The sequence below is a fragment of the Macaca thibetana genome, chromosome 10 (genome assembly GCF_024542745.1).
Source record: "Macaca thibetana thibetana isolate TM-01 chromosome 10, ASM2454274v1, whole genome shotgun sequence".
NCBI classification, from domain to species: domain Eukaryota; kingdom Metazoa; phylum Chordata; class Mammalia; order Primates; family Cercopithecidae; genus Macaca; species Macaca thibetana.
The window spans coordinates 47,005,480-47,077,568 of record NC_065587.1 but is presented as its reverse complement, the minus strand read 5'-3'; the positions used below and the strand labels follow the sequence as shown (position 1 = coordinate 47,077,568).

Below are 72,089 nucleotides of genomic sequence, written 5' to 3'. Positions count from 1 at the left end.
AGCCACATAACCTTGGCTAAGTCACTTAGTCTCATGCGGGCTTCAGCTGACTTATTTGTAAAGTACAGGGTGTAACAAGTGAATGATTTTTTGGTGTTTGTTTTTGTTTTTGAGACAGGGTCTTGCTCTGTCACCGAGGCTGAAGTGCAGTGGTGCAATCACTGCTCACTGCAGCCTCAACATCCCTGGCTCAATCAATCCTCCCACCTCAGCCTCTTGAGTAGCTGAGACTGTCGTGTCACCATGCCTCGCTAATTTTTGTAGAAACAGGATTTCACTACGTTGCCCTGGCTGGTCTCAAATTCCTGGGCTCAAGTGATCTGCCAGCATCAGCCTCCCAGAGTACTGGGATTACAGGTGTGAGCCACCAGGCCCAGCCTGAATGATCTTTAAGATCCCTTCACACTCCATCTTTTACCAATCTTGTGATTTCTTCTCCTCACTGGTCCTTGAGTGCACTACTTCTTTTCTCTAAGCCTCACTTTATTTGTCTACAAAATTGGGAGAATAACAGAATATTTTATAGGATTCTGTGGGAAGAAAATGGAATGAGGAATACGGAGACTTGTTAGTACAGGGTTATCAATATGTCCCTTAACAAAAATTAATAATAAGCCCTATTTACCACTTATAAGAAAAATATTCCAGAGTTGCCTAGGGTTGTCTTCCTTGAGAATGATATATCCTATGTGCTCTCTAGCTTTGAAAGCCTTTCACAGAAACAACCCTTAAAATGTTCTTAACAGTGTAATTCAAAGAATGTTAATGTGCTCCAAGGCCAAATAAAGGGAAGCTCAATTGCTATAAACTTAATTTTCAAGCATCCTAAATAAATATGCATTTTCCCTGAGGGCAAAGAGTCAACTGTCATCAGACTCTTGAAGGGCAGAATGTGTCAGGACAAACATTACGGTCTTCCAGGAAATTGGATAGAGAAACTCAAAGCCCTATTAAGTGACGTGACTTTGAAAATAACGTCTGTACACAAGAGACTTTAACTTTACAAGGTAGTTTTCCTGCATGAGTTTAGTTGATGCTCAGAGTCAGGTGAGGAGATAGAACAGCTGTGACCATTACCTTTGGGTGAAGTTCAACTCAGCATGTCCAAAGCCAAACCTGCTGTCTTCCAGTTACAAACTGGACTCTCTTCCTATCTCAGTTGGACTCCACTATTTAACCAGCTTAACCAGCTGCCCAGGCCACATACCTGAAGTCGTTCTCGCTGCTCCTGCTTCTTTACTTTTTACTGTCAACCAGTCTTCAAGGCCCCTCAAATCCAGTTCTAAACCCCCTAACATCCAGACTCCTAATCTTCTTCACTGAACTTCCTTTTAAACTCTGCTCTACCTTGGTTAATTAACAATTTCACTCTTTACACTGCTCAGGCCCCAAACCTCAAAGTCAATTGATTCCATTCTTTGCCCCCCGCTCCATGTCCAATCCATCAGCAAACCATGAAACTCTCCATCTTCAATTCTGTGCGGAATCTGACTACTGATCCTCCCCTCCACCACTCTCAGCTGAGTCCAAAACACCTTCTCAAGTCTACATTTTGTTTGTTTGTTTTTGGCAACGTCTTAACTGGTGTCCTGCTTGCTGCTTATTTTCCTATAGAGCAGGGTTTCTTACCTGGCATTACTGACATTTGGGTACGCATAATTCTTTGTTGTGAGAGACTGCCCTGGGCATTGTAGGATGTTGAACAGCATCCTCGGCCTCTACCTGCTAGATGCCAGTAGCACTCACCTCCTCACCAACTGTGGTGCTGAAACCCCCATAGGAGCTCCTCTTATCTCTCAGAGGAAGGTTCTCAAGTTATGTAAGTGGCCACAATCACTGCACTGTCAGGCCTCCTGTTGCTGTTCTGATCTCACTCTCCTCACCTTTCTGCCTTGCTTATCCTGCGTGAGCCACAGCAGCACACTGGGTTTGCTCCCAGCACCAAGCCTTTGCGCTTGCTCTTCCCCCATCTGGAAAAATGTCTCTGCAGGTATCCACTTGGTTTATTCTTTCATCTCCTTAACGTGGCACCTCCACGTATTCGTATAAAGCTCTATGTTGCACCCAGCCAAATTATGCTTTAAACTAACATTGTATGACTTAGGTGTATGTTCCCAAAATATTGTTAGATGAAAAAACAAAGATGTGAAAAAAAAGCATCTACTATGACCCTCAGTTTGCTAAAAGAAGCATCAAATGCCTATTTATGAACATACTGCTATAGGTAAATAGAGAGGAAAGAACACCAGAAGGTTAGACACAAAAATGTTAACTGTATTTATCTCTGTCATAGTAGCTATATAATTAATATTTTCTGACTACTCTGCTGTATTGTCCAAATTTCTATACTGAAGATGTTTTCATATCTAAGAAAATCAATAAATACTATTTTAAAAAGGAATGGTGTCATAATCCTAATATCTCTGAGATCCAAAGACCAATTGGGAAAATATGGCAAAGTGGAGCATGGTAAATTTGTGTGTCTACCCTGGCCTTGCAGCACCGTTACTGAAAATCAAGCGCATCTTCTTAGATGCTTTAAGTGAGAGAGAGAAAGGGAGGGGGGAACTGAGTTAAGTGACCTAGAATGTTTGCATTTATGAGGACCTTGGCAATCATGGAATATGACACCTTCTTTTTTAATAAGGTAGGCGCTCCAGAGAAATCAACTAACCCAAAGTCACACGGTTAAATAGTGGCAGAGATGGGATTGTTCAATTATTTTTTCATCAAACATTTATTAAGCTTCCACTATATGCTGGGTGCTAGGGATATAGTGGTGAAAGATAAATATAATCCCTGCTCTTGAGTACAATGGGAAAGAAACCCATAGGCACAACCAAATAGTGTAGAAATGTGCCATTGCTATGGCCACATGTGGCTATTCAGCACTAGAAATGTGGCTGGTTTGAACCGAGAGTTATGAGGCCTGGCGAGGTGGCTCACGCCTGTAATCCCAGCACTTTGGGAGTCCAGAGCGTGTGGATCACCTGAGGTCAGGAGTTCGAGATCAGCCTGGCCAACATGGTGAAATCCCATCTCTACCAAAAATACAAAAAATTGGCCAGGTGTTGGTGGCAGGCACCTGTAATTCCAGCTACTGGGGAGGCTGAGGCAGGAGAATCACTTGAACCCCAGAGGCAGAGGTTTTGGTGAGCAGATATTGTGCTACTGCACTCCAGCCTGGGCAACAAGAATGAAACTTCATTAAAAAGAAGGAAAAAGGAAAGAAGAAAGAAAGAAAGAAAGAGAGAGAGAGAGAGAGAAAAAGAAAGAAAGAAAGAAAGAAAGAAAGAAAGAAAGAAAGAAAGAAAGAAAGAAAGAAAGAAAGAAGAATTGAGGGATATGTAAATATAAAACATTCACTGGAATTACTTAAAGGATACCATTAAATATACCATTAGTATTTTTCATATTGATTAGATATCAAAATGATATTACTTTGGACATATTCCATTAAAGAAAATCTGTTAAAATTAGTTTTACTTGTTTGTTTTTACTTTTTTCAAATGGCTACAAGAGACTCTTAAATTCCATATACGGCTTGCATCCATTTCCATTGGATGGTGCTGCATATGCACCATGATGCAGACTTGCTAGGATGTTAGAAATGAGAGTAGATGGTAAGGAGGTTCAGGCAAAGTTCCTTACTCAGTCTTGGGGACAGAGAAAGTCTATGAAAGAAAGTGGCAGATAAATTGTAATCTGTATAGTAAGTGCGACTTAGGCCAAGAACAGGGTAAGGTTGGAGTGGGGGAATGAAATTAAAGGCAAAACCAAATAGTTAGAGAAGGGCACTAGTTGCTAAGTCAAACTCTTTCCTGATTCTCTATTTCATTTTTAAGGATTTTGAAATCCTTAAAAAAAAAAAAAAAAAAGTCTGGGTGCGGTGGTTCATGTCTGTAATCCCAGCATTTTGGGAGGCTTAGGTGGGCAGCCTAACCAACATGGTGAAACTCTGAATCTACTAAACATACAAAACTTAGCAGGGCATGATGGCACGTGCCTATAATCCCAGCTACTCGGGAGGTGGAGGTTGCAGTGAGCCGAGGTCATGCCCCTGCACTCCAGCCTGGGCAACTCCATCTCAAAAAAAAAAAAAAAAAAAAAAAAAAGATTTTCTCTTCTAATGGAAGACTTTGACAGCTCCTTAATTCCAGGCTTGAGAGTGGAAGTGTGGACTTCAGGGACTCTCACTTCACCAATATTGTTCTCCTTCCGCTAATATCTTATTATGGGATAAGCTCATTTCAGGGGAGGGTAAATTCTGCCTAGACCAGAGAAAAATAATGACATTGAACGAGCTAGATAGATGGCAATGAGTAATCCGCATGAAATTCTTAAATTTGAACTGGGAAGGGAGATTCAGTATTGGTTAGAGTGTCTCTGATTATGCAATTCATTCTCAGCCAAGAAAATAAATGTGCTCTATAAAATATTTCTGGAATAACCTTTTAGTGAAAAACAATAGAAATTTTAAGACAGATTAAGGTTTAGTGTCGCAGAAGATTATAGTGTGAACAGACTGTCCTCACGGGGACCTGTTTAACTGTTGACAAGCTGGAGGAGGGGAGAACTGTAAGGATATTTGACATGAAAAATGTGAATTCGCTCTCTGAGTGTTTACTAGCATTCACAAGTAGCAGGAAATGAGCCGTGAAATGTATTGTCAAACATTCAGTGTTCAAAACATAATGCATTACTTTAAGTTGGGCTTTTTGCTTTCTGGGATCCTCATTCTCAATTTGCCCACCTCTAGGACAGATGAGCTGGCCTTTAATCCTGCCCTTCCCAAACCATAATGATAAGCTGCAGCGGAAACTGGGAACCGGCTTTCCAAAAGCCAATTACAACTCCCTTTTCCTTGCCTTTCTGGATTGCAGAGGCTTGGAAAACACAGATGCATGCCCCTTTGCAGTGAGTAGTTGTCACGTGACCTACTTTGGCCCAGTGAGATTTGGGTATCAGTTTCTAGGGAGAATGTTCTTAGGAAATTAATGCAATGCCCTGCTAAAAGAGAACCCCGCGCCCTTCTTCTTCCCTCCTCCTTCCACCTGAATTCTAGAAACGGGACTGATATTCAGCTGCTACCACAGACACGGCGGTACAGTTGTGGAAACGCTGAAAGACTTTCACGTCAGTTTGCAAATAGCAACTTTCCTGAATTCCCCAAGTGTCCCTCTTGGTTTAGTGCCTTGCCCAAGCCCCCCTGGATCTCCCTATGATTCTGAAGGGAAAAACTTCTGGAAGAGCAGGGGCCTCCAGATCTGTACCATTTGTGAAATATTTTAGATATCATGTCCTCCTAGAAGCAAGGGGGCCACCTTGCAACCATGAGGTCTCCTCTATGCACAGGATGGGGACGTGGCAAAGCCACAGTACCAGCCCAAGACGTACTCCTGCCTGGCAGCAGCCACCGTGGTATGGTTTTCTCTTAATCCATCTCTCACATCTGAAAAATATGTGGTTAGGTTTGATAGTTAAGCAAGAATATTTCTCAACCTGGCTTCTCTCAGACACACTGATGTGTGAGGTGGATTTTGTTTGTTTGTTTGTTTGTTTGTTTTTACTGTTTCTATACAGATCTTTTCTTTTTGATCTCACTGTCCTTTCTTTGTGGTCTTCACCTTTAAGATCCAGCCTTCTCTGGTCACCCCAGAATGTAATGTTCAGACAATATTTACTAGAGGAATAAACAAATGAATAAAACAAACTAAGATTAACTTTAAATGTAAAACACAGAGATTTTTCTATTTTACATATTTGACTTTTATAATCCATTTTTGCTCCCTTAATTAGAGTCTAACATATTTTATTTCCCCTTTCCCATCTTTTCCTTTCTTCTTTACCCTTCCTTCCGTCCTTCCTTCCTTCCTTCCTTCCTTCCTTCCTTCCTTCCTTCCTTCCTTCCTCCCTCCCTCCCTCTTCCCTTCCTTTCCCTTCCCCTCTATTCCCTCCCCTGCCCTCCCCTCCCCTTCTTCCTTTTTTCCTTTCTTCCTTCATCCATTCATATAATTAATATTTATGGAGTAACTAATATTTCCTGGGTGCTATTCTAGGCTCTGAGGATGCAGTAATTTATGAACTAAACAGCTCTCATGTTTGTGGAGCTTACATTCTAGTGTGGGTACAGGAATACAGAAGAGCTAACAAAGCAATCAATCATAATATCAGGTTGTGATAAGTAGTATAAAGAAAAATACAAACCACTGTTACGGGATAAAAAGTGATAGAACTGGCATTTGGGACGGAATAGCCAGGTCACTCTTGAAAATGGTGACATTTCAACAGAGGCTTGAATGAAGGAGTCTAGCAAGGGCTGAAGGGAAGAGCGATTCAGGCAAAGGGAACAGCATATACCAGGGACCCAGGGTGTGAACTTGTTGGGCAACAGGGAGCAGACCAGTGAGGTCAAAGCAGAGTGAAGGAGGAAGCAGAGGGAGGGGATGGGTTTGATGAGATAGTCAAGGGCTTCTCTTGCACCTTTCTTCTCTTCCCACCTGTTATCATTCTCGTTGCACAACAGAAATGTCTGGAAGAGTAAGCCATCAGGTAAGCTCAGAAGTAGGCTACTCTGGTTATATTTCAAGTTCTCTAGCTCCCGCCCCTGGATTTGCCTCTTTGGATTGCCAGAAATACTGTGCAGGCTCAAACTCTTGCTCTCAATTTAAACAGTCTGCAAGACATGTCTGGGGGTCTTCTTACGGTAGTGGTGCCCATTGCTCTAGAGTCTATACCTATGTTGTGATCATTCCCCACATCCTCTCATTATTTGACTCTAACTCATTTTGGGGCTCATTTAAAATTTCATTTGTTAGCGTGCCAGTTGCAAGCAGCAAAAGTTACTCAAGCTCTACTGTAGATGGGTTTATAGTAAGCACCTAGCATAGTCTGTTTGGAGTCCAGTTCCTAGCCTTAAACCTATGCGTGACCTTCCACATCTGGCCATAGGCAATTATTAATACCAGGCTTTACCTGCCAGACCTCGTGGGGAGAAACTGCCCTCCTCACTGCAGATTTGGGGCACAGCTGACACATTGAGTCTCTGAGGGGAGTTGCAGTCAAGCACTGAGTCCCCCCGGCCAGCCTTGCTCTTATGCACATTCACATTCCTGGTCCAGGTTCCTCTATTTGGAGGCCTCTTTATCACAGGCTTTCTGCAGAGGCCTATCTTAAACACCTCTGCAGGGGTCACTTTATCAAGGAGAAGAAGCGGGGAGCCTTGGAGACGTTCTTCTCCACTCTGACTCAGTGCTCAGTACTTTCACACTCATAGCCCTTCCTTCTCCCCGCCCCCCAGCTCCAGGTCCATTTGATGGCGAGAGTCTTTTGTTCAGGGGTCCCTCAGCTATGAGACAATCCCTTGGCTTCAGTGCTGATTCAGACCCTCAACGAGGGCTGGTGCCCTGGGGAAAATGGAATGGTGGGGAGTCAGCACTTTCTCCGGTTTAGTCTCTTGTGGATACTGTTGCAGTAAATCATTAAAGCCTTCACTGTTCATCTTGGCTTGTGTCTTAATCAGCTACCCCGACACCTGGCAGCTCAGCTCTCTCGAACTCAGCTTAGCTCCTGACACTCTGGTGGAGTGATATGAGGACAAGCAGTCACCTGAGCCTCAGAAGAAAGAAGAATCCAGCAGGCCGCCATTTTCTCCTCAGTGCCCTTGGCACAACATGGCTGCCTCAGACCCCCCAGCTATGTATGTTACAGTATTGGCCCCATGAAGACACCCCTTGCATAAACATAGACCCTTTGTTCCTAAATGCAAATTCCATAGTGACAAAAAACACACCGGGTAAGATGGCCACTTCTGTTTTGATCAACCGCGGCCAGGGACGGACTAGGGGAGGGCACCTTCATTTGCTGCGTAACAACCACAACGTTAGTTTTCAAATGCGAAACAGACTATGTTAACCTCATGATTAAAATTCTCCAGGGTCTTCTCATTGCATTTATTTAAAAAATTCAAATTCTTTTCCATGTCCTGAAGAATCCTGTCTGACCCAGTCCTTCAGATCTTTCCTGCTGAACCTCACACCCCTCTCCTCTTCCTTAACATTTTTTAGCCCTGTCGGCCTTTTTGTCTGTCCTTTGACCTGAGCCAGTCCTGCTCCCAGCTCGCAGCCTTCATGCTGGCTGTTTCTTTTGCATGAAACACGTTGCCATGTGATCTTGGCATCGTCGGCTTCTTCTCATAATTCACATGTCAACTCCCGTGAATGTCCCAGTCCTGGAGAGGCTATCCCTGACCTGCCAGCCACTCCCTATCACATGATCTTAAAATTTCTTTTATTTTGCTTTTGTGTTTAACATCTCTTATTCTTCCCCAACCCTCACCCCCCATGAGAAAATGTCAGCTCCACAAGAGCAGAGATTTGGGGTTGTCTTGTTCACTATTGTATCCTGCTGCCTAGAACTGTGTCTGGCTTATATCGTGTGATTAATCAATAGAGGTTGAAAGAATAACTGCTGAAACCCCACTCTTGCTTGTGAGGGTCAGCGGAGAGCTGAATCACAGAGGAAGAAGTCATTGGTTCTTGGGTGGGAAGACACGATATTGGTGGAAGGCTGTCGTCCACGACATTAGACAATATTAACTGTGTCAGTATTTCTTTTTTTTGTTTTTGAGACGGAGTCTTGCTCTGTTGCCCAGGCCAGAGTGCAGTGGCAGGATCTCAGCTCACTGCAAACTCCGTCTCCCAGGTTCACGCATTTCTCCTGCCTCAGCCTCCCGAGTAGCTGGTACCACAGGTGCCCGCCACCAGGCCTGGCTAATTTTTTGTATTTTTAGTAGAGACGGGGTTTCACCGTGTTAGCCAGGATGGTCTCGATCTCCTGACCTCGTGATCCACCCGCCTCGGCCTCCCAAAGTGCTGGGATTACAGGCGTGAACGACCGCATCCGGCCAACTGTGTCAGTATTTCTAAAAGAACTGGCAATGAGTGGATTCCAGGAAGATGAATAAATGTTCTTTGATAAATTTGAGATATAAGGTTCATCTTCACATTGCCCCTACCAGCCTGGGGACATTGACTTGCTGAACAGGAAACACAGGAAGTGTACACATAAAGCTCAAAGCTGTTAAGTATCCCACAATTAGTTCTTCTGGTTAAGTTTATTTCAGTGGAAGCTTCTTTGAAATGTGACTCTTCTCTCCCTCTTATCCTCATAAAAACATCAGTTACACACATAGAAATGCCAATATTTCCATAGGCATCACTTTTTTAGTACCAATTAAGATGATTTGTTAAGTGAGTTTTACAAAATCCATGGCTACGTTGGTTAGTTAGATGGGAGTCAGACCAGATAAACTGAAATACCAGGTTTTAATATTCAACTGTAATTTCCTCATGAAAATATAAAAATCATTCCACTGAATCTCCCTCAACAGAAGCTGGATGCACTGCTGATTTCTGCCTGCTTTTCATTTAGTATCTGGCAAACGTAAAAACAAAACAAAACACGTAATATGTTGGAGATATATATATATATATATATATATATATATATATATATATATACCATCTGCAAATATGCAATATACAGATCCCTAGGTATCTGTAGAGGATTGGTTCCAGGACTTCCCTCAGATATCAGAATCTGAGGATGTTCAAGCCCTTAATATAAAATGGTGTAGCATTTGCATATAACCTATGCACATCTTCCTGTGTACCTTAAATCATCCCCACATTACTTATAATACAAATACAATGTAAATGCTGTGCAAACAGTTGTTATAATGTATCGTGTAGGGAATAATGGCAGTTTTTAAAAAGTCTGTTCATGCTCAGCACAGACACAATTCTTTTTAGATATTTTCGATTTGGGGTTGGTTGGATTCACAGATGCAGATCCCAGGCATGTAGAGGGCTGACTGTATAGGTGTATATCCATACACACACTAACTCTTCATAATTCTGCATCTTACATTCCTATCCTCACAGAGAATTTCTCTTCTGGGTAAGGAAATTAGTAAGGGTCTCACCTATATTTTATTAGCAATCTCTGGTCGTTATTTATGGCCCCATATCACAAATGTCTCATGTACCTAAGTGATTTGTGCTTGATGTTCAGGAAGCCTCCAACTGCCAGCCACTTCAGGGGTGATGGCATCCCCATTTGCTAAGCAGCTTTCACACTCATTGGCCTCTAAAACTGAGCTGTTACCTAAATCATTTTCCTGCTGCTGAGGTGGGTGGTTTCAGGATGAAGATGATTGAACAGAAGCCTTAGTGGATGAATGTTCCCCATCTTTCCTTTGCAAGGGAAATACATGCTCTTAGGCCATTGTTCTTCTTTTGGAGGAATTACAGATTTCACAGTGAAAAACAAATGAAGTATAGCCTGGTGACAATATCTTGTGTTAGTATAATGCTTTTTGACGCACATGAGTTTCCTATATTTAAACTTACTTGATCCTCGTAAGAACCCTGCAATGCAGGCAGAACAACAATCATAATTGCCCTTTTACAGGTGGATAAGAGAGATTCAGAAGAGCCAAGTGATTTGCTTAAGGTCACACAGCTGTTAAATTGCAAAGCCAGGAAGAGAAACTCAGCCTTTTATGAGCTCCTCATGCAATAAGTTTTTCACTAGACCCTTCATGATGCTTTTTGTTTGAGCAAAAGGCACGTTATTTTCCCATCATTACCCTAATTGCAAATTTGCTAGCCTAGGAACACATTCTTTCTGAAACCTGAAGTGCCTTTTCATAACAGTGTGCAGCGTTTTAGTTTCTAGGGGATACCTGGCCCTACCTGCTTCATTTAGGACTCAGAAGGCTGGGTTGGGAGAGGATATGCAGTCTGCTCGTTATCCTTCCCTTTGTAAGGATGTCAGCAGCAACATTAAGTTGCAAATGGAAAACACAGCTTTGGCTTGCATCTCGTCCTCACTCTCCACAGAGCTGTGTATAACCCAGCTGACTGCATTACTCAACCACGCCCCCTCCTGTACATTACCCATCAGCAAGTGCACTGCCTCTCTTCAGCTAGGCTTTGTCTCCTACAAAGGTTTTTTCTCCTAAAAGAATACATTGCCTTATTTTTCACATGAGGCCACTGGGTGTGAAGGAAGGTCAGGTGCAGCTACCTCCAGAACACTACAGGTGCTCTTGGCTTTCCCTCTTTGCAGATTTCTCATGCATTTCTTCCCTGCATAGAGACAAATATCCAACTTGGAAATGGAACTCAATGTGAAGTTAGGGCAACATGAGAAGGAGGAGCAAGAACCAGGGACCAACAGGAGCAGAATTCTTTGAGGGCCGAGGTAGTGACCCAGTACAATTTTAAACACTTAAAAAAATCCATGTCAACTGTATATCAGAAATGAATTTTTAAAACCTTACACTGCCCAGGGCTGCCAATAGCAAAGAGTCCCTCAGGGCCAAAGCAGTTTAGCCTACAGTGCTCCCTAAGCTAAGAAAATCAAGTGTCTAAATGCATATCTTCACCTCCCCTAAAAATGGAAGGATACGTAAGCCAATTTCTATTTTTGGTCATCCCACCGAAGTCAGCCAAATATGAGTTCCAGTTTTAATGTAGCATTTCTTCCAATAAAAAAGGTACTTCTACTGTTATCAGATGTATATGAATATAGAAATATTAATAATATCAAGAATTACTTGTTGGAGGCCTATCTCTTCCAAAATAAATTTTGGAATCTAAGGTCCTAGTATTTTGGGAGATAATTCATTAAAATTACTTTTAAAAGTGAAGTGAACCATGCTATGAAAATAGAAGATGCAAGATCATTGGTGTTGACTTCTTCCCTTGATAAGTGTTTTGTTAAGTGACTGCTTCTTGGCTACTTTTGTTATGATGGAGGGATTTCAACGTCCTCCAATTTCACTGAGGCTCTTCCATGTAGGAAAACTGGTGAAAATGAGTTGATTTATTGTGGTGATACTAATAGCTTGTGTCAGACAAGAGTTCAGATGTGAGTGGCTGAGATCCAGTAAGAGGTGTGAGGAAGGGTAGACTACCAATCTCTCTCTTCAAGAGGAAAGGGGGAAAATGTAAATTTTCTTCCAGCCTCAAACACAGTCCAGACTCCTGGCTCACGGTACTCTGTGATTTAACTATATCTTGACCTTAATGCCTTATATCCCCACTCACCCCATCAATTCCTTATCAATCTTTTGCCATATCCTTTACAGACCTTCCTTTCTGATGCAATTAATCTGATTAATTAATTGACATCAAACGTTTGTGAACATTACCTTAGTCGGCTGTCTTGTGTGCCCACCCGCATAGGAGGTACATGTCTAGTGATTGGAACCCTGTGTTTGCCCCATCATCATCCATTCAGGAAGGAGGACGTTCCTGGTTGAATCCATGCTGCCCCACCAGCAAGTTGAGGATGTAGCATGTGATCATAATCAACTATTTTGTAAATTTTGAAGCTGCTGCCACATCCATTCTATTGTGAATTGCTCAATTTCTCATCACCTACCTGTTGTTAGTCATAAAAATTTGTCAAAATCAGAAAAATTATCTTATCAGGAAAAGGGAGGAAATGACTGCTTTAATTCAGTGATAGACTAGTGGTGGATATTTTGAACAAAGTCCAGATTATTTTTACGTGGTACATGAATGTCTAATTATGTATAGTTGTAAAATCTGCATTTTTTCTTTCTTCCTCCCTCCCTTTCTTTCTTCCTCCCTCTTTTCCTTTCTTCCTCCTTCCCTCCTTTCCTTTCTTCCTCCTTCCCTCCTTTCCTTTCTTCCTTCCTCTCTCCCTTCCTTCTTCCTTCCTCCCTCCCTTCCTCCCTCCTTTCCTTTTTCCCTCCCCCTTTCTTCTTCCCTCTTTTCCTTTCTTCCTCCCTCCCTCCCTTCCTTTCTTCCTCCCTCACTCCTTTCCTTCTTTCCTTTCTTTCCTTCAGTACTTTTCCCTTCTTTTCTTCCTGTTTTTCTTCATTTTTTCCCCAAATTATTTGTAAATCTCCAGCAAGGTATTCTTATTGATTAGAAATAAGAGTACTGGACTTAACAAGTCAGAAGGCTTAGGGTTTGAAACTCAAGGCCCCATGCTCATGAATGACGTTGGACAAATCATTTAAATTCTCTGTGTATCCTTGAGGATCATCCCCGTCTTACAGTTATGGAACTAATGCTCAAAGAGGGTCCTGTGGCCGAATGTGGCATAACTGGCAAGTGTGGAGCTAGACACAGGCCTTCTGGCACCAAACTCCATCTCTTAATCGCCATTCTCTAATGAGAGTAAAGTTAGGGTAATGAACACTAATGACCTGGACTCTTAACAAATAGCACTTAATCCATGTTGAACCAGATACCTTCCCCACCTCTGCATTTCCAGGCGTGTTTCCACGTCACCCCTCTTATGGGTGTTGTCTGAGCATTTTTATTCCTCCATTTAAAGTCCTCTGGATCAAGTGTTTGTCTGCATCCCAAATGCACTGTCTTCAGGAATGGTGCGTAGAGCAAGGCAGATGGAGACTGTGGGACTGGAGCCACCCCTGTGTTTTAACTGTGACATTCCCACTTTCCTCTCTTTTACCTAATGGGTTTCTACACATAATTTAACTTGAAAAAAGCCAGCTTCTGCTTATACACATTCCCCCCAACAGAAACATATTTGAAACTCATAATCTTTGACCAACCTTTCTATGTTACTTAATAAAAATCTGAAGCCTGAGAGGTAACTAGAGAAAGAGAGTAAGATTTGGAAACTAGAAGGATCAAGCTGATAATGTAGCCAAGGAACCTGAACCAGGATCAGACACGGATGTCATTTAGGAGTGGGCAGTCTACATAACTTGTCCTTCATGTCTGGACTGAGATTCCAAATGGCAGGATCTTGGTGATCAACAACAGGTATCATGATGCCAGGCACAGGTTAAAACTATGCTATTTGAGAAGGGTCTTCCCTCTTTGTTTACTGGATATATCAGTGACTCTCACCTTTTTAAAAAAGTTTTTTAAATTCTTTCAGTTCCTGAAAAAGTGCTTGCATTCTTGAGAAGAATAAAAAACTCAAGACCATGCTAAAATAGACAGTTAATAATTACCTCTTGATTATCACTCCAGTACACCATGCCTCTCTCTGTTACTGTTATTCAATTTCCCTTGCCGCCTTGGCACTGTGTCACTCATGGGTAGAACTGTTTGCTTCGCTGACTGAGTTCTCTTATAAAGTCATGAGACAAAGTTCTCAGATTTTCAGTAGAACCTCTTCTTTTCACAAGCTTAACTCTAAGCCTCTAACGTATCACATTATTTTTAAACAAGTCAGATTTTCATCTCTCACATAACAAAAAGTCTGGAGGTAAGTGGCTAATGGACCATGGCTCATGGACTCAAGGATATCTGGCATTGAAATCGGAGTCTCTGAGATGGCCTTCCTCTTCCCGGGTTTGAGTATAAGATGGTAGCCACAGTTCCAGTCCGCACACCCTCAATCAAGGCAGGGAGAAGGGGGAAGGGGCCTCTCTTACTTATTATCACCGTAAGTTGTACTCTGCTGCACACTGCAGTGGACATCCTTTATCCTCCCTCGTTGCAGCTGACAGACTTTACCATAAGTATATGTGTCCCTTGGTGTAGCAATGGTAAATTTTACACATCAATCAACATTGAGCAATCTATTCATGCCCCAGAACATCACTGCTTATATTACAGTGGTATTTCTTACTGTCCTGAAAGTGGAGTGATATATGTGACTCACTCCAAAAACAAAACAAACAAACAAGAAACAAAGGAAGGCCAGGCAAGTTTGGGGATGCAGCTTAGGTTCGAAAGCCTTTGTATGAGCTGGTTCTTGTTGACTGCTCTGATTCAATTCTTATCTTTCCTGTAGTTGAATGCCATTTTGTCACACTGGATTGCTTCCTGCCCAAGCTTGTTCTTGACATACAGTCTTTATACCTGCCATCCCCATTGCTTGAAATGTGCTTCCATGATGGTAACATGACTGGCGCTCTGGCATTCATTCTCAGCTCAGGTCTCACTTCCGCTTGGACACTCTCTGTGTCTATACCACTCCTAACTTGCACTCAATCACAGCACCTTAGTTCATTTCTTCATTTCACCATGTGAAATTTTCTTGCTTTTTTGTTTTTTCTCTCCATCATTCCTACTAGAATCTAAGTTCTACGACTGCTGGAACAGTGTCTGACCTATTTATTACTCACCTCAAGCACTTACATGAGCACCTAAACATGGGTTGAATGCATGTGACAATGAACCAACAATTGTCATCCAGAAAATGCCCAGGGTTTTAGGTGACTTCAGGAAAGGTGGAGACTTCTTGAAGAGCAGCATTTATTTATGAAAACACATATAACACCCACAGGCCATAACAATGTGAAAAAGGTCTTAGGTTAACTCACTGCTGTGTGTGTGCTGGTCAGGACATGCTTAATATGATGTCCTTTGCAGAGGTGGGTGGAGCAAGCCTATTATTTCAGGGTCCTTGATGCAGCCATTTGAGCTGTTCTTGGCAGCTAGTTTATGCATTCATGATTTGAGACAGAATGACAAAGCCATTTATATATAAAGAAAAAAAAATCCTCAATGCTCTTCAGTGTATTGTTTTCCAAAAGAGCCCTTAGTTCTCACTACCTGCCAAACAAGAGCTAGCGCCAAAGAGATGTAGAAATCAAAGACTCAAAAGGAGTAATAGAAGAAAGGATTAGAACGGAGTAGCATTTCCTGATTGCAGCACTGCAGGCACAAGCTTTTGGCCACTTTGTTCTTTTCGGTGAAGACAACGCAAGGACCAAACAAAGATGCTGTGATTTATTGAAAACTCAAATAAAATGGCAAGTCATTTCATCCAGAGTAGATCATCTGACAGAGTGATACCTTTCTAACCATGAAACTTTTAAGCACTTCCCATAAGCCAAATGAGCTCTTCACAGTTTTGTTACCTGAGCAATTGTCCATTTATGAGTCCCTTTCCATGAAGAACATCTTCTCTGTATCCCTGCCAATGTGCCAGAAGCAAGAGGCAACACGCCCCCTGTGTGGCAGCCAAAGCCAAGAGTACTGGCCATCTTGGCAAACAAGGAGCCATTGTCTACATCTAGGAGCTTATTAGCATTTGGTGCCTTCATTGAGCCACAGGTGAGTGGCCATGCAAGTGTCCACATGTAATAAACAAAAAGAACAAAACAACACCATGTACCTTGATTTCTTCTTCCACACCCCTTTGCGTAATCAACTTTCACCCAAGAGCACTTTACAGCAAAACAATGTCCTCAACAAACAACAAGAGCATGTAATAAAAATTGAGCTAGGACTACAAGATGTTAGCTTACATTAAAGGGAAAAGTTGAAAAGGAAAATAAAACAAAACACAAACAACTCTAATGTCCTTTTGAGTTCCAGGGCAGAGAATTCCAAAAGCAAGTGTAATTCTTGGATAGGAGAATTACTATCCAAGTGACAGTAAAAGTGACAAGATCAGCCGGGTGTGTTGGCTCACGCCTGTAATCCCAGCATTTTGGGAGGCTGAGGCGAGTGGATCACCGGAGGTCAGGAGTTGCAGACCAGCCTGGTAAACATGGTGAAACCCCGTCTCTACTAAAAATACAAAAATTAGCTGGGTGTGGTGGCGGACACCTGAAATCCCAGCTACTTGGGAGGCTGAGGCAGGAGAATCGCTTGAATCCGGGAGGCGGAAGTTGCAGTGAGCTAAGATTGGGCCACTGCACTCCAGCCTGGGCAACAAGAGTGAGACTCTGTCTCAAAAAAAAAAAAAAAAAAGTGACAAGATCAAGACATATAGTGTTTCTCTTATTCCCATGAAGAGAGAAAACAAACAAAAACAACAGAAAAGAGTCACACAAATATGGTTACAAGACAGCTCTTAATGGAACTGGGCAATGAATTTGTTGCTAGGATTGGGGACCATAAGTGAAAGTGAGAACTGTCACGTGAGAGGAGATTTCGTCACAAATCCTCAAATGCTTGAAGTTACACATATTTGAACTTTAACAGCTTAAAAAATATATATGACTGAGAATGTAATTTTTAACTCGATTTCAAAGATCAGCGCATGAGATTTTATAGCCTAGGGTAGGGAAAGGAGAAATTGTAACTTTGCCAATTGTAAATGATTCTGGTAATTTTGTGATGTGATTTGTATGCTGGTCATTTGCATGCTTTTGTTTGCTTAAAAGAAAAAAAATAACAAAATTCAACCTCCCAATAAGTGCTAATGGAAAAAATTGGTGAAGGAGGAGGAAAAAAGGTGTATAGACCATTTTGTCTCCTTAGCCACCTGTTCTCAATTCCCATTTTTCTTCTCAATAAAAACTCCAGTCAGGTTGTATTTTGATGCCTGTCACTCCACATGCATGAGGTGACAAGACTGTTCTAAACTAATACATTTAGCTCTGGATGTGTGGCCTGAGGAAGACTCCAGAATCTTCTCGTTTATGCTGAAATTGGGGCTCAGAACCTCACCTAATATTGCCCTGTTTCTGTATGTACCAGTCTCCTTGCATTATTTCATCTGGCAAAGTCAATATAAGAATTAATAATAGCTTTCCAATCTACAAATAAAAGTATGCCACTTTAAATTTTTGGCAGTGAGCTGGCATTTTGTCATTTAATCATTTCACCTCATTACACTGCAATATGGAATGTAATGACATGACACTCGTAAATGACAAACACTTGGTCTCCCTTGTACAGGAAGAAATAATGTAATAGGAAGCAAATTATATCCTTAAAGGTTGCCAGAGTTTCACTCCCACAATTTGGGATTAAGATACTGAGCAGATGCAAGGTGAAGAAAAGGAGAATCTCTCCTACAGATGTCCTGGGTAAGATACAACATGATAAGGGAATGATCCCCATCCAGAAATGGACAGAACATTCCTAACCTTACAAACATCTTTTCCTACCAGGGACTCATGCAGAAAGCTGTGCACAAGATTCTTTTTTATATTAAAGGCCTACATGAGATGGGGTGAGGGGGAAAACTGTGGTTAACAATTGCCATTTTTTGTTTGTTTTATAATTCTGTTATTATTTGCTAAAAGTGGTCAGCCCCTGCTAATACCTGCTCAAATTTTACTCTACTAAAGGGAGTTCTGCACAATGGCCTCCCTAGCTAATTCTTCATGTCCTTGCCAAGCTCCTTCCTCACAGAACTGGAAGCCAGATCTCCTCCTTCTGTTATATCTTAAATTCACCATGTTCACTATAAAGCTCATAATTTTCTAGCACAAGCTTCTTTCTCCCTAGTATTTACTCTCTGGACACACACCACCCCAGCCATCCCATTGCAAAAGCAAAAAAACTAACAGGTATCCTGAATCATCTATTTCCCTGACCAACCTCATCCCCAATCTTTCCAGGAATATACAAAGCATAATAACACTAGTCCAGCAAGGACTTCAACCCATCAGAAGGGGCCCCACGTGTAAATAACTAGTCTTCCCCATTTGGAGACTTCTGGTCAAATCCCGCACCACCCACTGTTGGTTTATCTTCCAAATGACACTCATTCTTCCTCTCTCCTTTATTGGACTCTCTGAGTCTAAGCAATCCTCCTCTCTCACCTGAAGAACCAGTAAAACTTACTCTTTTCCATTTTATTTATCCAACACCCCTCCATCCCCATTATCATTCTCCATACTGCAATTAGAGAGCTCTGAAAGATTCAGATATGATCTTTACTGCAACCGCTTGAAGTCCTTCAATGCACGTCCATTGATGGGGCAAAGAACAGCTTGCTTCATGGGACCTGCATACAGCATGTCAGCTTTAGCAACGCGGCCTTCTGTGCACAACCTCACCCCACGTTTCCTGTGTTCCAGAGCCACTGCCTTTACTAATTTTTTCATTTCTCTTACTCGTTTCATCCCCTCTCTCCTATAGGCTTTTGTACCTGCTGACCCGTTTGTCTGAAATCCTCTCTCCACAGTTCACCTTTGACTTGAATTCACCTTTCAAGGCTTGTGTCATCCCAAGAAGGAAATGGGATGGGTTATGTTTCTTGATTGTCACTCTCTTAGGACCTTGGAAGCATATAATCTCAGTTTGTAGATTCAGGATCACTGATGTAAAATCTTCCCATTAAACTGTACCTTCTATGACAGGGACCAAATATTTTTGCTCATTATTACATTTCCAGCTTTAGCAGAGAACCCAGCACATAGCTGTCACTCATTCAGTCAGCCAACATATAGGAACTCTTTGTCAAAGGAATAAATCAGTAGAGGATCCAGGGTTTTACCCACGTCATTTGGGCCCCACTCTTGCTATGGTGCTTTCTAGTCTTATTTCTCTAAAGAGAAAATATGATTTGCAGAAAAATTCTGAACTGATAGTGGATTCCTCCATCACGCAGGGACACTGAGGTCATGATACTTCCTTCATCATTTTGTTCAAGAACATTTCTGGCCGTCTTAATCCCATGCTTTGTTATTAAAAACTTCACACCAGCGAAAAGTGGACTTTAAGAAAGCACAGGTACTGTTGCCCCTTAGTGTGTGATGGGGACGGATAAGTAATCAGTATTTCTGAACCCCCAAAATACAAGGCAATTCTTAAAGTTGCCTTGTGAAAATCCTTCACTGTGTACTTACTACGTGCATCAGGGTGAGAAGCCTGGGCAGGGGTCATTAACTGGGGTGATTTTGCTCCTTCGCCCCCAGGAAATATTCGGCAGTGTCTGAAGACATTTGTGGTTGTCATAACTGTGTGGAGGTTGCTGCTGGAATCCAGAGCCTGGAGGCCAGGCATGCTGTTAACTATCTTGCAACTGCTCAGGATGGCCCCATCACAAAGAATGATTTAGCTCAAAATGTCAGCATTGCTGAGGGTGAGAAATGCTGGTTTAGGGCATTCAGAAATCTCCCAACTCACTGGAAGAGACCAACAGAGCCTGTTTTGCAGGAATGTTCCTGAAGGAGTCCACAGTAGGCATTTTCTGCTAGTGTAGACTTGGCTTCTTCTAATCTTCAGTATTAACAGTCTCCAAAAAGGCAGGAACCATGGGACAGAGACACATTAGAAAAAGGCTGGGGGCAGAGTGCTTTGTAAATATTAACCCAGCTGTGGAGGCCACATGTATCTTTGAGTTATGACCTGATAAGGGTTTTGAGAGCTTGCCAACTTCATGTTCAAGAAAAACACAGAAAAAATTGAGCTGATGATATCCTTGATGCAATTTCCCTTTAAGCACAGCCTCATAAATACCAACTATAGAGTCCAACAGAACTTATTGGAAATTTCCCAAAAACCTTGGAAAATAGACAAGTGCAGGTGGTAAGATATTTACTGAAATGAACTGTCTGTGAATGAAAAATATGTGAGCAAAATAGATATTTTATCTGTCATTTTATTCACAGAAAGAGATCCATTAAGTTTCTCCATTTCATTCTGTTCCTGTTTGGTGAAAGCACTTTAAACTAGATCTTCATTTTCCTTTTAAAAAATCAGTATGGAAAATAGGGGACTTGACATCCCCCTCCCCCTCCACTCTGCTGCCGAGAAAACAAGAAAAGAAAAGTAAATTTTTTTACAGCCTCGGAAGAAACTTCTTCCGAGTAATACACAACGTGACTTGTTACTGAATCTCAATCTTGTAGGGAGAATGGCAAAAAACAGGGAAACTGATGCTTAAATAGAATCTTAAGGTCCTTTTGACCAGGCTAGTAGAATTGCTCACTGAAAATCCATATTCTTAATAAGCCAGAAAGGTCTGCAATGAATTAGTATTAAATAATAATCTATAAATATTTACTGAACAACTTTTATCTGCCATGTGCTCTGCCTAAGCTAAAAGAGATTTCTTAAAATTAGTACATCATGGTCTCTGACCTAAAAGAACTTCACTCTTTTTTTGAAGAAGGAGTATTTACACATAGATAGTTAAATTACAATATTATTAATTAAATTCTCTATCTCAGTGCAATTAAATTACCTTTTTCAGAAAAAGAAATGAATTGCTTAAAATACATACACACCACTTTCAGAGTGAAACGGTTAAAGCCTCTTCCCACTCAATGTTGGATTTTGAGATCTTGCACAGGCAATTTTGGGGTTAGGAGCATTGATGAGTGACCAAGAAAATACATAAAATTCCACTCATTGAGTAGTAGGTGTCAATTTCCCTGAGGCTGGCATCCGCTTTTCGACTGCCGCATGCTTCTGAACTGCTCCACATTCAGCCATTCATAAATATTTGCCGGGTTCTTCCTGTAAGGAAGGCACTGTCCTAGAAGCTGGCAGTATTCTAAAGCTGGCTTACACCATCTTGCAAGGGTGAATTTCCGCATCTCTTTCCAAGCCTGCATCTTGTGACCTCATATTGGTGGCTTGAAATTTGGCATAGTTGAAGTCTTTACACCATGGAAACCAATCATGGCTTTTTTCCTCTCTTTTCTAGAGAGTTGGTTCTTAAATGTACCAGCACACCACTGGGTACGCTGAAAACTAAACAAAGTCCCTGTTCCTATGAATTTTGGACTTTTACCTTTACGTTGTAAAGAGTCATACAGACAAACACATTAATATGTTATAAACTATCAGGAAATGCTAAGTGCTGTGAATAAAGAAGTGGTGTGAGGTAGAGGATTCTATTTTGTGGTTGGTGAAGGCCTCTCAGAGGAGGAGGCATTTGAGCCAAGAGCTGAAACGGGTGAGGACCTGAAATATGTTCTGTGGATGTGTATGTTTCCCAGGTCCTTCACTGACATCAAAGTGGAATCATAATTGAAGAATAATCCAGTGAGGCCCCCTGAATCAAGAAGTAACACACATATTTTGCAATTACTAACCAACTCAGTAAACTGGTCTTTGCTATCAGTCACCTGCTGCTGTTGGGTGAAAGTCTAGTCAGGAAAAATGATATCAGGCTTAGCAAGCTGAAACAACTTAACTGAGGCTGACCAAGACCCAGTCTGCGAGGGCCTTATGAAAACATAAATACAAATGAGTTCTCCATTCTTTCCCTTCTCCATCATCCTGGCAGCCTCCAATTCCCTTTTCTCTCTTGGGTGGAGCATACGTTGCCTCATTTTTGACTTTGGTCATGGCCACTCTGCCAAGCCTCCTGAGGCCCATCTTCCACTGCTGGTCCTTAAAATATATATATATTTTTTCCCATTAGAGATAGTTTTTTCTCTGAAAGTCAAGTTTTACAGATGAGGAAACTGAATGATGAAGCTGTCAGGCAAATGATCCAAGCTTCCACTTCGTAAGTGGAAGAACTGGGACATGAACTCAGATGTGCCTAATAACAAGTCAGCAAACTTAGTATCTGCGCTTTCACCTTATTGACTCAGTAGCCAGATTTCTGAAAAGCAGCAGGAAATTTGCAAATGTTTACATCAAAGTGCTTTTTAAAGAAATAATTTTAACCCAAATGTGAGAGAAATCCTTTCTTGCCCCATAAATTGTTTTAGAACCTCTGATTCCAATGGACATCCAAGGCCTTCCCCAAGATTTTGACTAATTTTCCAGATACTAATATTTTGGGAACTTTTATGTATTTTGAGATCCCGTTTCCTCAGCTGTTTCTTCTTCCCTGGATAAGATAAGTTTGTGGGAGTTGAGCTAAAGGTAGTCAAGAAAGGCTTATGAGGAAATGCATGATATGAACTGATTCATGGAAATACTATGAATCCCAATAAAAATGGCTACTATTTTAAAATGTTTCCTATGTAGCACGTGTACAGGGAAAGCTATAGACATTAGCTTAGTAAATACAACTCTGTGAGATAAGTGTTCTAAATCCATTTCACAGTTGAGGACACTGATGTTCAGAAAAGTAGTGTGTCATCCATCAGGTCAAATATCTAGTATACAGTAGAGGTGGGATTCAAATCCAGATCTCTGTTCCCAAAGTGTCTGTTGTTTCCAAGCTATGCACCAACACTTCTCACAAAAATAAAATTTTGAGCTTTGAATAGTCACTTGAGTTGACTTTGAATATTAACACTTTATTATTTTACCTTCCTCATTGTTTTTCTTCACAGTTTGAATGAAAGCTTTCAAGCTGGAATATACTGAGATATTTGACATTTGACCTTATTGTAACTTTCTATTTCAAACTGTGCGACTTCTGACTATCCACCTGCATTGGTTAGATTAAGCTACTTCCAAATTTGGCAAAACATGCCTTGAGTCCTTGTAGTTTGCTACAATGACCTATGTCTATCCAGAACAGAGCAAGAGGCAACGTTACTAAGACAGACATTGAGGCTGGTGGGAAGAAGAGTGCTAACTTTAGAAGAAGCTTGATAAATACACTTTACCTGTATTATAATAAAGTTCTTACTTCTCAATTTTGTTAATAAGAATCTTAAAATCTTGGGCAGGCATGATGGCTCACATCTGTAATCCCAGCGCTTTTTGAGGCTGAGGCGGGTGGATCACCTGAGGTCAAGAGTTCGAGACCAGCCTGGCCAACATGGTGAAACCTCATTTCTACTAAAATATATACATTAGCTGGGCATGGTGGCAGGTGCCTATAATTCCAGCTACTTGGGAGGCTGAGACAGGAGAATTGCTTGAACCCAGGAGGCTGAGGTTGCAGTGAGCCGAGATCATGCCATGGCACTCCAGCCTGGGTGACAGAGTGAGACGTCTTCTCAAAAAACAAAAAACAAAACAAAAATCTTTACAATGCTAAGAGGACATCAAATGTTTAGAAACGTAACAGCTCCTTACTCTGCCAGGCTGGTCACTCTTACCAAGAGAATGAGGTTAATTTGATACATTGTACTCTCCTTGATCCAACCTTGCCTTCCAATGGTCACTTTTTTTTGTATAGTTGGTCAACATTATTGCCTATGTTTTCTATAATATAATTGGGAATGTGATATGGTTTGGCTGTCCCCACCCAAATCTCATCTTGAATAGTAGCTCCCATAATTTCCACATGTTGTGAGAGGGACCTGGTGGGAGGTAATTGAATTATGGGAGCAGATCTTTCCCACGCTGTTCTTGTGATAGCAAATAAGTCTCATGAGAGTTGATGATTTTTATAAAGGTGAGTTCCCCTACACACGCTCTCTTGCCTGTCACCATGTAAGACGTCCCTTTGCTCTTCCTTCATCTTCTGCCATGATTGTGAGACCTCCCCAGCCATGTGGAACTGTGAGTATATTAAACCTTTACTTTATAAATTACCCAGTCTCGGATATGTCTTTATTAGCAGCGTGAGAATAGACTAATTCAGGATGAAAGTTAGAGTCACTACTATGTAGTCTCTAAAATGACACTGTCCAATATGGTAGCCACTAGCCACATGTGGCCATTTAAATTTAATGAAAATTAAATAAAATTTAAAAATTAGTACCTAATCATACTGGCCACATTTCAAGTACTCATTATCCACATGTGGCCAGTGGCTATCAGATTGGATCACACAGACACTGTAGCATCTCCACCTTTACAAAAAGTTCTATCGAACAGCACTATTTTAGAGTGCAACTTTACTTTCAGTTTAAAAAATAATAATAATGTTTAACCAACCCTAAGCTTCTGACATCTTCAGCTTTCCCTAAAATTTCTCAAATACATATAGTGGTGGATGGAGGGAGGGAGTACTGCACAGAAGTTAAGATTGTGGGCTTTGATGTCAGACCCGAGTTTAAGCTCTGGTTCTGCTCTCTCTCTGTTTTTTGTTTGACCTTAGTTATAGCTCTTAACCCATCTAAGTTCCACTGTGTGAAGCTTTAAGAGAGAGATAATAGTAGTACTTGCCTCACAGGGCTGTTGTGAAGATTAAATGAGATATTGCACACCAAGTGTTCAGTAAGAGTCGAGTGCTCAATAACATATTGCTATTTTTGCTGCTGTCAATCATTTTAAATTACAAGTGCGACAAAATGAGAAGCCCAGCCAATAGTCTGTAGCCTCCTCTCCTTTTCCAGTTTGTTTGCAGTAAGGCTGGTGATATGACTAGGGCTCTTTGAGGGATGTAACATATGTCACTTCTGGACTGAGGAATGCAGAGCCCCATGTAATCTTCCACGTTTTCTCTGACAGCCAAGGATAAGGGCCATGGACTTAGCTGCCAGTCACAGGGAAGGAGCAACTTGGATCACCCAGTCATGGCATGCTCTGCAGAGCTGTCCAACCTTCAGAGGACTTTGTGTGACCATAAACTTTATAAACAAAGTCACTGAGACTTGGAGATGGTCCATTATCTATATTGGAAGGATTGAATTCATTGGAGGCAATTAGGTCATCTCTGATCAAAAGTTCATCTATCTAGACCTCTACAGCTAAACCTACTGAGGCTGAATAATATTTGGTTATATTAATTGATGTCCATTGTATTCTTGGACGTGCCTTTTCATCTTCATTCAAACTAAGCCAGGGGTCCGTTGATCCTTAGAGAAGAGTCAAAATAGCAAAAATGTGGAGAATACGCATTTTTGTGTTTCAAAATTCTGGACACATGAATATTTGAAAACCTCAACAAGAGTGCATAAAGTTTATGTCATAACTGATTTACTGGGAATAACAGATGAAGAGCTGGATTTTCTCATTGCCCAGCTAGTTTTAGATTCTCCAGACTTGTGATGTGGACCAGAAGGGAGCAGCAAAAGTATTGTTTAGGATCCCCCAAAAGAGGTCTGAGCTCCAGTTCTGCTACCTAGAATCTGAATTACGATCAACAAGTTACGGAAGCTCTCTGGGTTTCAGTTTCCTTAGCTGTAAAACTGAGAATGGAAACATGTCAGAAAATTCTTAAGGTGCAAATGACGATAGTGTAGACCAGCTCTGAGAGATGTAACTTTTGTTGATGGTAGAAATATTCTATATGTTCACAGCCACTCACCATATGTGCCCAAGGGACACTTGAAGTGTGGCTAGTGCCACGAAGGAATTGGATTTTTAATTTGAGTGAATTTTGATTTATTTAAATGGCCACATGTAGCTAGTAGCTAACATCTTAGACTGCATAGGTCTAGACTACATTCCTCTCCATCCCCACGAGTTTGCTCTACAAACGCCCCAGAACTTAGACACCTAACTGCGAATTGACTGAAGAAGCATGACTTGATGAGAATTGTTCCTTCCAGCCAACAGCATAAAAACTTGCTATAAAAATTAATTTCTTCTTGGAAAATAACATTTCTTTCACACTTGGTTTGGGAATCCTCTCTAGCGCCTTAAAATAGAGACCTATTTTCTTCTGAGAACGATCGAGAGCCTGAATGAATTAAACTGCTGGCTTTATTCCTCTGCATCCGGCTTCTACTGGTAACTTTCACACTACCCAGGAAATATGTTTGTAAGGCTGAGCGACTGGTTGAGGGGACACACCTCATGATAACATGTGGCCCCACCAGCCCCTAAGCACTGTCATGTAGCCACTTGCTCACACCCACCACCAGATGCCCAAAGAAGCTCCAGCTCTTTGATTTAATTGTTATCCTCCTCTTTCTGCATTTTAATGTTTCTTACATTGGCTCACTCCCTTAGACAGATCTGAGGCAGAGAGTAATTGTCCACCATGAGTCACTCTTACAGGAAAAGGAGAAAGATAAAGTAGGAAAGAGAGAGAAGGAGATGCACATGTGTTTATGTTTCTGAGTTCTCCGTGGTTTGATTAAAATGGTTCATGGAACAGAAAGAAAACGTTGCTTTAGTAGCTGTCATCGCTAAGAGCGTCTCTCCGTAACAGGGTACATTAAAGCAGGAAAGCTAATGGCCTCCTCCCTCCCAGGCCTGGCATTCCCTATGACCTGGGACTTGGCAAGCCCTTCCCCTTAATCAGTCACAGTGTTCCTGAGGCCCCTCCTCTTCCAGGAGGACCTCCCCAGGCAAAGAAGAAAAGCAATAGCAGCCAATTGCCCTTTGCAATCCACCAGCCACCCTGGCCCTCCCTCCCATCCCGTCTGTGTTTGCGGTAGATAATAGCAATTAATTCTCTTATCTACCAAATAAATTAGATCTTTGTATTTGTCTCCATCTTGAAAGCTCCTAGAGAGAAGAAGTATATTCATAAAGTCTGTCTGTATAGCACTCCATTAGATAAGTGGATTGCATCCTCATCTTTCTTATCCCAACACTGCTGATGGATTGTGTACATTTGTGATGGTACACGCTGATGTTGATGCTCATTCCCCCAACACCCACAGAAAAAGATAATTTGCAGCTGAATAAAGAAGGTACTTTTTAACATGGTATTTATAAAAGTGCATTATAACAAGTAAGGGTATAGCTTAGGTAAGGAAGACTCGGGTTCTAGATCATTTCCCTGGGATAACGCTAACTCCTTGCCTATTTCCACCACTGAAGAAAGTATACCAGTTTAATTGTATTATGTGTAAATTTCCCTCAATAAAGCTGAAGAAAAGAAAAAGACAGAGCTAGAGATAAAAGAAGAGTGCAGTACCATAGGCATAACCTTTAAACCCCTCACATCTCTAAAACTTGAAAACCATGTACACATTTATTTAGCATTTTAGTTGCATGAACACATTATTTGCAACAAATCTCATAACTGATTGTGATGTGGTAGAATGTCTCAGAAGAACAAATAACTATGAATAAATAAATAAAATAAATAACTGCTTTCCATGTGGTAAGGTCTTGAGGCCTGAGGTGGATTTTTATTACTCTTCCATCCCCCTGAGCCTGGTAGAGTCCATAGTACAACATAACTACTTAATAAGTGTTTATTGAATTGGTATGAATTCAACTAAAGTGCTCAACACTATTCATGGACTATTATGTGAAACACGGTGTCGTTCATAGTCGCAAGAATGACGAGTACTGCTCTCATCCTAAAAATAAGGAAACAGAGGTGTAGAGAGATGAAGGCATTTGCCTTGTGTTTTAAAACTTGAATTTAGTGGACTTGGGATCGATTTCAGCACTGAAACGCCCTAATCCACATAGTCCCACTATGCCACGCTGGCTCAATGAGGGCTTTGCACAGAGTATTCATACAAGCATTTCTGAGGCTTTCTGGTCCCTGATGCCATACAGGTCTTTGGATGTTTAAAGAAAGGAAAGATTGCAAGAAGGGTAATGATACCCTGCACATCTCCATTTAGAAGAGGCTCTTTATTGACACCTGTTTTCATCAAAATGGATTATGTATTTACCCAAGGGCTGCTGCCTTCTTTGTAGACTGTTAGCCTGCAAAAATAAGTATATTGACCTCACAAAGTGCTTAATTTTACCTGAGTTACTTGCCCTTTTATTTCCAAGACTTCTTTTATATTTTAAATAACCATTTTGATGTGCTCAGTGCCCTGAATGAAAATAGTTAATCAGGCAAACGAAGGAAGTAAAATGAGTTAAGGACCAGAAGTGTCGATATCTGTGAAACTGGCTAATTTCATCACTATTGGTGGTAATTAAATGGGTGATATATTACGGCAGTGCAACTTGTATACAGTATGCCTTTTTATCCCCTTCCCCCTCGAGTGTAAAGAGCTTTACTGAGGGAGTTGATTACAAAATCAATACATGCTTATTATTTTTAAAAATACACAGAAGTGAATGAAGTAGAAAGAGAACATCTTCACCTATAAATTGCCTTCTCTAGCCCGTCTGGAAAAAATAACTTCGAGCAACTCATCTATATCCTTCTCAGCCTTTCTATTAATGTGTACTATAAGGATATGGAAATAATATTTTAACAAGTCTGTTCTTTTCATTTAAAATTTCTCTTGAGCAACTCAGATATATCTCCTATATAACATATACACATACATTTATACATTTGCAAGTGTGTATGTATACATATGCATATGTGCTTGTATGTGTGCACGTATGCATATGTGTATATAAACACATACACAGACACCTACTCACATCTACACATATACTGCATATGCATACAAGTATACACACATTCCCAGTTGATGAGCATATAGATTTTTTTTATTTTCTATGTTACAACCTTTGCTGCAAAATTCATCCTGTACCTATTGTTACTTCACAGTTGTTTGATTATCCCCTTAGGGAAAGTTCCAGGGAGTAGAATTATAAAGTTGCATTTTAGTAATTTCAATATTTTAAAAATTAAATATCTACCTTTATGTGGCAGAGTAACGGCAAACCATGAACGTTTGTTTAAAGCATTTAAATCCTAATAAATTTTGTGAAAAAAGTCAGTTTCCAAATCAGCGATAACGTACAGAAAATGCCTAGCATAGTGCCTGGGATACAGGAAGCCCTCAAAAAATGTTAGTTGTAAATACAAACAAACCATGTCAGAGTGTGACGGGACCCCTTGTTCGCTTTACTGCAAATTAACTTTGGGGGAGGATTTACCCAGACAGTCTGGTTCAACAGAAGCCATGAGATAAACTGGATCCCATCGATCACAGCCCCACCCCTGCCCAGGAGCTGCCGCTGCCTCTGTGTACCCATCCCCACCCCCAAACAGACGCATCCATCACACGCCATGCAGAGTTTATCTTCAGTGCCAGGATGGCAGCAGCAACGGGCAGAGTCTCTGGATGAGAAGCCCTGAGTTGTACATCTGTGTATGTGGGGAGGGACTAGAAGCTTGGAATACATTTGTCTTGATTTTCCCAGCAATCATCAGGCGAATACTCCAAATGCAGCATTAATGAAGTAAGTGCATCTCACACGTGCCATCCAAGGCTGTTCTCAAGTGCTTTATACACTATTATTTTGGATGCAAGGAGTAGAGTCAACTCTTACCCCAGGCAAAATAGAAAGAAGTTTATTTCTATGAATGCTTCATCTCCTGCTTTGTTTTCCATCTTTGCTTACAACTATACCACAGCACCTGCAGCCCAGACACCGGATCTTTGTCCTTTACTGACCCAAATATAACAGTCCTGTGTTCTGTTTGAATGGAGTTCTGGTGACGATCAGGCTAATCTGATAAAGTAACTCAAGATCGGGTCCCAAGAGCAGACAGCATTTGATGAGTTTCCCCTTCCCAGGTGAAAGGTACTTGCTCTCAATTTCTTAAAAGAGGAAATATCAGGCTCTGCAGTGGGGCTGGCTGAGAAGCAATATTTAGAAAAAGAGTACATTTTTTGACATCCTAAAATCATACACTCGATATGATGTCACAATCTGTCTCTGTGCCCAGTGGCCCTGGAAAGAGAGTGCTCTACATTCTCTGGTGATTTAAATGTAGACTAAAAGTCCCCTGAATTGAAACCTCTTGCTAATACCCCAGTTTCCTGTTGTAATTTTAGACACGATTTATCCCAAACCTTACCTGGAGTCAAGATATGAAATTAATCTTAGTGACAAACTCAGGACAGACCCTCAGACAAGAATAAGGGTCTTGATGATTGCAATGATACTTGACCATTCTTGTGTCTATCCCTGTTTCCCAATTGGAGACCTCTCTAACAATATTATGTAGTGGAATAAGTAAAGGAATGGAAGTCAGAAAACTAGAAGGAGGTGCTACCTCTATCCCATTTTCACTGGGGGCTTAAAGCAAGTCATTCACATTTATTTGAGCCCCGGTTTCCTCTTTCCTACTCTTGTTTGGTCAATGGTATCTGGGAGTTGGTTCAAATGAGAGAATCAATCTGAAAGTAGTTTGGTTAATATAAATTGATGAAGAAGTGTTAGTTTATTCACAATAGTAAAGACATGGAATCAACTTAAATGCCCATCAATGGCAGATAGGAAAAAGAAAATGTGGTACATATACACCATGAAATACTATACTGCCATAAAAAAGAATGAGATAGTGTCTTTTGCAGGAACATGGATGGAGCTAGAGACCATTATCCTCGGAAAACTAACACAGGAACAGAAAACCAAATACCACCTGTGCTCACTTATAAGTGGGAACTAAATTATGAGAACTCATGAATACAAAGAAGGAAATAACAGACACTGGGGTCTACTTGAGGCTGGAGGGTGAGAGAAGGAAGAGGAGCAGAAAAAATAACTGTTAGGTATTGGGCTTAATATCTGGGTGATGAAATAATCTGTACAACAAACCCCCATGACGCAATTTTATCTAAGTAATGAACCCTCACATGTACCCCAAATCTAAAATAAAAGTTTATAAAAATAAGTCTTCATTTCATCATTTTCATTATTACTATTATTATTACATCTTTGGTGAAACAAACACAAAAACAAAACAGTAATTCATGCCAGCAAGAGTCTTTGGCCTATTTCAAGAAAACATTGGCAAATGAACATCTAGCACTTAGTACTGTGAGGAACCAGTGAGCTGCGCAATGTAAGATCAAGTGAGGATGACGTGAAGGAATCTGGATATTAGGGCAGGTCAGTTCTTTCCTGAGTCTTCAAAGAAACACTCATTGAAATCCTTGATATGTGCCAGGTGCTATAATGAATTATTTGCATGCATTACACCATTAAGCCCTCTCATCAGCCTTAGTAAGTAGATAAACACATTATCCCCATCTTACAGATGAGGACAGAGAGGTCCAGAGATGTGAAATACCCGGCCCCAGTTTCCTCAACAACTAAAACTGTTGTGGAAATTCTACGGAGATGATGTGTGGCTCCTGCACAGCACCAGGCTTGCTGCAATGTTACTACCATCACTTCTGCAGGACATCATACAGAAGTGATGGTAGTGGAAGCCTCTGTGCTAGGCACTGGTGCTGAGGCCACACTGGCTTTTGATCCTTTCAGGACGTTTCCAGGATGAGAGATATGTGTCTCACCTCCGCAGCACAGTAGGGAAGGATGCCTTATTCTGAGTGAATGCATGAGCCTGTCTTACCTGGTTCTGCTTTCATTCCCAACTATGTCCTCAAGAGAGTTCACACAATCCCCTCCCATCGGTCTTGTAGAATTGCAGTTTTAAGCAGACCTGACACTATAGAAACAATAATTGGCAAGATAGTCACAAGGAGCAAGAGATGGTCATTTCCTCAGGCACCAAAAAAGCATCACCTAGTTCTGAGGTTCCAGAAAATGATGGCTGGAATGGCCCTGAAGTCTGCACCACCATAACAAAAATGCAGCCTCATTGCTCTCCTTCTGATAGCTATAACCCTCCACATGAAAGCAGGCATAACTCTTAACTATTATTTTAGATGACATCCCCTTTTTAACTTTAAGCAGTGTTCTTTAAACATTTCTCAACTTTCCCAATTTCTCCCCAATACCATGCTATGAATCTGCTTGTCACCGTAAGCTGTACACAAAGAGAGACACATACAGCAAGCACGAATATATCAGGAAGTGGTTTTCCTAGCAACAGTAATCATCTGAAAGATCCCAGAACACCCTTTCTATTCATACAGCAGTGCGTGTTTTGAATAGTGCTGACAGGTGAAGTGGATTCATGGTATTTAATACAAAAAATATTGCTGGGGATTGGTACTGCACAAAAGCTCAAATATCCATACTATTCAGAAGCAGCTGAATTCACTGTTTTTATATCTATCGAGATTATTTAGTGAGGCACAATTGCAAAAGCAAATATTCACCTGCTCACCGAATGACTAATCCGGGGTGTATTATGAAAAGTCTGATTCCCTAGACCTCGTTCAGGCAACTGGGACACAGTTCTAAATGAAGTCCAGCTCGCTCCATGCAAGACAGTCTTGTGGGTAGTTTTGAATGATAAAGAGACATCCCCCTCTCCAGTTCCCTCAGCAGATGTGTCCAGTTTAAAATAAAAATGAGTCAATGCTGTTGACAAAATCATCCACCCCCAAGGAACTCTATCTGGTTATTGCTTTGACTCTATCAGAAACACTCTCAAATCACTCCTCCCATCCTCTCACCAGCCATATCCAAAGTAAAGTTATCCCTGAAGGTGAAACAAAAGAGAACAAAAAGTAAAACAGCAAAAAACTAGAGTTCCCTCAGAGAGACAGAGATATTGAGAGAGAAAGAAAGATAGAGAGGGAGAAAAAGGGAGGGAGGGAGTGGGAAGAGAAAGGAAAGAGAAAGAATGTCCCAAGATGCAAAGGAGACTCCAGGAGAATGTGTGGAGCTGAATTCCGTAAAGAGAGAGTGTGTGTTTAAGTCACACAGCCTTACAATCCATGTGAAACTCACTAAGGTTTTTATTATTACCATTATTCTCTTTGTTATTTAAAAAAAAACACATAATATGTACAAACCTACTACACATACAAACCTGTGCCTTGCACTGGGGTAAGAGAGGTCTCACTCTTAGGTTTATAAGTTAGCTAATGAGATGGAATAATGAGAGAAAGTTGTAAGTAGAAATTGATGTCTGCAAATACTAAGTTTCACTCTTTAGCAATATACAGCTGCCTACATGTTAATGGAGAGAGGGGAGTGGCTGTAGTACAGGGTAGTTAAGTGGAGGTATTTGAAGGTTTGAATTCTAGTTGTGTGGTTGAGAGCAAATTTGTGAAATATGGCAGTCATACTTACAAGACTGTTGGATAGACTGATCATGACAATGCCCTCAACACATCTAAGGCACTTAAGGGTAGCTACAATTCACAGAGGGTGCCAATCAAAGACATGCCACTTAAAATGACAATGGTCTACTATTACACACTCCTAAAATTAACAAAATGTAGAAGCCTTATAATATCAAATATTGTCAGAGGACGTGGAATTCTATGTAGCTACCACGAATGTAAAAGGTGCAAGCATGTTAGAAATGTATCTGATGCCACTTAAGATGCATGTACTAATTCCAGGAGCCAGAAGTTCCACTCTAGGGTATATTCATTAGTGAGATTCTCATAAGTATAACCAAGGAGGCCTCTGTGAAAATGAATGTGCTCTGCTTATAATACCTAGAGATCAGAAAAACCTAAATGCTTATCCATAGGAAAATAGATAAACAAATAGTGGCATATTCATACAGCAGTTAGAATGAGTTAACAAGGCTTGAATTTATCAATATAGCTAAATCTCCAAGACATAAAGTTGAGCACCCAAAGCACACTGGGCAGATGGATATGAATGATTTGATGTCATGTATAAAACGTTTAATATGGACAAAACAAACCCCTACTTTGTAGGGTACATATAAAACATTCTGTGGTAATTTTAAAAAATAGATTATTAGCAGACTTAGCTGAAAGAATGGGGAACATAGACAGAACCTGACCCATAGTCCATAACCTTGCTAGTATTGACAGTATACAAAACCCTTTGGGGTGGTGCATGAAAATTCTTGTTTTAATGACTACTAGAAAAATATTTTTAATGTATGACATAAAGAGGTTGTTTTAACAATAAAATAGTAAGTCCTGAATTAAATAATTAATACTCAGATGTGGTAACAACAGAGTGGTTTTCAATTGGGAAACACGTATACAAGCAACCCTTCGTTCAAAGCAACTGCTTTGGTTCCATGTGTATTCCAAAGAACTTCCATTTCCTCCCACTCCACCTTCCAACAAGGTACACGTCAAATAAATCCATGAACACACAGAAGAAACGTAAGTCACAGTCATCTATTGTCCATCCCTCTGGCAAACCCAACAAAGACAAGAGGTGCAAGCGGTTAGAGGCTCCCATGATGTTTCTTACTCCAGGCACTCAGGCTGAGAGCTCTTAGGGCTGCTGAATCTGTGCTCTTTCTTGCTAGATGGGATACATGTATGTGGATGTGCTGCCTTTGGATTCTTTTAAAAACATTCCAAAGGCCATGTGTGTGTCCCTTGTTTCTCAGTGACTGATCAAAAGAGAGTTACATTTTAAGATTTATGAAATGTGTGTCATTGTCCATGCTGATGGGGTTTGTCTTAGAGCCAAACCACGAATGCGCAATTCCATGAACACTGACCCATGGGCCTACCAAGAAGGGGCTGGAAGAGAATGAAAGGCAAAAAGAATAGGTCAAAGAGGAACCAGAGGTCCCACGTGACATCAGAGTCACAGCAGAGATAGCACCTCTGTGAAAAAGCAGAAAATAACACTCAGCTCAATTTTTTAAAATTCCATTGAGCACAAAACTGTGTCCTGCTCCCTGTATTAACAAACACTAATACGGAGAGAGAAATACAGAGAGTTTCAGAGTGAGAAATAAAACATATCCCTTTCTCTTGAGTCTTCCAATCAAAAATGTATGAGTGAGGAGGCAACTAATTAAACTGACTGTTCAGAAAGTACTATTTCAGAAGGAAGTATTCCACAAAATGTGTTTGCAGGAGGGACAGCCAACCCAGAAGGGTGATAGAGGATGAACATGGAAGACTACCTTGTGGAGATAAAAACTGACCTGAGTTTTAAAGTTTTAAAGCATGTGAGTAAAAATCCACTCGGCCAAGCAGACAATGGAGTACCTTTGTTCCTTTCATTTTGTCCTTCCACAGCTGTTTACTGGTTATTTATTATGTTCTAAGTATTGGGAATGTAATAGTAACCAAAATTAGATGTGGCTCTGCCCTTCGGAGCTTATGATACAGTGGGGAATTCAAACATCAATCTGAACTCTCTAATCTGGAGTACACAGAACTCAGCAACAGACGGGGAATCTGTGAGCTTGGATAAAAAACAAATGATGTTTTTATTTTATTTATTTATTTTGAGACAGAGTTTTGCTCTGTTGCCCAGGCTGGAGTGCAGTGGCGTGATCTCCGCTCACTGCAAGCTCTGCCTCCCGGGTTCACGCCATTCTCCTACCTCAGCCTCCCGAGTAGCTGGGACTACAGGCGCCCGCCACCACACCTGGGTAATTTTTTCATATTTTCAGTAGAGATGGGATTTCACTGTGTTAGCCAGGATGGTCTGGATCTCCTGACCTCGTGATCTGACTGCCTCGGCCCCCAAAGTGCTGGGATTACAGGTTTGAGCCACCGCGCCCGGCCTGGTTTTAGAAACCTTTAAGTAATATTTAGCATTTCCTCCCATTGTGAATTTAAGCAACAAATCCAGTAGAATTAGAAATATCTGTGACTTTGCTCACCAATATAAGTTCTAGATGCTTATATCCAAATACAATTGCTGAAAATGCCTTAAAATATCATTCATGCTCATCACCACTTCAAAATTACAGTAGTTATTAGATTTTCCACTGGATCTTATTTAATATGATAATAAAGAAGCACAGTTATTAATGTGCTACTCTTTAAAAATATTTTGATAACCAATTATATTGAAATCTAAGTTTCTTTGTAATCCTATGTATTTTATATTACGCATTCGACAACATTATTCTGGCCTTCCTGGATTGCCATAGGGAGCCATGGAACAAAATTATTAAGCATCCCTGCACTGATTAAGTAACTGAAACTGATAAAAAATTACAATTTTGACAATTGCCATAGAAGGGAAGCATGCAATGCAATGGGCAATAGTGAGGGAAGCAAGGGGAGGTGGCTTGGGTTATGGGAGAGGTGTAAGTTTTAACTAACAAAGGGAGCATGAAAGAACATTCCAGAAAAAGGAATCAACGTGTGCAAATATGCCTTGAGAAGGGCAAGGTTGTAGGAAGCCAGGGATGCTGAGACAGAGGTGAAAGTCAAGGAAAGCTGGGAAAGGGCTGATGTGGGTCAGTGAAATGAGGCTGGAGTGGTGGGCAGAGGTCTGGCAGTGCAGAGGCAGAGAGCAGCTGCATAAAGCATGGAAAAGGAAAATGACGCAGTGCATTCAGAGACCGCACATGGTCAAGTTTGGCTTAAGGCCAAATGCTGTGTCAGAGAGAGAAAAGGTGAGGTTGCACAGGTTGCAGGGCTCAGATAACAGCAAATATTGAGGGCTGTGGTAACAAGTCAGACTTTATCATTGAACAACTGATTGACCTGCCCTTAGGGACCTCATACTTGGTGAGCTGGTGCATCAATCATACATACATATATATATATATATACACACACACACACATATATATACACACACACACACACACACACACACAACCTACAAACACTGAATCAGTGACATTGTTCCTAGGAGAAATACATAGTTAGGTTCCTGTAAGCCTCTGGTCACATTTTTGCCAACTGATGAATATATGATCTTGTATGATGTGTGTTTATGTTCAAAGACACCTTCTTCAGGATATATTCCTGTTTCATTAACGTTGAACTTACAACCAACAGCCCTATTACTCATGCCTGAACAAGTTTACCTGACATACCTATTTCCCCTGCAAGGCACATCACAGCCTTCTTGTGCTTACAATACTAGACAGCACTTTTTAGCACCACCCTTAGGGGGCCATTTGAAACAGCAAAATCATGAAAAAAAGCACAAAAATATGAAAAATATGGCACTGAACAGACCACAAAAAGGACTCCTGTTAACAGTGTAAGAACTGAAACAAGAAGGCAGAGCAGTGTTATTTTTCAGTCTCAGCCTGGAACATGTGAATCAAGTGACTCAAATCTTTTGCCTCTCTGCGCCTGTTTGCAAATGACTGTGAAAGCTCTGTGAGTATTGATTTCGGGGTGACAAATAACTTTTAGTAAGTAGAATTAGAAATATGGAATCCATGAATAATGAGGATTGACTATATAGCATTGCAAAGGCTGGCAAGTCCAAAATCCATACGGCAGCAGGCTTAACACTCCCAGGCAGGAGCTCGTGCTACAGTGACAGGCAGAATTTCTCTTTCCTTGAGGAAACCTCAGTTTTGTTCTTGGGAACTTTCCACTCCTTGGAGAAGGCCCATCCACATTATCAAAGATAAACTCTTCTACTTAAAGTCAACTGATCGTAGATGTTGAACACATTACAAAATACCTCCAGAGCAACACTAGACTGGTGTTTGATTAAATAACTGGTACTGCAGCCTAGCCAAGTTGACACATAAAACTAACCATCAATTATGGCACTGAAAGGGAGGAGAAATGCAGGCAGTAAACCATATACATTGTTCAGGTGGAAAATGCTGCTAGTTGGACGCTGCTTTTAAGAAATTTTAGAATCTTTTTGTTTTCCTCTTTGCATTTGAAAGTGCTCTACACCTCTAGATCTTGGTCCTTACTCTCCACATCCATGTGTCCCTCCATTCAATCCTGTCCCTCCAAGGCAGCAGAAGACACTACATTTTGAGAAAATGTCCTACTACACTTGTAGGATATTTCCCCTTGGCATCTCAAATACTTCCTTCAATATCATTCCACTTTCCTTAAGATGTGAAACACGTCTGAGAAGGCAGATGTACTGCAACATCATTGGGGAATATTTTAGTTGCAAGTAACAGACTATCTGACTTAGAGTGGCTTAAAAGACAGTTGCTTATGCTTTTGTTTTAAATGATCATCCTTAATGAAATCTCTGCAGATACATGGTTTTTAGGTTGGTTTAGAGTAGGGGTCAGCAAACTATGGTCAGCAGATCAAATCTACACTGCAGCCTCTGTCTCTCTCTTTTTTTTTTTCTACAGCCCCCAAATTAAGAAAGGTTGCTAAAGCAACAGCAGCAATAGAAACCATGGGTGGTCCACAAAGCCTAAAATGTTTAATACCTGGCTGCTCACAACATAAGCTTGTTGGCCTCTAGTGTGGAGATACAACCCCGTCCTCCAGGACTTAGCCTCCATCTTGCTGCTCTCCTGGGGCTACTGGCCTCATCTTCCCTCATAGATAGCTGCTCCAGCTCCAAGAAACCCATCTACATAAGCCTGTCTTAAGAGGAAGTGGAACTTCCACACTTATCTCCCACGAGGGATGGTCCTTCCTAGAAGGCCCCAGCTGTTACTCCCATGGCTTCCATTGGATGAAATGCAGTCACATGGGCTAGCTGCAGAGGAGGCTGGGAAGGGGCGAGGCTTGTGTCTTCAGACTCCTCCCTGCAGGAATGCCTCACCTCTCCAGGGCTATTTATAACAGTATCAACTTTGTAAGGCATAAGGACAGGGATCCCCTGTGGTTGGAGGCTGGTTGGTGCTATAGTACTACCCTCTCTTTTGGGGATGCAGAAGAAAGAACCTTCATGAAATGACAACTTGTCTTCAAATCTAAGCTCTTAAGAGTGTATTATGTCTTAACCTGCATAGTGGTTACCCAGGCATAAACATGTAAAAATTCATTATGCTATACACCTAAAGTTCTGTTCAGTTTACTATATGTTGGTGACATCTTAATAAAGGAGGAAAAGATAAAATTACCAAAGGAAGAGGCCTTTAAACCCTCCTTTAGATATCTAAATACACAGAGATGTGCACACACACACATATATTCACACAGACAGCCACAGATATCTTACATCCACATATGTACATATCTTACATCCTACATCCTATACATATGTGTGTGCACACAATGATAGCATACGTTGAGTTCTATTAGGCCACCTGATACATTGTGGGGGGCAGTAAAGCAAGCACATTGGGGACTTTCTCAGGCAATCATGTCTTACAAGAAGCTCTTGCTTTCATCTCGTATCCACCTCTTGCCAGCACGCTTTCTGTATCTCCCGAATTTGTTTGGTCCTAGATAAGACATAGTTACTCCCACCACAGAAGATACAGGACCAGAGAAAAGGAAACACCCATTTCTTTGTGACATCTTCCTTCTATTATCAGTAGAGCTAAACCATTTAAAATCCCTATAATGGTGACTTTTTTCCCTTGCTTTTCTTCTCAGAACACAAGGGGCTAATTAAAAGTGGGAGAGTTCTTGTTTGATCAGAAATTCTTGTGTTTTGGAAAAAGAGAAACTCTAATATTCAGAAAGAGCTTTAATTGGCTTTAGAGTCACTAAATTTCCTTTCCTTATTTAGGACAGTACGAATAAGCTGTTCTCTCTGGACCACAAAGAAAACGTATGGTAATCGGACCAGAGGAACCAGGGTTCCCAGCCAGGGGAATCAGGTTTTCAGCTGAAAGATGGTCTTTTGATTTGAACCTACGAGATTATCTTTTAACCGAACTCTGTGTGATTCCTCTCTGAGAACCCCTCGTAAGTTCTGGTCTTTTGGCTGACTTCTCTCCATAAATGACTCTATTACTAGAGCAGTAAGCTTGTTTATTGAGGAAGCTGTGTGTGGTGGTCCCTAATGGAGCATGTCAGCATAAAAGCCCTATTATACTGAAGCAGACCTAGGTCCATCCATTTCATGAAGCACTCTTTCCTGGATTTATTAGTATTAGTGCAGGAAAAGTGAGTGCTGTATGTAGCACAGCCTTTTGAAACCAATGTGCTCCCACCACTAGAAAAGGCTGGAAAAAGAGTTCCCTGGGCTCATAGGTGCTCCTACCAAGAGGAACCATGGACTTCGTCAAAAGATGAGCAATGTTGGAAGTCAGTACAAAATAGCAAAAGGACATCTTTATGGAAAATTAACGAATGTTCTTTCCATGGCAGTGACCCTAAAAGCTGTCATGTCTATTGGTTAGCAGACTGTTTTGGTTCTCATTTGTTGATTAAATGGTATGATGAAGACGATTAAGTCAGAAGAAAGTTACAACCAAGTCAATTTAGTATTAGAAATACTTTTTGTTTTATAAAGTGCCTATCTATTGACTCTTGCCAATTCTTGTTTAGTAATTAAAACAGGGGCCCATTTATCCACTAACTGGGACATGCTTGCATGAAGGTGTTTATTGATCTTGCATGAAGGTGTTTATTGATCTGTCATTGCAAAAAGCATACTCTTGCTGTCTTCCCTGCACATCTTTCAAACAGTGGCTGGTATTGTCACCTAGCAGTGAGAATGGTGGGAAATGTCAGCGATGGCGACTTTGGGGGATAGCTTTTCCCAGTAAGGAAGGCAAATTCTACAAAAAGAATGAAGCACAGCAGACAAAGTGAAGCCCTAGTTCTTACAAGGTATTTGCACTGACCCTATTTACGTCTTTGGAATGTCTGTTTGATCACCTGCTGAATCTTTGGAACTATCTATGAATAATAGATGAGGCATTTTGGGCTGTCTTAGGTTTGCGATGTCTTGTCCTCTCTTAAAAAGAGCTTTGGTGCAGGTTACTTATCACCCATCAACACACTACACACTTCCCTATCTTACCTAAAAAGTATCAGTATTTTTGCTGTGTTGTTCCCCAATGCAAAGATTATAAAGCGTCACCTTAATAACTAAGATTTCTGGGTTAAGTGTGAGAGGTACTATGCTATAACTGCTGGTGGACAGTTACCTAAATAATTCAAGAAGATCTTATGGCTCCATAAAATGAATGACTGCAACTCCTGTGTCTATATCCCCTTCTGTTGATCATGAGGAGTGTATAAATAAGGACTCTATTTGGTTTCATGGTGATAAATATCTGCTGGATGTGGCTTATGTAAAACAAGGGGATTTATTTTAAAGATATTCAGTGTTTTAGGGCATGCAAAGAGAAGTAAAGCAAATGAGTCTTAGAAGAAATCTGAAACCAGGGACTAAATTGCCAATGAGATTTTTGTTCCAGTTCTAATATCTACCTCTCTCAGGGCATCTGCAGCAAAATGATCTATGCAAATTGGGCTTTACACAACTACTAGTTTCTTTTGGCCAATATCATTGACTCCCAGCAGTTTAGAGAAAGGGGTCAATTATTTGTCTGCTTCAACAATTCACAACCAGGTTTCAAAGAAAACAAGTCTCAGGCCAAATTTTGATACTTATTAACAAGCCGGCACAAAACAGGAATAGCCCCTTTTTGAAGTTTGACTAAGACCTACCTCTCTCCTTTTAGTTACCCCAACGACATTTTGCGTGAAGAGTCTTCTGGAAGCCAAGGGAATGATAGTCTAATGCAGGGAGTGGCACACTTTTTCTGTAAAGAGCCAGATAGTAAATGTCTTAGGCTTTGAAGACCATACGGTCTCTGTTATAACTACTCAACTCTGTCTTAACACCAACACAGCCATTGACAATACATATACGAATCAGCATTCGTCTGTTTCAATACATTTTTTGGACAGAAATTGGAATTTTATAGAATGTTCACATGTCAAAAAATATAAACCTTTTGATTTTTTAAACTATTTCAAATATTTAAAAATTCTTAGCTTGTGAACTGTGCAAAAAAGAAGGTGGTGGGCTAGAATTGGCCCAGAGGCTGTAGTTTGCTGACCTCTCCTCTAGCAGCATATTTCTAATGACAGTGAGGTGACCAAGAATCCGCCAAAGCTGCATGTAGTTACAAAACCTCTTACAAGTCACGCTTGGAACAATTTCATGACGAGATGATTCTGCTATTATTTTTGCATATGGCTCCAAAAAGGAGTGTTGCATTCTGTACACCACCATGAAGGTATCAGAACATTCTTTGATCATAATGATGGCTTCCTAACATGCCCGGAAGCTCCCTCAACTTCCAGCCATTGTCCAAATCTCTTTTGATTGCCAGCCGGTATCCATTTTTTTCCCCACAGGTTGTATAATCTCCTCCAAAAATGTGTCTCCGCTATTTTGAGGCTTAAGCATTAAGTGTTGCTCCAGCCATCTCAGTGTTTGATCTCGTATCCATTGGTGTGGTACCCACCATCTAATGTCTTACCTTCTCTATTGTATCCAGGTTCTGAGAGGCTGCCTTGACAGAGATTCTTAGGTTTGCTGAGGGTTAGCTTTTACCAGGGCTTCTAATTGATCATTTAAAGTGAGGATGAGACTCCATCTAGGCCCACTTTTGAGGTTTAGATACTCAGATCAAAAATTCTCAACCAACACACAGAGCAGTCCTTTAGCAAAAAATGCCTTTCCCCAGATGTTTCTACCTGCCTTAGGTATTCCATCTCCCTGAAGACATTCATATCAAAAGGATTCACAATTTATTTGATGAAACACACAGAAATTGTTTACTTCTGTGAGAAAAATAAACAATAATAAAAACAAATCAATTCTCAGAGAAAATTGAAAAGAACAATAACTTTATAAATTCCAAATAGCACAGCTAGAAATAGAATTTGTGCCCATTTTATTAATCATAATTTTTAACTGGTCAAATATTGGTGATTTCACCTGTTTCAAAGGAATTTGAAGTAAATTATATGTAACTTAACAGTCTCTGACTTTTTATTTCCTTACTGCAGGTTGCCTTGTTCAGTTTCCCAAGTTTTAAATCATACAATAGAGTTGCTGATGATCCTCAAGTTTTTCCATTGTAGAGAGAGAGAGAGAGAGAGAGAGAGAAACAGTGAGAATAAGAGACGGAGACAGAGAGTGACAGGGAAAAGCATAAACAGTGAAACTGACCATCTCCTTGGCCTAATCCTAGTTCCTGGAGAAGAGACTCTGACCAGTTCTTACCCCTTGAAAAATCAATGTGGTTGGAGTAGGGATGGAGCAAAAGTCATTGCATAAAGAAATTTCCAAGAGTCCACTCTAGTGGATCAGAGCAAGGTTGTAACTGGGACAGCTGCTATTGAAAGCACAACAGAGATAGTACAATAATTATCCTTCACAGATGCGTCTCAGAGCTGCTATGCCATGGCTGTATTATGGTTCCCTATGAGCCCTGAGATAAAGGAGTGATATTCAAAATGTTTAACATCAGGCATCAGTCAATCAGAACCAATCCAGGTTATAAACAGGTGGCTGAGCCATACCATACTGGTATGGCTCTAGTAAGATAGTATGGGCTCCTTTAATAAATATGAATACCATTACCCCTTCTAGAATGAGTTTTTTCATGGACCTGGACAATGAGAGAGGATTAGAATATAGAGGTCTCTATAATAATGGGTAAGAAGACAGATAGGTAGCCAGAACTTTGCCATTTGTTGTTCTGATCTTTTGGTATGTGTTGCCTGGTGACTTGTCAACCTTCTGTGTTCATCAGGGGTTTTTGCCAATCTCTGGAAAACAAAAAGCATAAACAATCACACAGTCAGAATATTGTCTAATGCATTTCCTTTAAGAAGAGGTTTCCAACAATACCTTAGAGCTAAAAGCAAGGGTCCTCTGGGCAGAAATTTCCGTGTCACTGCATGAATGACGTTACCTGGTCTATTCTCTTTTCAGCCTGAGGAAGATGAGGAAGTCTGTCGGCAATGACTGCCACATCCATTTACCTTAGCAGTAACCACCCCTGGAAATGGTATCACTGCTTGAGCCCCCTTGCCTCTGCTCACAGAACAAGGACACCTTGCCACAACAGGTCTAGCAAGTAAGATAAACTAAAGGCATTTTCCTGGATGAATCCTGGAATCTTTTCTCTTCCCCGCCTCAAATTTTCCTGAGCTTTTAGGTCTTTTCTAGGTAGTAGTTAACTTATTGATTTTTGACTGGTGGGAAAGTAGAACAGAAGTTTTTCTATGGGAAGGGACAGTGTTCAACTTTGCCTCTCACGTGGAAGAAGGGTGGAATAGGATGTCAGCTTCCTGGGACAGAACAAAGGTTGGGAACTTCTGAACTAGCTGATTAACAGACAAATGTGTGCTATCATGTTAAAGCACATTGAGGTGTTCCACTTTCATGACTTCCTGCCAGGTCTGCAATAAATATTTATTAAATGAAATTGCATACAAGGACCTGGCTTGAAGAAGAGAAGACAGGGGCAAGGGAGGCACTGGGGATGGGAGCAACACACAGGGGTTGCTTTCAAATATTTGAAGGTCATCAGACTGCAAAGAAGTTACACCTTCCAAACAAACTGAAGTACTCGATGGCTTCCCATTGTCTAAAGAATACAATCCAAAACTACTTTATCAGATCTATTAAGTTCTACATCTGGGATTCTTGAAATTGGCTGAATATTAGAATCACCCCAACAGTGATTACATCAATGGCTGGAACCATCATGTACCAGTCCCTGGGATGGGGACCTGGGCATCTGAATTTTGTTGCATAGGGCAGATTGGGAGCCTCTGCTGCCAGATTATCTCACTCCAGCTTCCTTCTCATTTCCTACCACTTCCCTCTTTGTTCAAAGGTCTTCCTCCTTTGGCCCCCTTTCTGTCCCTGGGACATTCCAGGCACATCCTAACTTCAGGGCTTTGGCTCTTCCGGGTTGCTGTGCTTGGAAGAATCTTCTTTCTGATTAAAGCTGGTGCGTCAGCTCTAAGAGTCATCTCTAGGTCAGGACATGCCTGATCCTCTGGATTAGTTTCCTTGGCATGCTGTAACAAAGTACCACAAACTAGATGACTTAGGACAACAGAAATTTCCTGTCTCCCTGTTCCGGGATCTAGAAGTCCACAATCAAGGTGCTGGCAGGGCCACGCTCCCTCTGAAGACTCTAAAGGAGTTCCTGCTTCATGCCTTTCCTTTAGCTTCTGGTGTTGCCGTCAATCCTGGGCCTTCCTTGACTTGGAGATACTCGCTCCAATCTTTGCTTCCATCATCATATAGCATTTTCTCTGTGTCTCTTCGTATTATCTTCCCTCTATGCATAGTCTCTTCTCTCTCTATCTCTCTCTCATTATTTTTTTTGAGACAGGGTCTCACTTTGTCTCCCAGGCTGGAGTGCAGTGGTGTGATCTCGGCTCACTGCAACTTCTACCTTCCAAGCTCAAGCTCAGGTGATCCTCTCACCTCAGCCTCCTGAGTAGCTGGGACCACAGGCACATGCCGACACACCTGGCTATTTTTTTCTTTTTTTGAGATAGAGTCTCACTCTGTCACCCAGGCTGGAGTGCAGTGGCACAATCTCGGCTCACTGCAACCTCCATTTCCTAGGTTCAAATGATTCTCTTGCCTCAGCCTTATGAGTAGCTGGGATTACAGGCACCGGCCACCATGCTCAGCTAATTATTATTATTATTTTTTTGCATTTTCAGTAAAGACGGGATTTCGTCATGGTGGCCAAGCTGGTCTCAAACTTCTGACCTCAGGTGATCTGCCCGCCTTGTCCTCCTATATCTTTTGTAGAGACAGGGTTTCACCATGCTGGCCAAGCTGGTCTCAAACTTCTGATCTCAAGCAGTTGGGCCACCTAGGCCTCAGAAGTGTTGGAATTACAAGCGTGAGCCATCACACACAGCCCGTCTCTTCTTGTAAGGACACTGGTCATGTTTGATTAGGATCTATCCTAATAACATCATTTTATCTTCATTACATCTACAAAGTCCTTATTTCCAAATAAGGCCACACTCACAGGTACTGGGGGTTAAGCTTCAACATATTTTTTTGTTGGTGGGGGCACAATTTAACCCATAACACCCTATGTCTAAAGTAGCCCCACCCCACTCTCTCTGGTCATGATCATTTCACCTTATCTGAAGCAATCTTGCTTATCTATGAGTTTAGTTGTGTGTTGGCTGTCTTCCTCACTGAATGTAAGCTCCATGAGAGCAAGAACTTTGCTTACCTGGAATGCCACTATGTCGATATTGCCCGAAATGATTCATAATAAACACTTGTTTGAATGAATGAAATAAACTACAATCAAACAATGAAAACTACAGGACAGTAGATTTTAGTTTACCAGGAGGACACCATTTATATAATTAGAGCCCACTCAACATGAAATAAGTTGCTTCTTTTTTGAGGCAATAAGTCCCCTATTGTGGCATTCATACCAAAGCTGGGCAACATTTTAGAAGAGATACTAAATAATGGATTTGCATACCAGTTCATGAATGGATTAATGACCTCTAAGGGTCCTTTTACACCCAGAAGTTTTATAATTCTACATCTGAGAGAAGCCTTTTAAGAAATACTGTGTCTAGAAAGAATGACTCTAATGGTGAAAACGTCAGGCAGGCGTAAGTTTCCTGTTACAGGTTTCTGACAGGTGAAATCGTGTGACAGCCCTCAAATCACATTACATTTGTAACCTCCTTTATGTCTCATGAGTCTATTCTTAAGCTTAGCTTGAATTTCTTCTTATTTTATTTATTTATTATTATGTTTTTGTTGGCCCATTCTCTCCAAAGGGGGAAAAAAGGAAAAAATAAATAAATTTCAGTTTGGGATCCCTTTAATGTCTTAACTAAGCCTGTTACAATGAGATATTGTATTAAGTTGGTCCTGTCTTAAAAAAGAAACACCTTCTCTGTTGAAAGCGCTTGCTGCCAGGGGACTCATTGCTACCAGAGCAGTCAACTTTGATTTGTGTATCAATAATGTCGTGTCAGTAGCCAGAGGGTATGGCAACAGGGCGTTCCGGATGCTTTTATTGGTGCTTTTGCTGGAGGATTATCTCAAATTAACTTTAGTCTCTTGGAAGACACTGAACAGTAGTATGCTATTTCCCATTTGTAAACAAAATGGTGAATAATTATGGGAGAAACCAAGACAGGATGATTTCTAGGAAATGTCATGTCTGCAGATCTTAATTTCTTCCAAGCACTGTTGCCCTGTTCTTCCTTTCCTGTTGCTAATATCCTCCCAGGAACAACACTGAATAGTACCTGCTTACAGGGCAATTGGTGACTTCACAGCCACTGAACAAAATAACTGGAGACTCTTCTGCTGTCACTGTAATCACAAGAAGAGATTGGAAGACTGGGAAACTGCTGAGGGCTAAATAGAAAGGGACTTTTAAATGGTATTATAAAATTTTTAAAAATGTTTTATATGTGATGGTAAAAGTCATAGTTATTGTATAAATTCCAGAAAATACTACAAAGCAAAAGGATAAAAATCAAAATTACCTGTTATTCTATCACCCAAGATAAACCACTGCTTATCATTTTGGTATATCTACTTTGAATTCTCTCTCTCTCTCTCTCTCTCTCTCTGTATTTTACAGAAACGAGATATTATATTATTACTTAATGATATAGAACAGACATTGGCAAGCCTTTTCTGTAAAGTATTAGATAGAGCAGATTTTCAGCTTTGCTGGCCACAAGGTCTCTCTTGCAACCACTCAACTCTGCAGCTGTAGGACAAAACCAGCCAAAGACAATAAGAAATGAACGGGTGTAGCTGTGTTCCAACAAAACTACAAAACTAAGTGAAGGGCCGGGTTTGTCCCATAGCCATAGTTTGCTGTCTCCTGATATAGGATGTTATTGTTTTACATGTCATTAATATTTTCCAATACCATTTTTAAAGATACCATGCATGGTATGACATTGCATTGATGTACCATAATTTTTTAGCTACTTCATGATTGTTGAACTTTAAAGCTATTTCATTTTCATTATTATAAAAAAACACAATAATGAATATCCTTGTGGCTATATTTTATAACATATTGATGATTTTTTAGTATAAGTTAATTAAAATATCATTGACAATTCTAAGGTATGTACAAAGCCCTCATCAATTTCAATTTTTATTAGTGGTATGTAGTTGTAGCATGCTCCTCATATTTCGGCAATTCTTTCTTGGTGGTTTCCTAGTGCTGATGATAAATGACACTTTGAGTGTTATTAGGGACCCTTATGTTAATCTGAGTAATGATTGCCATAGAAGGACAGCATAGTGTTTCATATTTCTTTTGGGGTCATGAGTACTTTGAGAATCTGAGGAAAACAAAGACTATTCTCTGAAAGAAAATGCACATACCAAAGAATTCTACATATAATTTTAGGGAGTTCAAAGAGTTCTAAGCTTTCTTAAGTAAATACTTAAAAGTGGAATTGCTAGATCACATGCTAAGTATATATTTAACTTTATAAGAAATTGCCAAAAAGTTCTTCAAAGTTGCATCATTTTAAGCTCCTAGCATTAAAGTTTGAAGTTCAAGTTATTCTGCATTCTCATCAGCCCTTGGTGCTGTCAGTCACTTTAATTGTAGCCATTCTAGTGGTGATGCAGTCGTATATAATTCTGTATTTTATTTGCATATAAGTCTACGATCCATTGCAAGTTAATTTTGTCTGTGGTGTGAAGTAGGGATCAAAATTTATCATATATTCCATATGACTATCAAGTCGTTTCAGCACAAACGTTTAAAAAGACTATTGTTTTCCCCACTGAATTATCTTGGCACTTTTGTCAAAAATGAATTGGCCATGTATGAGTGGGCCTATTTCTAGACTTTCTTATTTATTCCATTGATCTGTATTTATACTTTACGTTAATGCCACACTGTTTTAATTACAATAGACTCGCAGTAAGTCTTGAAAGCAGATAGCGTAAGACACTCAAGTTTGTTTTTTATTTTCAAGATTGTTTGGGCTATCTAGATCCTTTGCATTTCCATACAAATTATAAATCAGCTTGTTAATTTCCACAAAAGACTGATGGGATGTATAATGGGTTTGCATTGGAGAATTGATACCTTAACATTAAGTCTTCTAATCTATAGTCATGTATATCTTTCAATTTATTTACATCTCTTTTACTATCTCTCTTCAGCATTTTGATTTGCAATGTACAGTTCCTGGACATATTATATTAAATTTATTCTTACATTTATCATGAGTTTTGGTGCTATTGTAAATCATACTTTTAAATATAATTTGCCAATTGTTTGTTGATAGTATGTTAAAATGCAATTGATTTTTTATATTTTGTTGCCTCAAAAACTAAATTTATTAGTTTTTGAAGGTTTTTACAGAGTTCTCAGAATTTTTTATGTTCGTGATAATACCATCCACAAATAAAGACAGTTGAAAATGTTTTCTTTCTAGTCTGTATGGCTTTTATTACTTTTCCTTGACTTATTGCACTGTCTAGAACCCCAGGGCAATGTGAATATAAATGGTGAGATAAAACATCATTGATCTATCCTTGATCTTAAAAGAAGACTATTCAGTTCTTCACCATTAAGCATGAATAGTGGAAGTTTTAGATGTTTCTTAGGTCCTCTTTTCAGGTTGAGAAAGTTTCTTCTATTTCAATTCTGTTGAGAGTTTTTATCATGAATGATTATTGATTTTAGCCAAATGCTTTTTCTGCCTCCATTTGGCTGATGGTATTTTTTTCCTTTATTCTTTTATATGGTAAATTACATTGATTTATTTTCAAATGAAAAACCCAACATTGCATTTCTAAAATTAAAACCTACTTGGTCATGATATTTTTATATATGATGATGGATTCCATTTTAAAATAATTTATCATTTTTATATATAATGATGAATTCCATTTTAAAATATTATTAAGAATTTTTATATTTATATTAATGAGATATTAATCTGTGGGGTTATTCTCTTTTCTTACATCTTAGTCTTCTCTTGGCATGATAGTATTGATATTCTCAAAAAATGGATTGGCACATGTTCTCTCTATTTTCTAACTGTGTCTACTAGTAGTATTTATTTCCTAAATATTGTATAGAATTTATGAGTGAAATAATCTGGGCCTGAAGTTCTCTTTATAAAGTCCTAAATTACAAATTCAAGTTCTTCGATAACCAGGGTTATTCAGGTTTTTCTCTTTTTGTTTTTTTTGTGTGTGTGTGCCTCTTTAGGTAATTTGTGTCTTTCAAGGAATTTGTCCACTCACTCTAAATTGTCAAATTGATTGTCACAATGTCATTCATCATAGTCACTTATTATCAATTTAATGTCTGAAGGATCTGTAGGAATTCCTTTCTTTAAAATCCTAATACTGGTAATTCAGTTCTGCTCTCTGTTTTTCCTGATAAATCTAGCAACAGATTTCAAATTTTTTAATCTTTTCACAGAAACGGAGAACTATTGAAGTCTCCAACACTAGTTGTGGATTTGTTTTTCCTGTATTTTGCAACTCTGCCTATTAGGTGCATACATATTTAGAATTGTCTTGCCTTCTTAATGAACTAAACATTCTATCATTAAAAATGGCCTTTCTTTATCCTTGAAGTCTACTTCAGATGACATTAATGAACTCACTCCAATTTTCTTATTACCATTTGCATGGCAGATCTTTATTTATCCTTTCTTTTAACTTATCTGAATCTGTAGATTTTAAGAGCGAGTCCTGTAGATAGATACAGAGAGTTTTACTTTTTATCTCTAATGTTGTATTAGGGTGTTTAGACCATTTACATTTAATAAAATTATTGATCTGAGTTTAAGTCTACCATCTTGTTCTTTATATTTCTATTGGCCCCACCTTTCTTCCCTTCCTTTTTTCTCTTTTCCTACCTCTTTTGGATTAATTGGATTTTTAAACTATTTTTTATATCCTCTACTGGCTTATTATCTGTACTTGTTTTCCTTTTAGTGGTATTTCTAGGTTTATAATATGTACCTTTAAATTATTACAAGCTTCAAATAATAGTATACTACTTGACATGAAATAAGAATCTTAAAATAGTATATACTTCCATTTCTTCCATTCTGTCTTCTGTACTAATGTTGTTACACACTTAACTTTCACATTTGTAACAAACTCAAAATACATGCTATTATTTGCTTTAAAGTCAGTTATTTTGTAATTGAAACTATACAAAAGAAATGTTTTAAATGAGAAAAATGCCTTTTGTATTTACCTACCTGTCTCTCAATTTTGGCACTGGAGATTCAATTTCATCTGGTATTATTTCCTATCAGCCTGAAAAAGTTTCTTTAGGAAAAACATAAACAAAAATTTCTTGTGGTGAGGGTCTGCTGGGGACAAATACTCTTAGGTTGAATTGGAATGACGTGTCTTTTTTCTCTTTATTTTTGAAGAATATTTTCACTGGTTATAGAATTCTAGGTTAACTTTTTCTTTTTTTCTTTCACCAGTAAATGGGGTTGCTTCAGTGTTTTGTGGCTTGTATTTATGATGAGAAAGCAGAAGTGTGCTTATCTTTGCTGTGTTTATTTTGTGTGTCTGTTTTTCCCCTCTATATACTGCTAAGATTTTCTTTTTATTATTGGTTTTTAGCAATCTGATTATGGTATAACCTTGTGTGGCTTTACTTATGCTTATCTTGCTCTGGGTTTATTGGGATATTTAAATGTCAGGATTCATAATTTCCAGTAATTTTGGAAACTTTTTTGCAATTATTTTTCGCAAATATATTTTCTTTTCTCTTCTTTCATTTTCTGGGACCCCAATAACGCATAAATTAGACCACTTGCTATTGTCCCACATGTCACTGAGAATCTCATCTTTTGTTGTGGGGGTTCTCTGTGATTTAATTTAGATATTTTCTATAGATATGTCTCCAAATTCAACACGCTTTTCTTCTTCAGCATCTAATCTTTTGTTTATGTGTAATATATACATAGCATATATTTAATTTTAAGTATTGAATTACATATATTTAATTTCAAGTATTATATTTCTAGCCATCAAAATTCCACTTGGTTTTACACTTTTAATATATTTAATTTCTTTTCTCATACATGTTTTTAAAATGCTTGAGTATAATTATAATAGCTTTTTTAGAGTCCTTGTCTACAAATTACATCACCTTGGTTATTTCTGAGATTCCATATTATTCTGGCTTTTTTTGTTTCCCAAGTGACTTTTACTTGATGCTGAACATTATTTTACGTTGTTGAGTGACTATATTTTGTGGTCTTCCTTTAAAGAGTGTTTGGAAGTTGGTTAAGTTACTTGCATACCAGTTCAATTCTTTGGAGGCTTGTTTTTAAGTTTATCGGATTGGTCTAAATCAGTGCTTCTCAACTAATGGTAATTTTTCACTCCTCTCCCCATAGGACATTTGGCAATATATGGAGGCCCTTTTGGTTGTCACAGCTACATGGAGGGTACTACCACATCCAGTTGGTAGAAGTCAGGAATGCTCGTAAACAACGCACATAACAGCTACACACACACAAGAATTACCCAGCCCAAAATGGATTGGTTGGCCTTGATTACCTTCTACCTTCAGGCTAGTTTAGCCCTACTGCTATTGTAACACACTTTGGGGGGTCATTGTGCAGACCCTGTGTATTCAACTCAATCTCACCTCTCTGTTGGGTTGGAACTCAAATGTCTCCCAACACTGAACTCTGACTTACTTATTCTCTATTTGGTAATCATTCTTTGTTCATCCTTGTATAGTTTCAGTCAGTGCACAGCTAACTTAATATTAGTTCAAGTCTCAAGAAGGTGCTCTGCATATTTTTGGAGCTTTCTTCTTTTAGGATTCTGCCCCACAAATTCCATCCATTCTTTCTCCCCAAAATATGATGCCTTTTTCCTCAATTCAGCAAGACCATTATAATCTGCTTGGGTTGACCCTCCTAAACTGTAGTCGGGAACGTGGTGAGCAGAAGTCCAGAGTGATCATGTGGCTCATCTTGATTATTTTTTTTTCTCTCAAAGATCACAGCCCTGTGCTACACATCATGTAATGCCTGAAAATAATTGCTTCCTATGTTTTGTTCAGTTTTCCAGTTGTTCATGAAAGGAGACTAATTGGATAGTGGAAATTTGAGGTGCATGTTTTGAGAAAACTGAAGAGATTGGCCAGTTTTCTCATTTTTGTATAGTCAGATTGGAGTTGGCCTGAAATAACTTTTTAAAAATTAATGTTTTAACATTAATAAATACTTTCATTGTAGCATCTGGCAATAGAGCAATAAGGGCTGAAATTGAAAAAGTGCTGTTGATGCTGTTATTACAGCGAAGCAAATACTTTTTATTCCTTTGATCCTTAGAGCACCTTTTATTTATTTATTTATTTATTTGAGATGGAGTCTCCCTCTATCACGCAGGCTTGAGTGCAGTGGCGCAATCTTGGCTCACTGCAACCTCTGCCTCCCAGGTTCAAGCAATTCTCTTGCCTCAGTCTCTTCAGTAGCTCGGACTACAGGCATGCACCATCACACCAAAGTACTTTCCACACTCTCTCTTTTAAAGTCTTCTCTGCTTAGTAGGGAGGGGCAGACTACATTGATTCATTCCTTCTCAAATTTACTCAACAAATTGATTCAACAAATATTGATTGACTACCTACTGTGTCTGGGCACTATTCTGTATAATGGGCATTAAAAAAAAGACACTGTTACAAACAAGCAAGAGGAGAAGACGAGAACGAGCCATGCAGTAATCAATTAGCATTGTAGACATCAATATAAACTCATGTTAGCTTGATATAGTTGGTTACACTATAGGAGTGGTTACAAATAGATGGTTACACATAGAAATATTTATAGATACGTGTATATAAACACATTAGTATACACACATACATTTTCTTGCTCTGTCAACTACAGAACCTAACTGAAATAACATTCAGTAACAATGAGCACACCTAGAACCTAGATCTTGGTTTCTAAATGCCATTTTCTAGTACAAGGAACCAGGACTCTGTGGAGAAATGTTTCATTCTAGGGCTGGGACCAGAATATACAAGATGATCCTGGAGCATCTTGTATTATCAAAAAGTAAGAAAATGCTTTTTTTTTTAAGCCCACAATAATAGCAGTATGCTTAAGAGACACAGAAGCAAACCAAAAGAGCTCCCAAGAGGCAAGGCTGAAACAATGTGAGCAACTAAATTAGGTGGTATTAGATTATAGACAAAGTCTAAAATCAACATCTATGATACATACTGATATAAATAAATGACTGAACAAATAAACAAATGGGGCACAAAAGACAATCTTCTGTGCAGAAGAATTCCAAATAGTTATGTAGATATTTTGCCTTCACTTAGGTGGAGCATAACTGCCCCTCCATAAGCATAAGTTGTGCATAGTGACTTCCTTCCAAAAAACACAATATAAAGGAAGGGTAGGGGTTAGATGGTAACTTAACAGTGAAGAAACCTGACAAAGCAGGACTTCAGCCAGGTGCTCAAGGTCAGTATCACAGTGATAAATCATGTTGATGGCATGTGCCTTTGATATGATGTGATGAAAATGACACTTTACCTCTGTGGTCTTTTTCCCCAAACCCATAACTTCAGTCTAATCGTGAAAAACATCAGTTAAATCCAATTCAGGGATATTTTATGAAATACCTGACCATTACCACTCACAACTCTCAAGGCCATCAAAAACAAGAAAAATCTGAGAAACTGTCACAGCCAGGAGGAGCCTATGGAGACACGATGACTCAATATAATGTTGGAACCAGAATGGGAGCCTGGAACAGAAAAAAAAAATTCAGGTTAAAAACTAAGAACATTTGAATAAACTATAAACTTGAATGCACAGTAATGTATCAATGTTGATTCATCAGAGGTAACAAATACAACATTCTACTGTCATGTACGATGTTAACAAACAGGGAAACTGGGTGAGGGGTACCTATCAGAAGTAACAAATACAACATTCTACTGCCATGTACATTGTTAACAAATGGGGAAACTGGGTGAGGGGTACCTGGGAATTCTCTGTACTATCTTTGCAACTATTTAATAAAGCTAAAATTACCCTAAAATAAAAATTAAAAAAAAAAATACTGTTCATGATCTTATAAACTTGTATTTTAGTGGGAGAAATTGACAATAACCAAAAGATAGTGACAAATGCTCTGAGGGCAGGGAGGAAAGGGAAGGGACTACAGCATGCCGGGGGTTATGGGCATGCTGCTTTATGTAGGGAGCAGGGGACGGCCTCACCAAGATACTGAAGAAGTAATATGAAAAAAGGCAGAGGGAAACTATGCCCATATCTGGTCTCTCTAGACATGGGGAGAAGGAGGTGCAAAGGCCCTGGGATGGAGCATCCTCATCTGAGACATAGCAAGGAGGCCCCTGTGGCTGGAGACGAAAGGTGAATAAACAGGATAGTGAAAAGCAGAGAGACAGAAAGGGGGAAGGAAGGACAGCAGACCACGCAGACCTTTTGACATCTTACCATATTTAGGCTCTCACTCTGAAGGATATTGGAAGCCATTAGAGGGTTTTGAAAGCCAGCTGGGCACGGTGGCTCATGTCTGAAATCCCAGCACTTTAGGAGGTCGAGGCGGGTGGATCACCTCAGGTCAGGAGTTTGAGATCAGCCTGGCCAACATGATGAAACCCCATCTCTACTAAAAATACAAAAGTCAGCTTGGCATGGTGGTGGGTGCCTATCATCTCAGCTACTCGGGAGGCTGAGACAGCAGAATAGCTTGAACCCAGGAGGTGGAAGTTGTAGTGAGCTGAGATAGCACCATTGCACTCCAGCCTGGACAACGAGAGTGAAACTCTGTCTCAAAAAAATAAAATATACTCAAGCCTGTAATCCCAGCACTTTGGGAGGCCAAGGCGGGTGGTTCACGAGGTCAGGAGATCGAGACCATCTTGGCTAACACGGTGAAACCCCGCCTCTACTAAAAAATACAAAAAAATTGCCGGCAAGGTGGCGGGCGCCTGTGGTCCCAGCTACTTGGGAGGCTGAGGCAGGAGAATGGCGTGAACCCGGGAGGCGGAGCTTGCAGTGAGCTGAGATCCGGCCACTGCACTCAGCCTAGGCGACAGAGCGAGACTCCATCTCAAAAATAAATAAATAAATAGAAAGCCAAGGCATGACATGATCTGACTCCATGCCAGACTCCAGGGGGCAGTGAAGCTGGTTAGCATACTATTTATGGATGCAACCCAGCTGAGTGATAACTGTGACTCTGACCGGAATCATAGTTGTGATGCAGTGAGAACTGCTCAGGTTCTGTAGCCAGTGGGATTTAAGGATAACTTGGAAGTGGAGAGTGACAGAAGGGCAGGTGCCAAAGATGCCTGCAAAGCTGCAGTCCTGAGCAGCAGCAGCATGGGCATATCATTTACTGAGATGATAAAGATTCATCCCTAGAGGTGAAGAGCACATATTTTGGAGAAAGAGTTTGGTTTTAGGCAAGTTTAGTCGAAATGCCTAAACGTTAGATGCCTTCATCTGGGTAAAGATGTCAAGGGAGTTCAATTCGACCCTAGGGATGACAGTTTCAGCATCCGCAGAACCTAGATGATATTTTAAGTATGGAGCCTGGATGAGGTCACACAAGGAGGATGTATGAAGATGGAAGAGACCATAAGTGCCCCTATGTGCCAGGCAAGATTCTAGGTTTTGGAGATTCAGCACAAACAAAACAAGCACCTTATACCATAAAGTGGATCATCTGGCTTTGTGATACTCTCATAGCATGGTGGACATATGGGTTGAAGCCTATCTCCAACTGATGTAATCACATTCTTTCATGGAAAATTCATACTGAAGCCTGAGCAGTACATAACTCCAGGATGGGGGCAGCTGTGTGCTTAAGAAAAGAGAAAATGCTATTCTCTGGAGAAAGAAAAATGAATAAAAGATACATCTCAGAAAACAAGAGAATAATGTCACTTGACACAAGACAGCACCTGGCCAAACATACCAAGTTCACACGGGGCGTGATCTGAGAGGCGAACGACTTTGCTCCACGTGAGTGGAGCGCCACGGAGTTACCGCAGGTCTCCAAGGACAAATGGGCCTTCAGGTTCATCGAGAAAAGGGTGAGGACGCACATCTGCACAGAGAGGAAGTGGGAGGAGCTGAGCATGACCACCAGGAGGAAAGCAGCTGCCAAGGACTGAGCCCCCTGCCCTGCCATCTGCCCATAATAAAAGCTTCACAGAAAAAGAAAAATGCATCTCTGATCCCTTCTGAGGTTTGATGATACATGTCCTCTGTAGGTTCCAAGAAATTCCCCTGTATCTTTATAGCAAATCATCCATATTGAACTAACTTAAAGGAGTTCTTGAAGTTCCAACATTTACAAGCAATGAAAACATCCACAGACACCAGAGATAGGTAAAAAGATAGAGGCCTCCAGTTGAAATCTCCGCAGAGAGAGCATCTTCTAAATAATCCTTTTCATTTTACTCACTCTAGAATTCACGTTACCAATGGACAAGTTAAAAATATGTTTCTGTTTAAGGGAGCGACACAAACCTAACCAATTAAGAGAATTAAATACTACTTTGATCGTCACAACTGTTTTGTTTGTCTTGGGGACAATGATACATAAGAAAAGGGAACCTGTCCAGCATCGCAGAGACATCTGGAATAGCACCTTGGGAAATCCTCCAGGCCAAATCTTGCACACAGGCAGCCAGGGGACCAAACATGACCACAGAGGTCTTGTCTTTCATTTGGCCTACAACAAGGTATAAGAAATGGGGACCAACATTTAAAAACCTGAAAAATGAGAGCTCTTGTACACTGTTGGTGGGAACGTAAATTAGCACAACCGCTATGGAGAATAGTTCTGAGGTTCCTCTAAAAACTAAAAATTGAGCTACCATATGATCCAGCAATCCCATCGCTGGGTGTATATCCAAGAGAAAGGAAATCAGAGCATCAAAGAGCTATCTGCACTCCCATGTTTGTTGCAGCACTGTTCACAATAGCTGAGATTTGGAAGCAACTTAAGTGTCCACCAACGGATGAATGGAAAAAGAAAATGTGGTACATATATATACAATAGAGTACTATTCAGCCATAAAAAAGAATGAGATCTAGACATTTGCAACAACTTGCATGGAACTGGAGATTATTATGTTAAGTGAAATAAACCAAGCACTGAAAGACTTGGTTTTTCAGATGTTACTGAAGGTAACATTTTCTCACTTATTTGTGGGATCTAAAAATCAAAAACAATTGGACTCATGAATATAGAGAACAGAAGCACGGTTACCAGAGGCTGGAAAGGTTAGTAGGGGGCTGTTGTGGGGAGGTGGGGATGATTAATGGTATAAAAAGAAATAAAAGAATGAATAAGACCTACTATTTGATAGCATAATAGGGTGACTATAGTCAATAATAACTTAGTTGTACATTTTAAAATAACTTAAATAATATAATCGGTTTGTTTGTAACTCAAAAGATAAATGCTTGAGGAGACAGACACCTCGTTCCCCATGATGTGCTTATTTTACATTGCATGCCTGTAACAAAACATTTCATGTACCCCATAAAATATATATACATATATGACTAGACCCTGGATTTCTCTTGAAAATCTGGATGATCTGACAATAATGGGTCTATTTTCCCCTTCCGCAGCAGCCAGCTGGAGCCAAGCAGTGGCTGCCTCTCTAGACAGACAGGGCCATCCTTCACAATGACACAAGCACCAGGACTCACGCAATGTAAGCACGAGCTTCATTCATTTACATCAGTGGTTCCCAACTGGGGATAATTTTGTCCTTCAAGGGACATTTGGCAATGTCTCAATTTTTGATTTTTGACATTTTTGATCATCACATGGTGGGCGGGGAGGTGCTACCCACACCTAGCAGGTAGACGCAGAGGATATTGCTAACATCCTAAAGTGCACACTGCAGCCCACGCAACCAAGAATTATTGCTTGCAAAATGCCGACAGTACCAAAGTTCAGAAATAGTGATTTATACCAACTTCTTGGCCCCTTAAGTGTGTGAGTTTGTAATTCCAGATGAAGTCCATTTCTCAGAACTTAGGCAAGACTAATAACTATATAAGTAGTTCCAAAAAGCCTACCGTCTCTACTCCTCTCTGCTTCTCTGAGCAGTTTGGACAGTAAGACTCAATGATTCAATTGCAACAGCAACGTCTAACATCTGTACACTTGTTATGTGGCAGACAGTGCACTAAATGAATTCACATCTACAAACCACTTAAGTCTTTCATCAACTTTACGAGGTAGGTATTATGATTTTACAATTAAAGCTGCATTATTGCTGGTGGCAGAAACCCCTCTCCAGTAGCCTGTAGACAGAAAGCTCCTTGATTGGCACAAGCAGACTACTTAGATGCTAGAGCAAGGTGACCTGGACATGAGTCCTAACCCTGCCACTTACCATCCCTGTTAAATTGAGAAAGTTATTAAAACTCCTTGGGCCTTCGTTTTCTCATCTGAAAATGGGATAATAATAATAACACTCACTTCCTTGTATTATTATGAAGACTAAAAGGGCTCATGCATGAAAGGTACTCAGAATGGTATCTGATCTATAGCAAACATTCAAAAAAGTTAGTTATTGTAACTACTATTATTTTTGTTGTGTTTGTTGTTGTTATTTGACTAAATACTCAGACAGTAAATAGAGAGTGCTGGTTCCAAGTTTTCAAAGCATTTCATCAGATCTCTGTGTCTCTCTCTCTCGTTCTCGGCTTTGATTTCCTCCTCAATTTCATTATCAGGTAGACCCTTCCCAAGTGTTGACAATCCCATGAATCAAAATTCTATATTCACATCCCAGAAGCTTAGCATAAGGAGTAAGATCCAGAGAAAGTCTGGAGCCAGTTTTCACTGGCCCAGCTTGTGTTATTCTTAAATCACTGTTGCAGTGGTGGGAGAAGTGAGGGGCCCTGATCAGCAGCCCTGTGTTAATCATCCCCCTGGATCCGGGGAAGGGTCAACTCCTCTCACATCACATGAACCAAGAGTTTAAAAGACTGACTCCCCCAAAGACAAATGGGGATGGTGTTTCACTAAGAAGGAGAATGATCCAAGCAGGCAAAAATGACAGCTCTACTATTATTCCCATTTTACAGGAAATTGTCTCAGTAAGATGAAGCAATTTTCATAAGGAAACAAAGCTATTAAGTGTGAGAATAAGAATTTAAATCATGACTTCCAAACAACCAGGAACAATTTAGTATTTTAAAAACCTATACCAATAGATCAAAAGAAAAATGACAGTGTCATCATAAACGCTGAAAGACTTTTGATGAAAGTCAGTATCTTTTCTTGATAGATAATCTCTTCTAACATTAAGCTTAAAAAGCAATGAGAGAGACTTTTAAGAAGACTTTAAATCACTGCTAAGGGACTTAGAAGACTTGGGAAAAAAAGGATAATGGTATGATGTCACTTTTTGATCAGTAAGTCTATATATTTAATATGATTTCAGGAGAAATGCTATCACTTTTTTGAGCTAGAAAATCTAATTCTAAATTTCAATTTAAAATATATCAATAGGAACAGTTAGGAAAATTCTGAAACATACTCTAAAACTAAAATGATTAAAATGTGATGGTACTAGAGCAGAATAAAACAGATCGATGGAATAGAATCAATTCTGGAAATAGGCACAAATAAATATGGAAATGTATTATGTGACAATAGTGATACTTAAAATCAGTTTGGAAAACACTGATTATTAAATATATGACATTAAGGTATCTGAATAGCTGCCTGATTAAAAACGAAATGAAATCCTACCCTGTTCATTACACTTAAACTTATGCCAGATGTTCAAGCCTTTAAATGTAAATCATTAAAATGAGCTATTATATACTAAAAAATGAAATGGAAGAACTTTTATCATTATCACAGGACAAAAAGGCTCTTCTATGGAAACAACACTATATCAAGTAGCCATGAAAGAAAAGATGAATACATTTAACTATATATTGCTGTGGACTATGTAAACTTTGTTGTCCCTCAAAAAAATATGCTCAAAGCCCAGTCATCAGGATTTATGAATGTGAGCTATTTGGACAGAGGGTTTTGGCCAATATAATCAAGTTAAGTTGAGGTAATAGTGGATTGGGATGCATCCTAATCCAATGACTAGTGAACCTAAAAGATGGGGGGAATTTGGGTATGCAGTTACTCAGGGAAGAAGGCCTCGTGGAGACAGAGGTAGAGATTGGGGTGATGCTGCCACAAACCAAGGAAGGCCAAGGATTGCCAGAAACCAACAGAAGCTAGAAGAGGCAAGGAAAGATTTTTCCCTAGAGACTTTGGAAGGAACATGGCCCTGCCAACACCTTGATTTTGGGCTTCTAGCTTTCAGAACTGTAAAATAATACATTTCTATTGTTTTCAGCCACTCCATTGGTGGTAGTTTAACACAGCAACCTTAAGAAACTAATATGATTATTTTAAAAAATAATTTACACAGGGGAAAAATTACACAAAACTAAAGAACAAATGGCAAAAATCTTTGTAACTCATATAATAAATAACTCATTTTCTTAATATGTAATTAGTTTCTGTAAATCAGTATTTTTTAAAAATCCAACCACTTAATAGAAAATGGATACATGAAGTTTTATAATGTTTTCATTGCTTTGTTGAGACAATTAAAATAAATAATTTATGTGTAACCCAAATACGATGATTATCTAATGGGTAGGCTTTGAGCTTTCCTTTTAGCCACATTTAGAACATACACAGCATATTATCACCTTCTTCCTCATTGCTGTCGTGATGAAAGTAGATTTTACTGAAGATATTGAGGGAAGAGAGGAAAAGGACTTATATCACACGCCATGCACCAAAACATCATTTTAAAAATTGCCTTTTAAATGCGTCTGTTCATTTCTCAGAGTTCCACTATGGGCCACAATATCTTCTAGTTCTCTTTGTTTCTCCTTCAGCCTAAAATTCCCAACACTGCCTCTCAACTATTTTTCTCTTTTCTCTAGTAATTTAGCTCACAGCTTGCATGATCTGGCCAGCAAAACAAAAGCCAGGCCATTTTCACTGATTCCATCCTTAGAAAGCAGTTCAGGGGCCAACCATTGTTAGTCCCGTGGAGTCCCATCAACCCAGTCACTTTGTCTTTTCTTGGAGCAGGAAAAGAGGGAAAGCCTTTGCTGCTGGGAAAATAAGATCTTCAGATGGCCACAGATGTGAAGAATTAACCCAGTCAGAGCCAGCTTCATGGACATGCCATCTGCACAGTTCCACGGAAAAGTTACCTGTACTTTGCGTAATGCTCTGCTGTCACCATCTTGAAATTCTCAATAATTGTTGAACAGTGGGCGCCACATTCCCATTTGCATGGGGCCCCACAAAGTATACAGTCAGTCTTGACACAAAAATTATTCAGTAAACAGTTATTGCTGTCACTCCTCAAAGCACAAATGCCTTATCTTCTGAGTAATCCAAGAGATAGAGCATCTCAAAGCTTAATACTTTTAAAGAAAAATATTGGGTTTTTTTGGTTTTTTGTTTTTTTAAAAAAAAGCAAATGGAGAAAAAAGGGGGTGCAGAAAAAAAACTAGCTGCATGAACTTCGAAGCCAGGAAAACTGGCACCATTGCCTTTAGCAAGATGTTATCTGACATATTTTGGCTGAATGCGTCCTTTCATGGGGTGATTAAACAGCAAATATCTCCGAGTAGCATAATGTTTATTAGACGTTACTCTGTTAGGGCAGCTTGTGTTTTCCCTGTATTCTGTTTCCGTATTCAAGTGTGTACAATTTGTTGATTTAAATAAAATTTTAAATAAGCCGTGTTGCTTGAAGAGCTGCTGACAGGGCCTCGTGGAAAACTTTGAGAGGTTTTTTATTAGGAAACAATTCTGTTTCTGTGTCATGTTTTTCTGCCTTATGCTTTTTCCCCAACCCCCTCCCTGTCCTTAGCACCACAGGACAGCAACCTGAAAACCAACATTTTTACTTTTTTTGAATGTTCTTCTGGCTCTCTGAAATACTTCTATCCATGAGGCAAGGATTCTATGTGTCCATCCTGTCTCCCAGTTTATTAGAGAAAAGGGGCAAGCCCGCTTCTGACAAGGGTCACCTGCATTCCATGCCAGCAGTCATGTACATTCTAAGTGTTAGATTTTCTGGAGTGTTGATCATTCATTTATTCGTCATCCATTCCTTTACTGTTTTCATTAACCACATGTTTAATTGATGGCGAAGTATAGAGAAGTGAATACTGTTGTATGTCACTGGATAGAATGATGATGTCTCTTTAAAATAAAAATACCCATGATCTGGGCCACGTCACTTGTTCTCTGCTTGTGACCTAGAGAAACCTTCATACATGGACACAGAGACATGTGCAAGGAAGTACATCACATTCTTTAGGAGAAGTGGAACAACAGGAAGTAACCTACATGTCCATCAGCAAGGGGACAGTGCAAGAGTGAAACAGGGTGTGGTGGTGAAGAAGAAGAAAATAGACCTCTATGTACCTACTGTATTAGTCTGTTTTTACACTGCTGATAAAGACATACTTGAGACAGGGTAATTTGTAAAGAAAAAGAGGTTTAATGAACTCACAGTCCCACGTGACTAGGGAAGCCTCACAATCATGGTGGATGGCAAACGGCACGTCTTACATGGTGGTAGACAAGAGAGAAATGAGAGCCAAGCAAAAGGGAGACCCCTTATAAAACCATCAGCTCTCATGAGACTTACTCACTACCATGAGAATGGTATGGAGAAAACTGCTCCCATGATTCAATTACCTCCCACTAGGTCTTTCCCACAACATGTGGGAATTATGGGAGTTACAATTCAAGATAAGATTCGGGTGGGGACCCAGCCAAGCCATATCACCTACATAAACAAATCCTCAACACATATTTTCGGGAGAAAAAGACAAGTTGCACAAACATCTTGTACCATATGAAGCCTTTTTTAAACAACCAAAAGGTTCTGAAAAAATAAAACAATATTTGTATTTTCTATAGGTACATACACATGCATAAAAATACAAAGGAAATTCTGGCTGTACAGATGTGTGCTAAGAAAAAATTCTTAGAAAATTGTTTGGAAGAAAAGTCAGCAAATTGATACAGCAGCACAGCTGGGGAGGAGCATGGTAAGGGTATGTACCAGAAGCACCTTCAGTCTTATTTTTATATGACAGTTTATTATTTTATACATTTATTATTGCTTAATGACAAATCAATATTTTAGCTGACACAAAAAATCCTCTGTAAAAATTCAGGGAGTTAATATTATCTAATAGTTCCCCAATCCATGTTTGATTTTATATATCAAATATATGTTACAGGAACATAGAATTTTTATATAATACAGTACCCTACGTATGTGTCCAATAAATATCACTTACAGGCATGGATGAATGAACAAAAGCTGAGCGGATACATTTCCCCTCCATCCTTTAAAGATGGAGGCTCCTGAATTACTGTTTTACCACCTCTTTGCCATATCTGAAATCTAGTTCAGAGAAGAAAATCATGCAAATAATTAGAATTGCCACTTATTGAAGATCTTTCTATATGCTGCTGGCTTTAAAGAATTTTACTTTCCTAATATTCTTTTCCTGTTACTATTGCTGCATAAAATAAAAGGTCACCCCAAAAATTAGTGGCTTAAAGCAACCATTTTCATGTATTCTCAGATTGTGAGGGTGAGGATACTGAAAAGGGCACAAAGCGTTAGCTAGTCTCTGCTTCACAACGTCTGGGTTTCTGCTAGGAAAACTGGAATACTGGAAGTCACTTGATAGTTGATAGCTGGAATTATCTGGAATGTCTTCTCTCATGTAGCTGACGGTTAATGCTGACCATTAGTAGGAACCTCACTTGGGTCTGTTGGCAGTAACACCTACATGTGACTTCTCCATGAGGTTGCTTGAGCTTTCTCTTAACATGGCAACTTCAGGGTATTTGAACTTCTTCCATAATAGCACCAGATTCCAGATGTGAATACCTCATCTAACAAGGCGGAAGCCGTAGGAATTTTATGCTGTGTATTCAAAAGGCACACAGAATCACCTCCACTACATCCCATTGGTTATAAGTAAGTTAAAAGCCTGTCCCAATTCAAGGAAATAAAAATTAAACTCTTCTTCTGGATGGAGGCAATGGGTATGTTCTAGAAAAGCATAGGCCAGGAGATCTTTTACTGCCATCTTTAGAAAACATAATCTGGCACACCTTCATAACAATCCTCTTCTGCAAATAGGTGAATAATCCCTTTTATAGATGAGAGAGCAGGCACAGAGAATACTTTATTTTCCAAAGTCAAATTACTCGATGGCAAGTGGCTGAGCAAGGATTCAAACTCAGGTCTGTGTGTCCCCAAAGCCTCCTCTCCCCACCCCTCATTGCCATCACATCAGGTGGACATTATATTTATGTATTTCATCCTGCTTTTATTGCTTATCAGGGACACATACCCAGGTACCAAATGTTATCTTACATAGAGATTGCGTCTTCTTGCAATTTTCAGCCCACATGACTGGTTCAATAACCTACCCCTCAGTAGTAAATAGGAAGCCATTGAGATGAGTCTGTTCTGAAGGTCCAGGAAAATTGCTATTAAGAGACCAGAGTTTGAGCAGTGTTGGCAACTTCAGGATGGTAGCTGATCCACAGTGATCGTTGACTCCAGTGAAAAATGATCCTCCATCTATGTGACACAATTATTTGGGTATTTACCACAAAGGCCCTTAAATGGGCCCCTTTCGATCAGAAAATAAGAAATAAGCTGAGGGAGAAAAATAGCTAAATTTAAATGTAACTGCTCACATTGTTTTGTCCTTAGATGGATGGCAGGTCTCTCTCATTATTCACCACGCACAGACATGCTACCAAGAGTGATTTGGCAACTTGTGAAGATAAATCACAACCAGGATGGCTGCTGTCACTGTTGCATTGAGAATGTGACTCTGGGGGCTGACAGAGTGTGGGGGCAAGTACATGCATGGGTCCAGCTGGTGCAAAGTTTGAGAGAAAAAGGAGGACCCAGAGAAAGGAAAACAGAAGAAAAGCAATAAAAATACCATGTCTCCCCCGACGTCGTTCCCAAGTGCCATGCTTTCGAGAGAACTAATGTTTTTGTGAGTCCCCAACAGGTCAGAAGGAAGACAGATGGTGGGTTACCGAAGCAGGAGGGGAGGAGGTTATGAATTCAACCGTCAATGAGAAGAAAACACAGATTCAATATGTAGCTCAGGAGAAAATGGAAGAAAGCAGCATGGCACTCTAAGAGTCTGAAGGGAGTTGTATTTTCTGGATATTTTGGATGAAATATTTTATACATGACACAAAGCCGAGATCTTCCCAAATTAACTTTGTTTATTCTATTTTTGTAACCTATATTTTTGTGATGATAAAAGCAACACCTTCTAATAATTAAATTTTTGCAAATATAGTAAAATACATAAAAATTCATACGCATTCCATCTAGGAGTAACCAATGTAAATATCTTGCTATACAGTCTTCCAGTTTCCTTCTTGTATATGTACATAGAACTGTATGTCCTGCAAAAATGGGCTCGGATAACACCTAATGTTTTGTGTTCTGCAATTTTCGTTGCTTATATCATGAGCTGCTTTCTATGTCAAAAAGTAGACATTTACATAATCATTTTAATGGAGGCTTAATCTTCCATGATAATATTAGTTTATCAATCCACTAGTACTGGATGTTTAGAGCTCTGAATCTGTTTCTTTTTGCAAATAATAAAACATGAACATCTTTGCACATATACCTTTATGTACTTACTTGCTTCTGATGCATTTCTCAAGGTGTTTTTTAGTAAGATGAGGAATATTATTAAAAAGTTATATACATATTACTAAATTATTATTTTGCTAAGTTGTGCCAATAATTATCTAAAGTCAAAGCTAAAAGGATGCAATTTGCTTTTCTCTCTTTCTTTTCTTTCTTTCTTTTTTCTTTCTTTCTCTCTCTCTCTCTCTCTCTCTCTCTCTCTTCATTTCTCTTTTCCCCCATTCTTCTTCCCCTGCCTCTTTCTCTCTTCACTAGTCAGTAACTGCTATTGTTGAAGCAGTTTATTTTGCTCAGGGAACCTACAGATGAGGGCAGGCGTTGGAAATCGTGGCCCACGGGCCAATCAGGCCCACCACCAATTTTTGTTAGGCCCATAAGCTAAGAATAGTGTTTTTATTTTTAAATGATTGAAAAAAATCAAAAGAAGAGTAATCTGTTATGATACACACAATTACATAAATTTTAAATTTCAGTGTCCATAAATAAGTTTCACTTAAACATAGTGACTCTGTTTCTTTACATATTGTCTGTGGTGCTTTCACCCTGCAACAGCAGAGTTGAGAAACTGGGACAGATAATGTCTACATTGCTCACAAGGTAAGAAATATTTACTATCTGATCCGTTTGTAGGAAAAGTGTGTGGACTCCTGAGCTAGTGACAATAATGTTTCTAGCTTTCACTGGAGACCAGGAACTCTCCTAGGAGAACATCATAGCAGCAGCAGTTAAGAGTGTGATAGTCAACAGGTCTCCTGGGTTCAAATTCCACCTTAGTGACTTACTAACTGTGGGACCTTAGACTGGTTGTTAAAAGTCTCTTGCTAAAACAGCCCCAACTGCAGAAAGGAAAGAATAGTACATACTACTGACAACCAATGTTATCACCAGGATCAAGTAAAGGGAGGAATAAAAAGTGTTTACCGTAAGTGCCTAGCGCATAGCAAAAAAATTATTGTTACTATTTGCTTTTCACTTTTGGAAATTTAACTTAAAATTTGTTCAAATATCTTTAATCGTGGAATTTTAACTTATTCTGTTATTCTTTCTTATCCTTGAATAATTTTTGGTTCCAGAACAGATGGTGCCAATATTATCAAAATAAAATTTATAGTTTGAGAAGACTTCTTAAACGGAATAAGAAAAACCATATACCATTATTTTTTTTGCCTTCTGTGATTCAAGTGCCTCTTCACTTACTTATTCATAGATAAGGCATGTTAGAATAATTTACTTTCGGGTCTCAAAAGAATGGGGAAGCTATGGCAGGTGCATTATGGGAGGTAGTTGGCCTCATTGAAGATGCCAACTTTCCTCGAGTTAGGGTTAAAAGACTCTCTAGTCTAGAAGGCATAAGACCCATCCCCAGTCCAATGCCTGCAGACATCAGTTCACAGCCATGCACCGAATACTACAGCTTGCCATTTAAGATAGTGGTCCTTATTTGCTGTTCTGCATCTATCCCTGGACTGGGCAGTTTGTGGACATGGAAAAACCCGAAGAGGTGTTCTCCCTAGGAATTCACAGATGCTCCTCGACTTACAATGAGGCTGCTTCCTGATAAGCCCATCTCAAATTGAAAATATGGTAAATCGAAAATGCGTTTAATCCATTTACCCCACAGAACATCATAGCTTAGTCTAGCCTGACTTAAATGTGTTGTGTTACTTCCGTTAGCTTACATTTGGGCAAAATCATCTAACTCTAAGCCTGTTTTCTAAGAAAGTGTTGAACAGCTCATGTAATTTATTGAATACTGCACTGAAAGTGAAAAACAGAATGATTGTATGGGTGCTCAAAGCACAGTTGCTATTGAATGTGGATCAGTTTTGCACCATCCCAAAGTCAAAAAATCCAAAGTTGAACCATTGTAAGTCAGGGACTATACACAAATCTCTTTCATAAACTTGAGACAGATCTTACTGTGGCTGAATAAAGCTCTCTCTGAGCATAATTTAAGCTCACTCTTCATTTTAAAAAGTAAAAGCATTAAAGTGAATATCTCCTAGGTGAGCAGTGAGCACCTGACCTCTACTGGGCAGGGTGGGGGGTATAGAGATGGACCAAGCTCTTGAGCCCTGCTCCCTGCATCCCCATGTCTGATTATTTAGTTTGTCCTAGCTTGAACATCATGCCCCCAGGGATGCTTTCCCTAAACATCCTGTCTGCAGGAGACCTTGCCACTATTTCCCAAAACAGCCCGGTGTATGTCTTTCAGAGCACTAAAAATATAATCATTTCTTTGTTTAATCCATTGATTTGTTTACAGTCTATGCCCACCCCCATTGTAATATAAGCTTCACAAAGGAAAGGTCTTGTCTATCTCGTTCATCAACGTCCCCCCGCGCTTGTACAGCATTGGTATGAATAAATACTTGTCCTGACACTCAAATTACCCACAATTTTGTTCCTCATTAAGACTGACCCTTACTCCCTCTCAACTATTATCTCTCCATTCATTCTACTAAATTCTGGTCATTTTCTTGACACACAGATATCCTTTTCTTCTCTTTTTCACACAATCTATTTCTTCCCCTAAAACATCTTTTCATTCTCCCCATTTGTACTCCCCCACTTCTTGGCTGACCACCTTTTAGCTATTCTTTAGGTTTCAGCTTCTAGATTATACTCAGCAGGAAGCCTTCCCTGATCATTTTCCATGCCCTGGCTGAGAGTTGCCTCTCTTAAATGCTCCTGTGCCCAGCACACTTCTCATCATTTCTTTCACCCCAAATGGCTATTCTTGCCTGCTGAGTTGTCTGTCTCCCCAACCAGAACAGCACAGTTTCCAACGCAGTGGCTGGCAGGTGGTCAGTGCTCAGTGATGTCTTTTTAATAAATGAATGGTTAGGCTGGGTGTGGTGGCTCACGCCTGTAATCCCAGCATTTTGGGAGGTTGAGGCAGGCAGATCATCTGAGGTCAGGAGTTTGAGATCAGCATGACCAACATGGTGAAACCCCATCCCTACTAAAAATACAAAAAGTAGCCAGGCATGGTGGTGCGTGCTTGTAATCCCAGCTACTCAGGAGACTGAGGCAGGAGGAGAATTGCTTGAACCTGGGAGGCGGAGGTTGCAGTGAGCTGAGATGGCACCACTGCACTCCAACCTGGGAGACAGAGCAAGACTCTGTCTCAAAATAAATAAATAAATAAATAAATAAATAAATTTAAATAAATCAATGGTTAAACATTGAAGAATCATTACCCTATATCCATAACACTAACCCGTATTTTTTTTTTTTTTTTTTTTTTTTGAGACAGAGTCCTGCTCTCTCGCCCAGGCTGGAGTGCAGTGGTGCGATCTCAGCTCACTGCAAGCTCCGCCTCCCGGGTTCACGCCATTCCCCTGACTCAGCCTCCCGAGTAGCTGGGGCTACAGGCGCCCGCCACCATGCCCGGCTAATTTTTTTGTATTTTTAGTAGAGACGGGGTTTCACTGTGTTAGCCAGGATGGTCTCCATCTCCTGACCTGGTGATCCGCCCGCCTCGGCCTCCCAGGGTGCTGGGATTACAGGCTAACCCATATTTTTTAACACTGTATTAGTCCATTTTCATCCTGCTGTAAAGAACTGCCTGGCACTGGATAATTTATAAAGGAAAGCAGTTTAATTGACAGTTCAGCACTGCTGGGGAGGGCTCAGGGAACTTACAATCGTGGTGGAAAGTGAAGAGGAAGCAAGGTACCTTCTTCACAAGGCAGCAGGAAGGAGAAGTGCTGAGTAAAGGGGAAAGAGACCTTATAAAACCATCAGATCTCACGAGAACTCATGCACTATCACGAGAACAGCATGGGGGAACCGCCCCATGATCCAATTACCTCCACCTGGCCTCTCCCTTGACACATGAGGATTATGGGGATTACAGGAATTACAATTCAAGATGAGATCTGGGTGAGGACACAAAGCCAAACCATATCAAACACTGAGAAGAAGGTGTGTGTTATTCACTAAACAATAGTAAGAACCAATTTCCCCAACATACAAAACCTTCCAAGAAATCATTGAAAAAGAAACAGAATAGAGCCATATCACAGACAATTGACAATAAAAGAATATACTTCCTAAATGCATATATGACAAGCTGCTCAATACCTGACTCAAGACAGATGTGAATTAATATTCTACGGGGAGACCACATTTTCTTTTCCAAATTGCAAAAATCAAAAGGTTTGATAATACCCTCCCTAAGTAATTGAATGAGAAAACAGGCCTTCTAGCTTATGAATGATGGGAATGTAAATTCAACAACCTCTACATAGGACAATTTGACAATATTTATCAAACTTACAAATGCGCTTACCCTTGGCCCCAGCTAATCCACTTCTAGGTATTTATTCTGCAGAGACCCTCCCACATGTGTGGCGTGACATGCATTCAAGGTTATTGACTACAGGGTTGTTGGTAAGAGCAAAACTTTGGAAACTCCCTAAATGCCTCTAGATTCAGGGCACTTGATGAATAATGTATGCTACAGCCACATATTGGAGTGCATTGCAGTTTTTTTTAAAGACAATGCTCTTTATTAATGTATATGGAATGATCTCTAAGATGAAAGACTTTAGGTTTTACAAAAAAGTAAGGCAGAAAAAACTATGTGTATAATATATTACCATTTTTGTAAAAATAAAGAGAAAAGGAGTGTGTGGGTGTGCATGTGCTTAAATATATATATACTTATTTGTGTAAGCACAAAATACCTGATTAATAAGAAATTTGGAGAAGGGGATGCAGCTAAGAGGCAAGGTGGAAGGCTTTTTACTCAATAATTTTTGATGATTTGTAGTTTAGAATTGTGTGACTCTATTATCAGTTCAAACATTGGGCAAGGGAAGAGGGACAGAACAGAAAGAAAGGGAAGGAGAAAGATAACAAGAGTGGGAAGGGGAGAGAAAGAGAGAAGGAGTGTGCTCCAAAGGTCAGTCCCAAACCAGGACTAGAACAGTTTAGAACCAGTAGTAGAACAAACTAAGTTGCTCATGGTAACGAGGTTAAGCATCTGCCACTTCATGTACCCTTTCTTCCTCAGTAGTTATAACAAAGTAGAAAAATTAGACAGGCAAATCTCAGCCTCTCACCCCTTTTGTTTCTCCTGGTTTCTCTGATGATTCTGCAATAATTAGCAAGAGCTGGGTGCACGCTTCTAAATCTCATCTATCTGGTGACCCAAGAGATGGATCCCACCACATCCCTAGCCATCTAGAAAGAAACTCACCAGGCTCTCCTTCCTGGCCTGTCTTAAGACACAGCCCCTGTTCCTGGGGAGGGCTCTGTGATGTCGACTGCTGTAGCAGCAGCTGTCACAGCTCACTTCAGCAGAAAGGATTAAACTGTCCTGAATATGTCAATCAGATATCAAAGATAAATGAACTTTGAAAAAAATAAAATGTACAATTTATTTTTTAAAAATAGTCTTTGGGAGACACCCAGAATGCACTTTGAAAAATCTAAGGGAAATGTGTCATGAAAACAAATCCACACTCTGCTGTCCAACTTTAATT

The 72,089-nt window shown here is 39.9% G+C and overlaps 1 long non-coding RNA gene across 1 annotated transcript; it reads right to left on the bottom strand.

Moving 5' to 3' along the window:
- Positions 1 to 42,707: 42,707 nt before the first annotated feature.
- Positions 42,708 to 70,385, bottom strand: LOC126929855 (uncharacterized). Its single transcript, XR_007717298.1, has 3 exons — positions 70,243 to 70,385; positions 54,457 to 54,563; positions 42,708 to 43,561 (listed from the first exon to the last, which is right to left on the bottom strand). It is a non-coding gene; the product is annotated as an uncharacterized LOC126929855 (long non-coding RNA).
- Between the last annotated feature and the right edge of the window lie 1,704 nt (positions 70,386 to 72,089).